Below are 70933 nucleotides of genomic sequence, written 5' to 3'. Positions count from 1 at the left end.
GTTCAATGCAGCAATAATTTTGGGGGAGATCTTTTACAAGCATTTTTAGAGGCGTCAGGATAGATCCAAATGATGGAAAATCTACCAGAGTACCTTGCATCTTCATGCTGCTCTGCCACATCAGTGTGTGGCATCTGCTGGACCAGCAGGATTCCATATTTAGAAAGTACAAGTTGATATCGGATAGTAAAGGAATGTTTTCGGTTCTAATTTAAGACAGGGAAAGCTAAAATGCCACTAAATGTGTAATTGAGTAGGTGTATCACCTCCTCGATTTTTATCATGCGTTTCAACTGTAAATATGTCACATTTGATTGCTACCATTTAATATAGCCATTCACATGTGGCAGCGAGGCTGGCAGATGGTGATGATATATATCCTGCTCGTAAATCTCCCCTGAGTCCAGGAAGGAGAAATCTGTGCATTAGGAAATGTGGACGGTTGGATGACAAACTTGAAGACTTACGGAAGTTATCATCACTCTACTTCAGAAGCCATAAATTCAACCGAACCAAAGTTTATGCTGATTAGTGAGTAGTTGACATTACAAGTTCATTTGAAAAGTAACAGTATTTAACCAAAGTTATTCACATTTTTCCTCATTTTTATTGTCATTAACCTTTTTAAGTCCCACTGTGATAATCTCTTGATCTATTGAAAAAGTGGTCTCATTGGTCTTTTAATGATGATGATACAATTATTTACCCAAAAATGAAGAAAAAAAACTGCTTTCTAGAAAGACGTTTTTGCAAAAGGCATTTTTTCATCTGCACCTGATTCACAATTATTTGCATGAAGACAAACTGAGTAAGACTATTTAAACTAAATTTTCTTAATAGAAGTGCTCCATTCATCATCCAACAAAAAAACAAAGTGAACAGGAACATAAAAACAAACAGCAAAACACTATTTTCAGAGTGGACCCTTACTTATCATTCTAAAGTTCTACAGAAGCCATAAATTTCACAGAACAAAATGTGAATCTGTTAATACTGACTAGTGTGTAGTTGACATCAAAAAGTAATTTAAAAAACAAAACAATTTAATCCACATTTATTGAAGATTTCATTTCTTTATTTTTTGTGTCATTAAATTAGGTGAACAAATTTGAAATTCCTCCTTCAGGTTCTCTAACCCAGGGGTGGCAAACCTTTTGACTTGTGGGCCACAGAGGGTTCTAAAATTTGACAGAAGGGCCGGACCAGGAGCAGAAGCATGGAGTGATTTGGTAATCCACCTCTTAAAGAAAGAAATACAATGGAATTTGGACAAAAACAAACTTTACTTTCGATGTATGCATTTTAAAACAGATCATTTTGGAGTCTTTATTTTAAAACTTTGACCCATGTCTCATTTTAGTGCTAGTTGCCCCAATGAGTTGATGTTCCTCAGGGAAAATTACAAACTTAAAAAAATTGTTGGGTTTATGTGACGTTGGAATGATCAGAAAAATGACTAAGTCCAAAAGTCACATGAATGTAGAATAATGTCAATGATTCTATAGAGCAGACATCTGAAAAACAGGGAAAATAAAACTATAATTAGGATTATTGATTTAATTTATTTTAGTTTGGCAGGCCACATTAAATAAATTAACTGGCCACATATGGCCGCCAGGTCGTAGTTTGCCCACTCCTGCTCTAACCCAATAAATAAGTTTGATAATAATAATAATAATGTATTTTTTATGAAAGAGTTAAAACAGTTTACACAGTTTTTCATAGCCGTTTTTAATTTTTTGTCAAAACTTTTTCTCTGTCTTTATTTTAAAAGATGTCCATGTCCTTTTGTGTGCGCTCCATTAAAGATAAGTCTCTGAGGTATGATAGGAAATCATTTGCAGAATGCTATGATAAGATATTACCAAACACTTCCCTGGCAAGAACAGGACATACAGTGCTTCAGGCTAACAGCACATGTGAACAAAAACATATGTTCACTGAAACCCAGGAGACGAGAGAGGAGGGAAAGAAAACAACAACTTTAGAGGTCTGACCACTGCAAGGACAAACAGAGCATTTCAAGCATTACAGCACAAAGTGGGATCCATCGACTAAATTAACAAACAAAGCAAGACGCGAGCTCTCACCAGTCACCCAATCCTGACTTTTCATAATCAATCACATCTCAGTCAAGCCCAACAATTTATCAATCAATTAAAAACCTAAACAAAACAACAGCAGTGTAATCAATCAGCCCAGCTTCTATGGGAGGTTCATTATTGAAAGTTTCAGATCAGATCTATATGCTCTGGTCCCAAGATGCTGCTGGTCTTATTTTAAAGCGCCAGAGTGTGCACGTGGAGAAGGGAGGACGAATAGTTGGGCGATACAAAATGCTTGGGTTTGATCCCCAATCAGGCAGCAAAGAGGCCCTCGAAAACTCCATCATGCTCTTTCAATGCCTGAATATTCATGCTGACGAATCAGCTACCTCAGAGGCACTTGGTTATTCATTATGCTTCTGCAAAAAGAAACACACCATTGTCCCACTGCAATTGAATATTAATACTTCATATTAATAAAATATCTAACTCGTCCTCTTAAGTCTTGTCTTCAACTTTTTTTCGTTGCCATGGCACAAATCAAGACCTGGCACTTAGGCTAAGTGACCACAGTGTCGCCATGGAGAGCAGCCAGACAGTTTAAACTAGACCTACCAAAAATAAGAAATGAAGAAAAGGCACATTTAACTTTCATTAATAAATTACCTCAAGATTCTCGTTTACCAAAAAATGTTCTGAGAAAATAGGGAAAAGAAAAAAAATCTGGGAGGGAACGGCAAGAATGGCTCTATAGCTGTATACTCAGAGGGAAGAATGTTTAATTTAGAGCTGCTTGAAAGTATGCTGACATTCTACCATTGTTGGGAGAGACGAATACATGGCACACTGTCTGCTGCAGAAATGAAAATGTGCATCAAGGCTGTTAAAAATTCAGCTGCGCTCCCTGGGCAGACATGCAGATCCGGGCTCAGAATACAGTAGACAAGCCACCATTGTTTGGGATTGGAAGTCTCCCTTTATTTGGTCTGTAGAGTTTTTTTTAACTAATCCAATGATCTTTTGCAACTTCAAGACCCACTTTGACAAAAAGTTATGTTTTTGGTGATTGTAAGATGTTCTTGTGGTATTTTTCTGATAATGGCAGACGCAGATAAAGAAAACTGAGCATACAATTTTATTTCTCAGCATTTCTTTATTGAAATCTTTGTGAATCAGGAGCAGATGGTTAAAATGCCGTTTGAAAAAGAGCATTTTTGGAGAATACACTGGGCGGGTTCCACTCTGATGCATCTTCATGTAGACGACTAGATCCATGAACGACTATGTTTTCTTCATCCAAACTGGCATTTGGCTCAAAACTGTACAGCTGGATAGCTCCGTTATTGCAGCAATGAGGTTGTAAGCTAGTGGGAGAGTGCATAAACAGAGAGCTCTCAGCAAGTGGGGGTGGGGTTGGTCTGTGCTAATGATCCCGCCCATAACTCAGAAGGGAATATTTAATGAACTACTGCTGCTCTGCAGAAAAGGTTTTAGAAAACGACAGGTTTTTATTTTTTATTTTGGCTAAAAGCAGCAGAATCCTACGTAAAGGAACACCAATAACACTTAACACATACAAAAAAAAAGGAGTTTAGAGAGAGACTATAAAGTTGTCAAATTTTTTTGCACGTCTTCTAACTTTTTCTCTCAATTGCCAAACAAACTATTGACATGACAGAAAAGATGATGCAGGAACATCATAAGGTCTTTTGTCAGGGGCTCTTGCTGCGAAAAGAAAGAAACAAACAACTGTTGGCACAGCAAAACAGGCAGGCACTGTTAGTTCTCTGACAACACCCAATAGGCTTGGGAGCGGCTGGCCAGCCAGCGGCGAGGCAGTGACACTGAACAAGAGAGTGTGAGACAAGAGAAAAGAAGTGAGAGTAAGGAAAAGGAAGAGAGAAGGTCAAGTACCTGCCACTCCTGTCAAACACTTCCTCTAACAGCTGAGCTGTGTCCAGCAGGGTGGCTGGCTGCTTTCGGGCCCCCTTCAATTCACAGAGGTGATGGGTGATGAGAGCTGCTCCTCCTCACGCTTTACGTCTGTCACAATATATTCTGTAGTCCTGGTAACTTCAGGTCACCACTGCGGTACGTTGACCTCTGGGAAAATGAGCAACTGGCACGGCGCACAGACAAAACAAGAAAACTGCGTCATGGCCGATCTGCTCTAGCTTTGCAGAGTTTTGGAATACAAATAAAAAGGGGATTTTGGTTGCTTATGTGTTTCAAGCAAAGTGCTGCTGAGTTTGTACGTGTGTGTGCATTTGAACAACTGTGTCTTTGTTGAAGCAGAACTATCTCTGGGCTCGCAGGCCTTACCTGAAGGCAGAAGGAGCCGCGGAATCCCATCTTGGATAGGAAACACAGAAAGGACAGAGGCCGAAGGTTTCAGTGTTGCACAAATTGTCTGCAGGGTCAGAGACGCTTTAGACAAAGAACCCCGAAGAGAGAGGAACTTTTGCTTCACAACCAACAGACTGTGAATGACTGACAGACTCTAAGCCCAAGATGGCGATGCGGTCACTGCGCCACACCAAGCCAACTGGCTCGTCGAGACAGGATCTGCTTTTCAAGGTCCACAGGGGGGAAAAAAGCGAAGAACTCAGAGCCATCTGAACCTCTCCCGCGGGGAGAGCAGAAAGGGATCATCAAAAGCATTTTAGTTTTGGGTATGCCGTAGTTTTGTCCCACAAATGCCAACAGTAGTAGAAAAGACGTTGATAACTCTTCCTTCTTTTTACAGATGAGATTGAGGGTTAACTATCAGGCAGAACACTCGAACCTGCAAACAGGTTGCAGTAAAGTATGATGGGGAAAAAAAAGAGAAACTAACTTATTTGTAATGCAGGATGGGCTAAAACTCCTAAGCTCAGTGCTATAAAAGCACAGGAATGAGATTCCTACTATAGATTTCAAAGAAATTACACCACAAATCACAATAAATTACTTTTATTTTTTACCCTTAAAGCTGTTATTTTCAGCAAATTGAACTCATTTTCCTTTAATAAAAGCTCACATTTAAATTGTTAAAAGAAAAAAGGCAAACATAATGTACTATAGCATGGTGTGCTTGGACGGTTTCCAAGATGCCATGGAAATATTTGCCACTTTTTAATGATTAAAAGTGAATCAAAGTACCAGGAAAGCTACCTTTGTGTGAGTGATCACTGAAGAAAAGTGCAGCACAACTGCAGTGCCACAATGACAATAGGTGTCACCACACCCCATTGTTCTGCCTCCCTATTTATCATAAGTGTATGCTTTTTTTAGATGATCTTAGAGAACATTTTTTTGCCTCCACAGCATTTCCATCTCTTCATTAGACTTTTCTTGTATGACTGACTTATCTATAGACTTTTAAAATAATGGCTTAGTTATTTCTTCAAGTGAAAAGTGTGGTTTTAATGCGCTCTAACTGCCAGGAGGAGCGACATTATTAGCAATAACTCCACCACGATGAGTCAATTCAGCTTTGAGTGTTTACTCTAAACGATGTGAATCCAGAAAATTACCTTGTGTATTTAGTTTGGGGTAAAACTATTTTGGTGGTTAAAATGAAGAAAATTGATTATCAATATCCACGTCCATAATAGTGTATGGCCTCTTCTGCCATGCCGCATCAGCATCATTCCCTGCTGTTTAAAACAGATTACTGTGTGTACTTGTCATAAATGATGGATTGTAATGAACTGGATCCATACTCTCACCAACCATTTTGTTGATAGGAATGACAGCGAGGATAGATAAACACAATGAAGCTGACAGAGGAGGTAGTTTGAGAGAGGCTATGGTGTGGCAGGCTACGCAGTGTGTTTAACAAGTGAGGTGAGGAAAAGAAAAAAAGAGGTTTTAACTTCGTTCTTCTGAAACAAAGTGTTTTTTATTCACTTTAAAGATCCAGTTTGATGAACATTATGTTTGTGGTGTTTTTGTGACTTTGTGGCACTTTTCTGATGGAGGACGTATGTTTATGAGTATGTTATTTAACTTATTTTGAATCAGGAGCGGACAAAAAAGGCCGTTTGGAAAAGCTTGTAGCAAGCTTATGGCAAGCTACAAGCTCTCTGTTCTGCTTCATTCTGATTGATCCATTTGTGGACGACTAGATGGGTAAATCAACTTAAGATTTCCTTAATATTGCTCAGCTTAGTGCTGGTTCAAAACTGGATGACTGGATAGCTCCTATATTGCTCGTCATTTTTGTTGCACCGGTAATGCTAGGTTGGGGATGTGAATTTTGATGAACTGCAGCCACTCAGAACCTATGTCATGGAAAGCAAACGTTTTTTTTGTTTTCATGGTTAAAATTGGCATAACCATTTTTAAAAAAAAGCACTGGAACCCTTTTAAATAGATCACAAGATGATCGGAGCAGGACTTCAAGCATGACACTAGCTTTATTTTACTAACCCTCTTTATTTTTTTCAATTTAAAGGCAGGAAAAGCTCTGCTTATTGGAATTTCCCGCACAAAAAAAATCTGAAGTAAACAAATGTCGTTTATTACCTAGCTTTGTCTCCATCATAATTTAATTTGAATTTGTTTGTTTCCTTGTGTTTTATCTGTGCATTGTCCTATGCTGTCTTGAAAGGTAACATGGTATATTTAGTCATTTAGATCCACCCTCAACAGGTGAGTTTGTCAATCACTGCAGCTGTTTACAATGACGTTTTGTTTCCATTAAGAATGTATAGTAAAAGTTTTAAAAAGTCTTTAGCTGGAAATGTATGGGTTAAAACAAACATTATGACCCATAAATGTGATAGCCTTTGGAATAAATCCTTGGAACTTCGTTTATTCTTAGTTTAATGGAGCTTCACCTGCTTTTGTTGACATGTTTTATATTGTTTTGACCTTGTCTTTTGTTTGTGGATTTATACATTTTAATTTTGTCTCTAGATGTTTAATCTTTTGTTAAAAAAAAACAAAAAACATACAAACAGTTGAATCTAATTTGTTGTGATTTTAGCAGATAAACTGAATAGACCTCTTGGAATGGAGTTTCATTGGACAGTTTCGGGTTAATTGTGGAATTATTGAAAAATAGGTTTGCAAAAAAAAAGGGTTTGTCAAATAAAGCATTCATTTAACAGTTCTTAGGCACCAGTACATCCTTGTCCCACTGTTTTTCTTGTTGACGTTTTCAGAGTGACAAAGCAAATAAAAGTTAGGAGACAAAATATATAAAATAAAAAAAAAAGGCAAATCCTTGTTGCTGAGTTCTACTTGTCTCTGTCGTTCCACCGCTACAAAACGCTTCGCTTGTCACCACAGAATCCCAAGCTCCTTTATTAAACGTTCCAAACAAAAGTGTCTGGCTTTAAGAGGCAGAGTGTGACTGTTTAAAACTACTGGGATTCTGGTGTAATCCAGCAGACGTAGCCCGACTTTAAAGTCGCCCTGATGCTCTACATCCAAGTGAAAAGCACGGGAGAGAAGTGACAAAGGAAGAAGAATTGCACACGCAGGCTTTCCAGGGAACCCATCTGTATTTTGATACATGTTGAGTGGAGAGACCCATATGTTTTTGGCGAGACCTTGTGTTTGACATTAAGCTTAAAATAGAGTGAAATGTGGGTTACTTCTACAGAGGGGGGCCCACGGATGGAGGTTTCAAGATTGTCAGTCAGCAGTTGCAGCATGCATGAAGTGAACAGGTTGCTTGGATCAAGTGGAGCTCTCTGTGTTAAATATATTAATCAATTAAACTGATGGGAAACCTAAAGTTCGTAAAGGTTTTGCCTAAATGTATTGGAAATTGTTCTGCAGTGAAACACCACTTATGTTGTTTTTCATACTTAAGCTTGCTGGGGGGACTGGGGAGAGGGGGCAACTTTCCCCAAACTTTTCCTTTTTCTCTGTTTTTGTTTTCTTTTTTCCTTTTGTCTTTTTAGCAGACAGCTGTCTGAGACAAGATGCTGCTTCCACTGGAGACCTCACTCTTTTCACTCATGCTCAGCCTGCTTCATAGTTGCAATGGAAAAAAAAAAAAAAGAAAATTGGGGCACACAATAGTTCAATGGGGGAGCAGAGTCTGGTGGGTCTGAAGGGAGGAAGCAGTTTCTAGGGCCCATCCTGTCAAACCATCAAGCTCTTTTGATGTGAGAAAATGGTAAAAAAAAAAAAAAAAAAAGAAGAAGACCAAGTGAGAGTAAGGCATTCAGACAATGATGAAGAGGGGGAGGAAACGAATAACAAAAAGAGAAAATAATCTGTTGACTCAAGTCAATTTGGTGCATCTATAGACGACAACATTTCAAAAAGAAATGACGACAAGAGAGTATTGGAAAAATGTAGGAACCAGGTGCAATTTTTAAGATGGAGAAGAATCAAGACAGTCAATAACTTCCAACCAGAGAAATGCCTCCCGACAGTACAGAAGAAATCAGTGTGATTTCCTGTGTCTGATGTAAGAATTAAGCCTCTGTTACTGAGGTATTAATCTCTTATACAGCTGAGGTGATTATTTACGGCAAAAAGTCAGTAAAAACATGGTAAAATAAGGCTGGAAGGTACCAATGCTGCATCCACTCAGCTACAAAAAAAGCATTTAAATAGAAACACATATTCTAAGTCAAGAAGCGTGTTCAAATTCATAACTAAGCTCATCTTAAAGAGCAGCACAAAAAGGAAAAAAAACGGAATTCAGTCCAGACAATTCCAATTAAGAAAGATTATTTTAATTCCATCACAATGGTCTGCAAGTGACCAACAAATTACATTGATGGATTCTTTGTTTTATAATCCTGTGTGTTAAATCAGAGACTACAGAAAAGCCTGTTTATAGGAATTTTGAAAGGGTTCCAAATTTGTGGTACAGCCATGAGAAATATGCCAAATCTTTCATGTCAAACTGGATATATGGCTGTTATTGACTGTTGTTTTTACCTTTAGGCACTACCAGGTGTTGCTAATGACTGCACCTGTAAGTACTAATCAAATATGGTTGAATTCTTGCTGTTGTTCTGTAAACAAAGTCTTGGTCAAGATAAAATCCCTCAAAAACAGTTTCTGATCTCTCATTTTGCTTGGAGCTCGCAGGAAAACAGGAATCTGTGTGATTCATGCTGTTCTGTCCACCTCTTTGAAATCCAACTTCTGCTAGTGATTAACATAAGAAAATGTCAAAAGAGTAAGAGTAGGAGGAAAAGGCTGGATGGAGAATGACACAGGCCTCCTGAGTGCTTTAAAAAAAATGGAGAGATTGACTCTTATGAGGCGTGTCAGATTGCTCTTTCACCGACTCTGAATAAGTTTGACAACATTCAAGCTCCGTTTCTCTACCAGGACACCACTTACATCCTTCTACCTCTGTGATCACAACATTTTTCTGTACAGTCTGTCTTCATGTACTCTAAAAGCAGAAAAGTCAGAGAAGGAAAGCAAGAATTGAGTTATAGACACATGAAATTAGATTAACTTCTGATTTTATCGATTTGTCACCAACATTTTACCTTCAGACTACTCAAAATGTTTATGCACCGTCAAAGATGACCCCAGATGAGACAGAAAACTGCAGTACCCAAAGGTTTTCTCAAACCTCTAACTATCCTCTCTTCTTTAGCCTTTAAAATCAAATGTGAGGCCGTCATGCTGAGACAACAAACTATAAGGGGAAAGGAAGAATCTGAAAGAAAAAGTTTGATGGGAAAAAAAAATGGACAAGAAGAAAGTGCCAGACCCAGATGAAAGAAAAATGCCCGGCCGTGTCGTTTTGGAACCATCAAAGGGAGCGACACATCCTGCAGGCTCGGTGCAGCCTGCGAGAAGATGATGCACAACAATGGTCTCAGAAGAGCAGCCATGTATTCTGAAGACGGCAAACACCGTACGCAATACTGCCCTCTGGCCTGCTGCAACTCTGCCCATTTGGGTCAAAACTATTGTCTTTCAGCTGAATGTACTCTTTCAGCTATGGTAAAAGTAGACCCATGGCTGATTCTGAATTAAAAAAAAACAATGACTGAAGTACTTCCCTGCAAAAGCTTTATTTAAGTTGTTCTCAAAGAAACACAGTTTGCAGAATTTTCGTTCAAATCCCATCGTAATCAGAAAATAATTCAAATAGTTGCCAATATTCCTCATCGTAGTTGTTTTTATCACGTATTATCATTATTATAATTAATTTACGTTTTCTTTTAAGTTTAGTGATACAAGCAAAACCAAAAATCTAAAGGCAAAAAATAAACCGTTTAAACATTAGCGTGCTACAACATCCTATAAAAAAGCACGGCATGTATTCACAATTATATATGACGAGAGATGATAGACAGAAATTGACAAAGGCAGGAGTCTAAAATAAAATAAAATAATTCTGGTCTTAACTAAACTTCCAACTTCCACTCAGTTGTTAGCTCATTTATCCATTTGGGTACATCTCTGCAGTAGGGGAGTATTGAATCAATCGACTTGATTGATTAATGTTCCTACAATCCAACCAGATCAATCTGTCTGAGGTGATTGATCTGGTAAGATGTTAAAATTACCTGCATCAATTAAAAACAATTTTTCAAAAATAATATTAATGAATAATCTTTAAACGGTAGATTCATTTTACGCTAACGTAAAAGCGACCAAGTGCATCACAGCGGACAACAGGCATGTGATGACAGAAAAAGTGATCCATCATTCCAGTCCAATGTGTATAAACACTGAATTTAGCTCACTGTTTGGACATGTGACCATACAGGGAGCTAGAATGTTCTAATAATGTTCCCTTTGGATTATTTTAATGTGGAAAAACAACAGTGGGGTGAATTTAATTAATTTAATTGTTTGTTTGCAGACATATATAATTGACAATTGATTATCTAAATACAAGGATTCTGGAAAACTTCACCAGTACGGTTCAATGCCCAGGTATGCATCTGAGTCACACTGGTGGAATTTTTGGCTAAAGATGTCCTGGATCCATTTCATGTCAGTGTATCGGATCATTCAAAATATGAATTGTATCAACAACCACAAATTATGATATGAATCGAATCTTTAAAATGAATTGTTACACCCCTAATATTTTTGTATGAAGTTCTTCATCAAAAAATTAAAATTTTTAACTTCACTCTCTTGTTTAAGACATCTACAATAACATGAAGGGAGGAGTTCGGTATTCCTGTTGCTTACACTTGTTTTAGTTTGTATTTTTTTTAAACATGCACTTTTTATATTTAACATTTCTGAAGTACTTCAAAAATGCTTCTATTCTAAATAACAAAGCTGGCAAAAGTTGCCTCTTTCAGGATTTTTAAAGTCTTTTTGTTAGTGTTAATTCTGTAAAAAGCAAATCAAATTGATGTTACTGTACAGAACAAAAGGAGATTCAACATTGGAATTCTGTGCTTCCCTTGTACAGTCAAGCAGAATCAACCGTTTGGAAATCAATATGACCGTCAATGAAACGTTTGGAGTTATAATCCGAAAAAAAGAAAAAAGAAAAACGCACCCATGTGGCTTCAGACTGACAAACACAAGCACGCTAGGGAACACACTTCTACATAGAAACCAGGGAGAACACTAACACAGGGTAAATAAATAATCAACCAACAGGGTATCGTCGTAATAGATAACCTAGAACCCATGAGATGGCTGCCTTTAAGGTTCTGTATTGTGAGGAAATTTTCCACGAAAACAATGTAAATTAAAAGGGATGAAACTCTAAAAGAAAAAAAAAATCTAAGACATATTATTTGAATCATTTTATGGCTTTCCTCCGTTTCAGTAATAATATGGAAAATGCAGCTCGGCACTGTGTGACACAGAGAAAAATGACTCGAACGTTTGTGAGTCTAGGAGTGAATAAAGGAACGATAAAAACATTCCTCAAAAAAGTTTTAATACTACAAATAGGAAAAAAAAAATAGTAAATTTGTTGTTTTTGTTCAGAAGTACAGTGAATATTTTGTATCACTAAACAGCAGGGGTGGAGCTATGGAAACAGGGGACAAGGGGGGGCAGTGCCCCACCCACTTGGCTCCGATTTTTGAGTCAATACATTATTGACAAAGATTAAGCAATCAATACACTCTTCTTTAAGCATTGCAAAAACAACAGAATAGAATTGTTGTTAAATTACAGTAAATGTGTATTTTACCCTTCCAGAATTTTCTGCCTCCGCCCCCAAAATGTTCTCTCTCTGCCACTGCTAAGCAGCATAAACCAATTCAAATATTTTGGAAGAAGGTGATTCTACCTCTAAAGCCTTACACAAGTATGTTGTGTTTGTTAATGAATGAAACACTTTTCACTTGTATAACCTAAGTTTTTTGTTTGTTTGTTTTAAAGCAAAAAAAACCTGCTGCTCAAGTTTTGAACATATACCATTTTAACAGTCCAATCTGTCGCTTAACAAAGGTTATTTGGAGCGCTGGCCAGAGTGGTATTGATTCTCTAATTTGACCCAGTTAGAAAACAAATGTTCATATTTTCCAAAATGTCAAACTAATACATCAATTGCTATATAAGAAGTGTAAATTGTCAATACAGGAAGGACCCTAAAGGGTATTAGAAACTTCCTTTAGGAATACAGTTCGAACAAATGTTTCAGAGATAATTAGCAGGGTAAAAAGATTTAAATTCACATTTTCTGCAGTTGCCATGAACGTGCGGATGTGTGTCGTTTTGATGTTGAAAATTTTCAAGTTTCCAATAAAGTTGTAATAAATCTGCATGAACACATTAAAGCAAAGGCAGCAGAATCAATTACCGGTAATTGTAACCACTAAAACCTCCTTGAAATGCTTGGGTTTCTGATTAATCACAGGCTTTCCACTTTAAAACATGACAAAAAATACCAAAAGGATAAGTAGACAAGCTAGGGTCCACCGACAAATGTCTTCTAGTCTGCTGCCTTCTGCTCTCTAAGTCTTCCCTGTGCTGTTCATTTACTAAATTAGCCTCTACTGAGCCCATTCAGACTCCAACAGCCTGCAACAGGCCAAGGAGTAAACTGCTGTGACACTCCACGAGAATAAAGCGGTAAAGGCACAAGGAGGGTAAATCAAGACACATCCCTGGGCTGATAGATCCTGAATGTAGCCAAGAGAGAACATGGAGGAAGGTCGGCATCAATTAGCTATGCCTGGAAGTCTCAGATGGATAACCAAACAGGAAGAAGGGTCAGAAGGAGTGCTGTGGACATTTCACTCTGTTAGTCAGAACCCGTGAAAAAATGAAGAGGAAAAAATGAAAATATGGAAAAAGACACATTTCCTTTAGTGAGGTTATTTTTATCTAAAAATGTGACTGCAGAATATTTTAATGTAAAAGTTGTGGTTAAAACCAATCACCAAAAAAGCAATAGGCTATTTTTTTTTGCAAATGTAACAGAAGAAATAAACAATTTTATGGTTGTACATATTTTTTTTCACTGCTCGTAAATCTTGAAATTTAAATCTCTAAAGTATAATGTCCATTCAAAAAAAGGTTTATTTGCTCTCATCACAGGGATTTTTTATAGTTAATAGTTAATTTCTTATCGTTTTGATGATAGTGGCCCATAAATAATGAAGATCTAAAAGTCAGGAAATCAGAAATCAGAAATCAAAAAAGAATGTCTTCCTCACAAATGTCAGGCTTCTGGAAACTCTACACTCAATATTTGGTGGGACCTCCTTCTTCATGAATTGCTGCATCAATGCTCCATGGTGTGGAGGTGATCAGCCTCTGGCTCTGTGAAGGTGGGATGGAAGCCTAATGTTTTTTATCAGCTGACTTCGGGTTATCTGCATTGTTGGGTCTGACAACCTCTCATCTTCCTCCCAAAACAGCTCGTCGATTTTCAGGCGGGTTCAGATCAGGAACAAACACAGTAATCTTATGGTCATTGACACAGCTTTTGGTAGCACTGGAGGTGTGGACAGGGTCCAAGTCCTGCTGGAACAATAAAATCAACCTCTCCATGAATCGTTCTAGAATCTCCTGGATTGACTGGACGTCAGAAAACCCACTGGACCAACACCAGCAGGTGAAATGGTCTGTAAGCCTCATACTGGAATTTAACCATGACTTTTTCTCCAAACTCTGCGAACTTGGTTCACAAGTAAACTGTAAAATTGGCTTCTATGAGAAAAATTAACTTTGGTAAATTGAGCAAAAGTCCAATTTTGTTTCTCCTTAATCCAGTCAAGATGCTTCCAATGTCTGTGGTTCTGGAATAATCTGACATGAGAAATCCAGTATTTGCAGGCCATGTTTACTCATCTGTGTGTTGTAATCTTGATGCAGTGACTGACAGCCTCACTTCACTCCTGTATTGTCTGTCCAGTAAACCTGTTTAATGCCTTCCAGGGTCACAGGGATGCTGGAGCCTATCCACCACTGTCAGGCATAGGTGGGGTATACTCTGGATGGTTGCTAGAACCTTTGCAGGGCCACAAATACTCAAACAGCCACACACATGCAACACCTATGGACAGTTTTGAAAATATTAGTTAACCTATGGAGCACTGTGGGAGAACAGAGAAAACCCATGCAGGCACAAATAAAACAAACTCCACGCAGAAAGCCAGAGTTAAACCAGGACCTTGTTGTTTTTGTAAGGCAAGGGTTCTAACAACCACTACACCACCGTGCACCAGTGTCACTTCTTATGATGCTCCTTCAAATCCTTGAGTGGTTTTTACTTCATTTCCTTCAAGGCTGTGGTTTTCCTTGATGCTGGACTGCCTTTTGTTCAAACTTTCCATTTTTGTCAATATGCTGTAATACAGCATTCTGAACAACCAGCTTGTTTAGCAAAACAATTTTGTGGCTTTCCCCTCATGTGAAGGGTGTCACTGACTGTCTTCTGGACATCTGTCACACCAAAAGTCTCACTCATGACTGAGGAGCTGCTGACCCAAACAGAGACATGAGAGACTCAGGAAACTATTGCAAGTGGTTCTTTAGCTGATTAAAGCGTGATACCATGACTTTCCAATATGGAACTTTTTCACATTTTTCTCATTTTATGACACATAATTTGGGGTTTTTCATTACTTTTGACCTACTGCAAGAATGGGATGATATTGCACCAGACATACATTTCAAATTTAATCATAGCTTATAGCATTATTGGCAAATATCTAATATACCATAAAATACACTCTTTTTTTATAAACTGGAAATAATGCATGTTTTTTTATTTGGTACATTGTTTAAAAAAAAATAGGATGACTACTTTTTTGCAGTGTGGACTGAGTGCCTTTATCAACAAAACAGTTAAATAAAACACCTTTAATATAAAAGCCAAACCCTTCTTCTTCAACAGCTCCCTTTCCCCCAGGATCACAAACCTGCACAACAATGATCGTACCAATGTCACCCGAGCCGCACCGCTATTACACAGGCATTCTTAATAGCCCTAAAGATTAAAGTGCAAAGGAACAAGACACCAACAGATTAAAAAAAAAAAAGATAGAAAAGAAAATGATGAATTGCCTCAGATTGCACAGCAATCATGCATAAATTACAGGGATGTTCTTTGGGTCTAATAACCTGTTTGAAGTGATCCCTCACTCGTGGGGAACTGTCGTGTAAGGAGGAGTGGTTTGAGACGCAGGGGGGGAAAGGATGGGTGCTGGGTAAAGAAAGGACCGGGTCGCAGCTGTCTACTCAATCACATCAGCGTCAAGGGTATCGCCCTGACACTGTCTTCAATCCGAGCCCTCAGCGTTCACACAAATCTCCTGATAGACAGACGCAGCAGTCAAACAGGACCCTCACCCCTTTCTTGCAGCTATCAAGGTTCCCTCTCCCTGTCTGCGTGGCCCAAAGGTCTGCCGCTGGGAGCACCAGTAACTTTTTTTTTTGTTTTTTTTCTTTCTTGGGAATCTAGACTCTGCCATATGGATTTTAAAACTGCATGTTCCAGTTGTGAAAACGTGATGAAGCGGGAAAAACAGTGACTTTTTTGCTGTCGGTCTGTGCATCGCTTTCAGCCACAGAGCAGATCCAGAGGAAGCTGCTGAAGACAAAAAGATTGAAAGCCAATCCTAGGTCGTCATTTGGACATTTTCTGTCCTTCTTTGTAAAATAATTTATCAATGAAATTGGTGAGGAATGTTTCTGTGTTGTTATTTATTAAAAATTCAGTTTCACAAATCCAATAAATCTCCCTCCTTAGAGTTCATGAATAAATCACCTCCAATTGGAGATTGTGTTTGATTTATAGTCCATCCTAAGAGAGCTACTATAACGTCTAACATAATGTCACATCGGGACAAATAAAACTGCATTTGATGTCAATACTAGTGAGCCACGGCTGGTATTCAGATTAGTATCTACTATGATCCTGCAGCCATGCAGGACCTGCCTGTATAACCATGTGGGACAAAGAATGTCAGTGACATGAAAACACACAGGAACGTTGAATAAGAACAGTACCATCGATGTTTCACACGTTGTTATTATTAGTATTGTTTTAAAGTGGGAAAGATGAAACATTATGATCACAATTACTTTGTTTAAAATTGGGGGGTTTTCACACCGTGTCCTCTTCTGAATTCGCGTGATCATGTGATTTAATACAAAGTATAATTTTGTGAAAGTCAATATTTTTTTATGTTTTAAATTTAAAAGCCAGTTAATTTATGGTTTCCAAATCAAAAAAATCTTTTATATAATCAAAACACCTGAAATAATTCTCAAAAACCAATATTTATTTCAGTTTTCAGTAAACATCTTAATTGCCTCACACAAATTTGAAAAAAAAATTATGTGGTACACTGCATAGTATTTTACCATTTGCTGTTTTAAAACCTTTTTGTAGGTTAAAGGACTTAACTTCTAAATCTCACCTGTGTGGAAGCAGGAAGGATCCTCTTTAGATGGTATTTTCTTTCTTTAGAAGTTAAAACTTTGCTCAGAGATCAGTTTCCCTGCCATCATCCTGAGGGAGAAACATTCTTTTTTTTTTTCTGAAACACACACCTGATTCAGGTTATCATTAGCCTCTGCAGAGGCCCAGCTGTCATCAAAAACAAGTGGGTTTGAGCGTGGTAACAGAAAACAAGCAGGTTTTGTTCACCCTGAGGATTGAGGTTGTAAGAAAATACTATTTTATAGTGCCAGTGCCTTCTTAAATAGTGAGCTTTTCAGGATATCTGTTGACTTCTCACCAGTGATACTCTCTTGTGGTCTTTATCTTAGATGTTTCACCAAAGCTTCTTTATTAGGATCGTTTAGTTTCCCTTTTTCTCTCAGAAAGATTAAAATATCACGATGCCTTTTCCTTTACGCTCCTGTAGATCCTTCTGGTTAATTAAAGTTTACATGGTGTAGTTAGTGTTATCGCAGGAGGGAGCTGAAAGCAATGAATATATAAGCCACTTAACTCATTAGAATCCTTAATGGCAAATTAGGCAGAAAAAAATAGTTACCCGCCATCCTAACATATCAAATATGCACACAGAGAGGCTGACAGAGTCTCTCCTTTGTGACACGTTGCAGATCTAATAATAAGCTCATTCTGCATGAGCACACAGGGTAATGTTTACATTTGAATATGACTTTATTATTTTCCAACCCAAAATTGGCCCACTTTGCACTTGTTAGTGAAAGATCCAGCACCACAGCGTCCTTCTTTTCTCCTTTTTTTTGTTTTGTGTTTTATGTCTCTTATGACCTGCACTTCCAGTTGGATATAAAGAGCAAAATAAGTCCTGTTGTCGATCAAGAAATTTAAAAAAAATTTTAAAGAACCAGCGGCGTTGCATGGCCCACAGGCGCTACCCACCATTGTTGGTACAAAACATTTTTCTGTTTTTTTTTTACCCTTGTGCTATCTTAGATGACCCCACCCTTACTTTGACGTGTTCTCCCTACAAAGACAAAGGTGGATAAAGGTGCAAATATTTCATGTAATCCATGGACACCAGTGAAGAGCACAAATCATTGAAGAAAAAAGGTTCAGCGCACTGTCTAGTGGGTCTAGATGACCCAACTCCCAACGTTAAAGTGCCTAGGATAGCACAAAGGTTACAGGAAAATTCAAGATGGCTACCTCTTCATGAGGTCAAAGGTCAACAAAACTGTGGTTTTGGTTGTAGACATAACAATATGGAGTGTCTGTGAAATTTCATGAAGATCACTCGAACAAAAGTTGCTGTCCACCATAATGTGTGAAGTTTGCCAAATATTACATTTTGCCACAAAATGGCAGCCAAGCCGTCCAGTGGGCATCCCATAATAATTTTCAAATTTCCTTTGGACATCCCCAACACGTGTGTTTTGATTTTGTTAGAGAATGCTAAAATAGATTTTTTAAACCCAAGAAAATTTTGCCCCCATTCATTCTTTGATGGTTTCTCCCGCTGTGATGTCATCATTTTTTCACCCGGGTTGTTCATTATGCCAAAATTCATTTTCTTTTTTAGCAAAGGTGCGTGCAGATTTTGGTGAGTTTTTTGAGTGTGTGATGGGGGCGTAATTGTCGCTCAAAGGCGAAGTAAGAAAAGAAGAATTGCAAAAAAAACATCTGGTCTTAGCAGTCCGGGACAGAATTAATCGTCATCAGCTTCCCGGGCTAAAGAGAACAAAGAAAGACAGAGACAGAGAGGATATTTTCTTCTGGGACAGCAGGAGACCTGTGTGTATGTCGGGGAGATGGACGGTGAGCCGAGTCACCCTGTTCCCTCATACACCACATGCTTTCATGCAACCTGAGGTTTAACTCCTTGACGTCCGAATTTTTTTTCCAGCAATGAAAAAAAAAGTCTTTGATGTTTTTGCTTTCACTGAATTAAAATGTTTTTTTGAAGCTGAAGTGGTTTGATGTATATTTGCATCAACGGGTGTCAGAGGGTTAACCCCCTCATGCCTGACTTTATTTACAATTACCAGTACACTGTTCCCTCGGTAATTTGGGGGCTACATTCTAAAAACTAACCTGCGCAATAGCATTAACAATGTTTTAAGGCTGTAACACCCCTCACTATACACTTTTCTCAGACAGACATTAACATTTTCACACGCTTCTCCATTTTTTAAAGTTTAAACATTTGTAGAAATATTTGCCCAGTATGATGAAAACAAAGATCTGCTCGCAATCGGAGATTCATGCCGATTTATTCAAATGAACGCATTCTGGACAAGAGATGCAGCGCGGATGAGTTTGATTGACAAGATCAACAGCCAATCAGAACACAGGGCATAGTGGGCTGTTAAAAAACAATCGGGTGAACTGCAAGATAGTGAGGAAACACTGTATATATAAAAATATTCTTCAATGGTTTTTGTTTTTTTTTGCTGCTAAATTAGGTGGATTAAATGGTACACTGCGAATTGATGACATTAAATGGTTGATGTTATTTTGGCACAATAGGTTGAAGCAGGGAGCCACGGTTCAGCCTTTCAACCGAAAATCTGGAGAATCATCGCAAATAAATTCGCAGACGATGCATAAAACGTAGGACCTTAATTAAAGAACCAGTCGCTAGCTAATGAGAGGCTGAAGTGACGGCGTGTAATATCCAATATGCACACTGTGCAGCACACTGCTGACCTTAGAGACTTCTGCTTGTTTAAAGGGTAGAACCACTCAGAACCCAACACTCCCAGGGTCTGCAAATGAACAGTACACACGAGTACACACTCCATGACCTGGTGGCACACACACACAAACTGAAAATAGATCCATTCTAAGTGGCAGTTCAGCTTTGTACCATTAACCTTGGAGAAAGGTTCTGAAAGAAATGTCCTTTTCTGCCCTTTTCTTTTAATTTCTCAGAAGATGAATTTCAGCTCTAAAGCAAACAGAAAAGTTAAACCACAAACAAACTTTATGGTTTTATGTTTATTTTCAGCTAAAAAAAAAGAGAAAAACAAAACTAAGATAAATAGATGCTTGACACAGCAGACCTATTGTAAATAACAGACACTACAATCGTTCTAAGGAGGAAAAGTTCAAGGAGATCCGTCCATCTGTATGTGTTAGCACTTCATCATGTTCAGGGTTGCTGACTTGCTGGAAAGGTTTCATCCAAAAGAAAAGACCATTTTTTTTAGCCACCAGAAGTACTTCAGGTCAAAGACGTTAAGCTTTTCAGAGCACCGTGCGAGTCAGATACATTTGATCAAATTTCAAAAGACAGTCAGTCGCGATGCCATACTTACAGTTTACAGTATAGTGCAGCACTGCCCCCTTCCTGCCTTCGGTTACAGCTGGTTTCAAACGTCTTTTTCATGTCTGACAGCACGTGGGCATCAAAAGCCACAGGAAATAAGAGAAGATGGGGGTGAGTAAAGAAAGCAGGAAGCGGGTTTGAAGGAAGTAACATGGGCTGCTCAGTGACTTCCAAGTATTTAAGTCCAAATCAGTAGAGTGAACAACACTTAAACAATCAGAGTTCCATCAAATTCTTTTTTCTTCTAATCACACAAAGTGATGAGAGTATTGGTGACAAAGGAAGAGTTTAGGATAAATCTGCTTTAGTTGGATGAAGTATCACATTTTGAGGAAGTAGTTTTAATGCTGACAACAGTCTTTTGACTTCTCTAACTCAGTGGTCCCAAATAGTGATGGGCGATACTACACTTTTAAGATTTGATAAACTACAGATTACTGTTTGTATAAACTTTTCAACACCAATTACTGTTAATGTCTTGTTGTCATTTTTATCCTATAAACAAATACCATCAAAAACTGGCAAGGTAACAACTCTAAGGTTAAAAGTACAAAAACATTCTTCCTACAATGACCTATTGTTTTGTCGCTAAAGGTTATACGCACAATGGGCGGCTCCTCTGATGGAGCAGTCCAATTTGCTTTGGGCTACGGGTTTTTGACCAAAGATTTTGGAGTAACTCACCTATAACCATAACATATCAAGAAATGTTATGTGTACTTTTATTTTCCTTTAATATTTAGTAATTTAGTTTTTTTGGGGGGGTAAACAGTACCAACATTGATGATTATATATATTTGATACCTTGTTATCTATACTTCCATCACTATTGCCAAACCTTTTTTAGGCTATGGACCGGTTTAATTCCAGGTAATTTCTTCAAGGACCGGCTTCTACTGCAGTGGGTGTGTGATTTTTTTTCTTTTTAGCTTTCAGTTTCTCTTAACTTTTGAGGGTACATTTTATCTTCATCCTTTGCAAAATATCTGCAGCTGATTTACGATAGTAGCGGATAGATTTTTGACACCGACTTGATAAGCGTCAAGAATAAGTCAGATGTGGTGAGGAGAATCCAGTAGTTTTCCAAAATAAAACGTCTTTTAGAATCAGATTATCAATAAAATGGAAAATAAACGTGAGTCCTTTTTTTTTTTTTGCAGCCCGGTACCAACAGACCCATAGACCAGGACTGATCCGCAGCCTGTGGGTTTGGGACCACTGCCCGAAATAATAAGAAGCCAAGGTTTTATTTAAAAAAAAAAAAAAAGCAAAAGCAGGGAAACTAAAGTGCTGCTTTTACAAAGTGAGCTCATTAGTAACCCACTAAAGTAGATGAGTGATAAGACACATATTAATAAGCAAACGCATCCCTGAATATTCTTGGAGTGTACAGAGTCTGCTTCAAACCGTTTTTGCCTGCCATCAATTCTGCATGCCAACCAATATACTGAATCCTGCACTAGGTGGATAGAAGAATGCGAAGGGTGGAAGGGAAGAAAAACAAAAGCGATTGATATAAATGATCTGCCGACCAAGAGAGGCCCCAAGGCAAGGGGGAGCGAAGGTCCGCTCGATACCAATTGATCGTGGGAGGCCCAGGCATTCGTCTTAATTCTGACTAATTAGGGCAGCAGCTGACGAGGAGAGGTTAGAGGGACAAGTTGTTGATGCTGGTGTGGATGTGTGTTCGTTTTTGTGCATCACTAAGACCCCCCCTCCCCTCCTTCAACTACCCCCCCAGATTACAAAAACCCATCCCCATGTTTACAAAGCGTGGAACAAGTGGAGGATTAAGGAAATCAGTTCAGGAAACAACAAGCGTCACCACATTAGCGCTGCTGCCAAAATAATTACCCAGCCCTCAGTGGGTTGCCTGATAGGCAGGATGGAAGCAAATCCTTCCCTCGCTCTCTTATCATGTTTGTGTGAAAATAGCGGATAATCTTGTGCGAGCCAAAGTCTGGCCTTTGGTAACCAGAGGAAGCAGAAGAGAGCTTCACGTTTAGCTTTCGCTGCTCCTCAGATTGACATCAAAGCGTTTTGGGCTGAAAAATACGATGACAAAATTCACTTTACACATTTGATTTAAAAAATATTGGTACAGTAAGTTTCTGGTGCAAGAGGCATTACTCTGAACACATGAGGTAAAATCTGCAGTTGGAGAGGTAATAAAAAAAAACTAGGAAGAGGAATGAAAGATGTGAGGTGTTTGGAGCCCGGACTCCTTTAAAAGATCAGATCATTTGGGAGCAGACCCTGAACGAGTGATGACTGCACAGAGTGGGGCTCAGACTTTGATTTCTATCTGCCATCTCTCTGGGGGATTTTAACTGTGAACAGTGGAAGATGGCAGGGAAAGGTAACGGCGTGACTAAAGAGCTGCAGCAACAACAAGTCTATCCGACTGGAGATCAGAATCTGAGGACGGGAGCGCAGACAGGCGTTCCTGTGAAGGTGAACAATGCTGCATGAGGACAAAAGTAAAAAAATATCAGAGGGCAAACGTGACAGACGGGTAGAAAATCCGTATCAGGCAAGATCTCATTGTTAAGGACAAAAAAGACTTGACCTGTGCTCTTTGTCATTCATTTTCATTGGCCAGTGTGCGAGAAACTGACAGTTATCAGCTACTTGCTGATATTCAAGTTAACATAAACTTTACTGTCCTTTCAACCTCTAGACCCCGTTCAGCTCCAGATATTCACTCCCAGCCTGCCTCGGCCCCAGAGGGCAGTGCTTTATCAGGGTTTTACAAACAGAAGCGCACACACACTGACTGCCAGTGTGTAAACGTACTCCTGCAGACTATAAATACCTCTTTGCTACCGTTGAGGTGTCATTTTATTCACATCAAATTAACCAATCAGGATGGACATGTCCCCTGAAATCTCTGCTCATCAGCTCAAGTGTGATGTCCTAATGACTGCCTGCCTGTCGATATCGGTCCACACAACAGCAGGCCCTGAGGGGAACAATTAGGCAGAGTGGGAGATGTTTTCCCTGATAAAAGTTGTCACTGCTGGTACTGTTACTAATAAGTGGTAATTTGGTGCTGCACATTCTGATGATACACTTTGTAACAGCTCAACAGTAGACGGATAAGTAGATCTACGGGCTTTAACACTAACGGCACAAAGGCTTTCATCAATTTTAGCGGTCTGAAACTACATGGAGGGCTCATGAGAGTCAGTCTGAAGACACAAAATAAGAATGGACCAAACAGGCACTTGTGTGCACAGGAGCCCACATAAAATAATTTTATTTTCAATGATACGAGGGATTTTATGATCATCTGTGTACAGATTTACTAGAGTATTTTTTGCAGAATTTAAAGCTAATTTGAAACAAGAATCTGTATAAGTTCAATGCTTTTTCAAAAGACAATTGTCATTTTTTTGCATATTCAGATGTTTAAAAAAAACATTAAAGATGTGTCACTTGTCTTGTTTCTTTTCAATACCCACAATCCTTTAGTGTGATCTGTTGATTACTTTATGCAGGTTATTGCTGATATTCAGTACAGCCTTAATTAAATCATCTGGACTAAACTGCATTATAAGAATTCTACTTGAACAGGCTCCATGTCGGTGATTGCTGCTGTTTGTGTGACCCAGAGGTCTTTTACTTGAGGTAGTGCAGCCACACATGGGTCCTTCACCCTTCCATTGTGGGTCTTTGACTGAGAAAAAGCGTATATTTTATTTTAATTTTTTTAAAGGGGTTACTTAGTTAGCATTGACGTATTTTTAGTTAATTCGGTTTGTGACTTTATGACAACTCAGGTGCACCCAATACAATAACATAGGTGAAGTTTTTCACAGCTCTGCTGACACTACACTAAAGACGCCTTGTGTGATCCACCGGAATGGACACGTTTCGAATGCTGAGCAAAATCTGGGTAAAAAGTTTAATCTTTCCCTAAACTCTGTTTATAATTATGTTTATTATCAGAAAACCGGTAGGTTTAAAGCACAAGTGCAACAAAATGTTAAGTCGTTGTCCAGAGTAAAGTGCTAAAATATGTATTTGCGCATAGCTTATATTTTCTACTGACTCATAAACCAAATAGGTCTGATTTATATTCACATAAACAGCTGTAGTAAGTAGAGAAAAAGAATACCTGCTCATCAATGCAGACATGATGCAAAAAACAAGAAGATGCCAGTTTTTTTTCCTCTGTTTATCAAATTTGTCATTATGTTTGCTGCAGTGTGATACTTTGTGTATATACATATATTTAATGAAAGATGTCTGCATTGGTGGGCTGGTATTCTTTTTCTCTACTTACTACAGCTGTCTGTTAATGTGAAGCAGCAATAATAGATACAAAGCGCCTGTTGTTTTCTAAAGGGGGAATGAATTCCTGGGTTTTGGTCAGTCAGAAACTGGCCCGAATGGCTGTCTAAGTTTTGGTGGTTGCTGACTCCTTGGGTTGGTTAGGCTAACAAACTGAATCAAATGAAATTACGGACGCATTTTGAAGAAAACATAAATCGAAAAACACTTTTATGTGATGAAACTTAACCTTAGGTGGTCTTCAAGCCTTAACAGAAATGAGGGACTGCAGGGGTGTTTGTTCTTGTTGTCAAATTCAATTTCATTGTCAGTTTTACACTAAACGGGTCTGACTTTGTGACTCAAACAGAACCAAAACAAAAAAGTCACATATTTGTAGACAAGCAGAGGTAACAGAAGAAGAAAATACCGCCCCCACCTGAACCTATGTATTGTGTTGGCAAAAACAACATTTTAGTTACAAGATAAAGTCAAATGCTTCTACAAAAGCAAAATACTGTTAAATACAAATTAAAAAAAACACAACTTGGAAACATTGGTCTAAAAATATATGACCATGAAACCACTTTCTTTTAAAACTACACCAGACCTTGTATTACAACTATAAATGAAAAAGAGAAAGAACAACTTTAGATAGTGTGTTAAACATATCATATTCAATTTCTACATTCAGCATAGCATCTTTTCTCAGCTAGAAAACAGAATTATTCATGTTGGCCTAAAGGGGACGGTGGGAGCGCAGAGAGGAAGATCATAGAGACACTGTCTGAGCGCAGGTGGCATGGGACCGCACAGCACTGTCTGATAAATGGGTGAGTGATGGCTACCAGGAGAGCGGGGCAGATATAGCCCATCAGCAGATGCAGAAGCTGCAGCAGCATCGGGGCATTCAGAGCAAGCAAGGTAGCCGCTCAGCCAAAATGCCCTCTCTGGCTCCCACTTTTACTTTCCTTTTTCTTTGTCACAATCAATAAAGCAGTGACGGGAGGATGTGCACTGTCAGCAGTGGCAATGTCGGGAATTGGCACATACTTAGCCCCGACCAACATTTGCTCTAATTTATGTAGCCTTGTTAGGCCGTCATCTGACAGCCTTTCATCAGATTACTGCTTAAAGCTGCGTCACACAGCCGCTACGTACATTTTGCACATTTTGCATGGATGAAAATTGGTCATGTGTGAATATACGTGGAAAAAGTGAGAAATTTCGTGAAATTTTCACAGATGTATCACAAATGAACCAGGTTAAAACCACAGAAGACGTACGAATGAGTCACACAAAGAACAATAAGAACATGTTCCACATAGATTTACAATATGTAAATCTGTATGGAACATGAACCGTGTGTGATTATTGCACTATTATTGTTTCTATGCAGTTTATTAGTGATTTGTGCATCAATTATGTCATTTGGACGTGATATATGTGCCGTATACGCGATATACGCGATGTTCCACATCGCTGGAACATGCGTGAAAGGTCAATTAGACTTATGTGGAACGGTCGTGAACAGCCACAAAGTTGTGTATGCATCTAGCAAAATCACTCACAATTGTGTAAGATTTTCGTAATAATTGCGTATAAACATGCATAAACTGCACAGCTTGAAACCGAAGTCACATAAAGACCCGGTTTGTTGAAACCATCGATGGACATCTAGGCACATCGACAAAAGAGCAAGAAACACTTATGATTTATGTATAACACGCATGTATCACGACAGAGCGAAATTTCATGTGTGGAAAATGCGCAAAATGTACGCAGTGTCTGTGTGACACGGCCTATATTAAAGTGCGGCCGAGACAGACTGAAAAATCACTGGGATTTGCTCAAATTTGGGGATTTATTGACAACTTTAAATGGGAACGCCAACAGTACCATCCAAATAACACACTTGCGCTTTTTTTAAAGAGAAAGATAAAATAGAAAACACCAGAAAATAACAATTCAACTCATCATTAGGTGAGGTGTGTGTTCCAATGGATGATAGGGGATGACAGTGGAGGCTGCTGTGCTTCTAATAAGTCTGCAGCTCAGTTGCTGTTTACTGCTTACATCCAGAAACGTAGCCCCAACACACCAACCGTATCGGTTACTTTTTCGTGTCATCGCCACAAAGCCACCAAAATCTATCCTCTATGCCCCATTCCAAGGCAGGTCTTCAATTTAACTCTCCATTTCTTTCCAGCCAGAGATATTATCCAAGAAATGAGATCCGTGACCCTGAATACAGAGTGGGAACCATTGTGGGGGGTGCAGGGTGGAGCCACGGTCTGATTCTGCAGCTAAGAGGCATGCCTCAGTATTGGGACAAGGCCTGGATCTCCTCCCTTGAGTGGCATGGCTAAATATTTGACCTCCCCCATTTGGCTGTTTGGATCCATCCCTGCCCCCACCCCTTTTCCCATCACTTTCCTCCCCTCCGGAAATGCCAAGCTTTGGCATGGTCAGCCAGACGGGGTGCCAAACCTGTGTCAAAAAGTTTCTGCCCGCTGCAAGAGGTCACGCAAGTTCATAAACCTGGAAAGAATGGGCTGTGCATTTTTAAAAACCTCTGGGCGGCAGTCTGCAGGAGTCAAATGCACGCCCTGCGAGGGAAAGACGGAAAAAGGAAAAAGCTCTTTTAAATGGTCTTTGTGCTTCCCAACGATTTGGAGAGAGGAACCCTCAGAACTCAACCAGCAGTCTCTGAGGACTTCTCCGAGTTAGTGTTCCATATTCATTACCTTTATTCCACACTTATATAGTGGAGTTTTAATTGCCTCCAATTCCGACTAAAAAGCTCGATGGGTAGAGTGAAAGAAAAATGCCTCCTGAGAGGGGAAATCTGGGAAGTCCACCACCACATTCAATATAAAAGATGCATAACTACTAATAAGAGCCTTCATTACACATTGCCAGATTAGTCCCTCAGCTATCAGCACAAGTTAATGTTTTTCTCCTCCAGAGTCCAAAGCCACTGGGCTCCAACAAAATTGCAAATATCCTGGTTTCACTGCTATGTAGCATTTTAAAACCAAGAAGGTGTAAAATGATCATTAGGGAAGGAAAACTAAACACCGTTAATGGCTGGACTCTCCCTCTTCCTTTGGAAGGTGAAAGTTTAGCCTCATACATAAAAGATTTACTACTCATAGATGGAAATTTTAACTGAAAACTTTCATATGAAAAAACTTGACATCACAAGAAGTAGTAGAAGTGGGGTTTTGGTGTTTCCACTCAAGGTAAATCTATGTTTCAATCTCTTAAGGATGCTGTTAAAGAACAGTAGTGAGATTTGTAACCAAAGTGCCTCCCAAGTACATTTTAGAAAGAAAAATCATTTAAAATATACTCTAATTGAAGTCAAGTTTTTTTATCCTAATTATCAGTTCCTTTAAGTTTCTAAAAGTGTTCTGAATTTACCACAATGTCGTAGGTGGGCTCATAAATTTACTACATTTCTTTCTTCAAAACTGACAGTTTATTTTATCATTTTATGATCATGACACCAAACGATCATTTAAAAATGATTTTTCTTAACGTTTTAAATAATTATTCCTTTTTAACATTCAAGAAAAACAACTTTTGTGCTAAGTAAACTATTTAAACTCGTCCAAGCTAAAATTTTGCCATAAAATTGTGCTGTTTTCATTTGTTTTTATTTTTGTACCACTATAAGGGATCAGGCATTAGTTATATAAAAAATAACCAAAAATATTCAGTTTGGCATGAAATAGTGCAAGAAAACAACATTACTTAATGCAAAATTATACATATTATGGCATTTAAAAATGCACGGATGACATTAGTTGTACCCCCACAAAAGACCTGCAGAAACCGACAACAGTGAACAAGAACAGGTTCCTTACAAGTGTGCTGATGCAAAAAAACAATGTAGAAAAAAAACAAAAACAGGAGCAATCAATGTTAACATCTACCCTTATTTTGACCAGATGGAAGCGTATTTATGAGTAATGAAGCCATGAAGAGTTAACCTCACCACAAGTCATCAGGTTTTGTGGAAAAACTCATTATCTCCAGCACTTCAGAGCTACAAAGCCAGTGCGCATCAGGATAGAGTATAATAATCAGCCCAAAGAAAACTTTAAAGCCCCACTCAAGTCATCTTTTGATTTATTTTCAAAGTGTTCCCAGTGGTCTTTTAATTATGATTGTCATTTTTAGCAAAAATCTAAAAACCAGTCATTTTCTAGAACATAGTTTCTGCAGAGCGGCAGGAGTTCATTAGAAATTCACCTCTGACATGTGGGCAGGAATGTAGGCCTTCCCATCATCCCTTTGTTTACATGCTCTCCCACTGGCTTACAGACACACAGACAAAATGGGAGTGACTCCTAGTAAATCAGCTGGGATCACTTTGAATCAAGTCCCACCTGGGGTAAAAAGGAGCTACATTTTCTCAAATGAGTTACATAAAAACTTCCAAAAGTTTTTGGGAAAAAGGATTTTTGGAAAAAGAAATTCCGGCATGCATTCGTTTTAACCAGCTCGCAGTCACAAGCTAAACGTACAGGAAACTTTACAATGTTTGGCACAAAATAAGTTATTTTTGGTTGTTTTTTTTCTCTAATCTTTAATTATAAAAAAAGAAAAAACTGGAAAAAAAAACTATTTAAATGACTTTTTTTGCATTCAATATATCTGTTTCCTCTTCTGGCTCTTCTTTACTGTAAAGTATGAAACCATGGAAACCATTTCTCATACTGTCAAACCTTGATGGTGTAGAAACACTCTTTTGTAAAGGTCTTGGCTAAGAAAATATGTGTGTGTCTCACTTTCTTCTTGTTTCCAAACATTTAAGCTGGTTTGGACTTTTTTGTTACCCTTCCTAAAAGATCTTAAAGTTTAGAAACCTTTCACTAACTGGACATTTCTTCCCACAGAAAATGATAGGAGACAGTTTTGCCCAGCAAACTGTGATGATCTGATTGGTTGTAAAATCTTTTAGCCATCAGCAAAGTTTAATGATGACCCTGATCAAACAGGCTTCTCTCAAGGACACACATCCTGTAGCTAACCTTGGCGTGTGCTGTGTTTACACTCCAGCAGCTCTATTACAGTAGATATGAGCATTTAAAGGTGAGGTTTGTTTGCTTCTTCGGACATTACCAATAACGGTTCTTAAACATTTCCAACAAATTGGGTTTCATTGCAATCAAGGAACGTGTTTTTTTTTTATAAATTACAAGGCAAAAACGGAGTTACCTAAGTGTTAATCAGATCAAGTAAATAATTTGATGAACCAGATGAGGACAGATTTGATCAAATGAGACTAAGAAATAATCTGTCTGTTTACAGACCTGCACATATTGGAATTGGTTTAATTCAAGCAATCAAACCAAACAAAATATCAATATCAAATATCAAAATATCAAAACATCAATATCAAACTTTGAAAATTTCACTATCAATTGCTTTGACAATAAAAAATGTAGAAAATTTTTAAAAACTGTAGAAGTTTTTTATTTTATTTTGTAAACTAAAATTAAAGCTTACCAAACATGATCAACAGGTATATGATGAATGACATTATCAAAGTTTGAAAAGGCTTCAGATAAGGATGAACAACTTTTCGATTCCAAGTTAATCCAAACTTAATTCAAACTTAAATTTACACAAACAGTTTTTAGAGTTACAAGAAAAAAATCACTGAAAACAACCAATTATATTAAGAATTTCTTTAGAAAAAGTAAATATGAATGAATTTTGTTGACTCCCTTATATCTGTTTATTATATGACACTTTATAATTGCTTTTTGTGAGATCTTTTTTTAATGGAATGACAGTTTTTATTGTCATCCCTGCACTTATTCAATGTCTGACCCTTTCTTGTGGAGGAACAGTGAAGTTTAGGATTTCATCCTCTCACTTATATATATATATATATATATATATATATATATATATATATATATATATATATATATATATATATATATATATATATATATATATATATATATATATATATATATATATATATATATATGTGTGTGTGTGTGGGGGGGGGGGGTATGCCTCTACATGTAAATGAGGCCATTACATAATCATAAATATTCATGTTTGCAGTAATGCACTCAGTAAATGACATATTGAATCCATTTCATATTAAGTTTGACAAACAGAATTTGATTAATTGCTTGAAAAGAAGTGGGAGGAATCAAATGTATATACTGTAATCTCATTCTTAGTATTTCAAACTGACAAGAAAATAAAGTGTTTAAGTTATATTTCACAGGATGTAAAAAAAAGTATAAATACAATTACTGCAGATGAGTTTTAAATGTTAAGAAATGTAAAGGTCTTGTTTTAAACGCCATTCTATATGACTTCTTTTTGTTTCTGTAAAACATTTCCAAAGGAAAGATGGTTTTGTTATCCTTCACCAGTACTGATCAAACTTCCAGCTGTAAACTTGCACTTCCAGACAAAGCCAAACACACACATTGATTTTTGTCATATCTGCTTTTCTTTAGCTTAGAAGCAGAATAGAAACAAAAGCAACTTAATGAAGAGCTTAGACCACTAGACCACTCACAACACAGTGATCCAAACCCACATCTGCAGCTTAGTGCTGCATCTTTGTCATAGAATAAGAGTCTTTGTGTATAGAGTCTGGAAAAAAACACAAAGCAAAATTAAGTATGACACCCAAAACTAGTAAATGTAACCTGTGGGTCACTTTTATAGGCTATTATTATATATATTATATATAAAACTGGAATAATCTGGATAGAATTAAATTATGACTGAAAAGATTACCGGTAATATAAGTATATGAATCCTAAATGATATTGTTATCGCGTTGTTGATCGATCTTTTCCTTATATTGGGCAGCCCTGGCTTCTACCCGTGAGAAATTTCAGTTCAATTGAATGTTTCATCCTGAGGATTGCCTTATTGGTGTTTTGTTAATACAAATAATATAATTGAATAGAAGAATTTATGAAAGCCAGATATTCTACTTTTACAAATGTGATATTTCACAAAGAAAATAAAAAAGATAACTTAATTAAAAGCCAATTCAACTTTTAAAGGCAAAGCTAACAAACAGGTAATCCTTTGGTGATGCAACATGTTGCACTGTCGTGATATAAGAGGGCCAAATTCTTGCAATGATAGGGAAACATGCCTGCTACACATGCTGTTTTTATTTTTCATCTTTTTCTTTTTTTTTGCACTGCCTGGTTGTTAGGGCTCTGGTTATATTCTGTCACATTAGTGCAGGGATATAGGATATGTTGACAGAGAGAGGACACCGCACATTGAGACTGCGGGGCTCTTTCAGGGCTGGTGGCATCAGGACATGAAGACAAGTGTGCATTTGTGTGTGTATGTAAGCATATACAGAAGTACTGGGTTGCCTGTGGAGCAGAGCATGTGGATACCCACCCACTCAGCAGCCTCGCGGCACTCGTCATTTCGCATCAATCCACAGCCCCTCAATATAAATAGGACAGGCGTCCTAAAGCTACGCACTACTATGAGAGGCAAAGGCATAATGCATCGACCCTGGACCCGTTAGCCTGAAATATGACAACGCCAACCTGTATTTCTTTTTGTGTGTTTTTTTTAATGACAGCTTCTTTTTCAGTAAAACACCACTCTTTTAGAACAGGGAACTCTTTGGGCAGGAAGTTGTATAAAGTAAATGCACTAAAATAACTGATTCTTTAAACAGTTCTTGTTAAATTGTCTGTTTCAACCAACATGGCTAACGTTGTTTTTGCTGCTTGATCATTCATTTATCATGTAGTTCTCCATGCCTCTGTTTGGTACGCTGCAATTCATGTATTGTCCCTCGCTCCCACTTCCTTCAGGGGGAGCAGGAGTGATGCAGATTCCACTTGGCTAGTCTGTTCTCCTGTACCTGGCCGAGGACCTGGTCTCTGGCCAGTCTGTTCTCCTGTACTTGGCCGTAGACCTCACCTCTGACTATCCCTCAACTCCATCTGGATGAAGCCTTTCTGTTACACTATTCAAAAATGTAGTTGTAGAGTTAGATGAACTAATTCTTCTCTAAGAGTTCTAGAATATTATCTGTCCTTCCTGGGAGAGGATTTCTCCTTCATGAAGACATCCCTGAGGTTTCTTATTTTTTTTCACAGAATCCGTTGTTTTTTTTAGGAGTTTGTCTTTACCGAGAAGGAGGGTCTAAGGGCAGGGATGCCCAGTTGAGCTTAGTCTGTTTAGTTTAGTGTAGCAATTACCTATTCTATTTTATGATGGATTTCATGTTCTTATACAGTTACGGGTATGTAATAAATAAAATTTAATTGAATTAAATACAGGTAAAAAGATTTAGTATGTTCTGCTGCATCATGTTTACACTTGACAAAAAAAATGAGAAACACTTTTTTTAAGAACTATTGGGTTTGCCAGTTGCAAGAAACTAAAGTTGGTGGTCTAACATGACAGTTTAACACAGAAGCTTCACACTTCATTCAGGCCAGCGATGTGTGAAGGTTTTGTGCACTTGGTGTATGTCAGCTAGCGCTGCGTCTGGGGGATACAGGGTAACTAATAGGCACCCCTGTACAAAAGTCCCTCTCGAAACAGAATCAAATCATTCACATGGAAGCATCCTATAATATATTCAAACAGCTGGGAGGTGCTGTCTGTTGTCTCAGTGTCAAATGAAAGAGAACGCACAAACATCTGGCAGGGCATTTTCCTGCTCCACAGCTCTACTTCCAATTATACTTAACAAACTGACTGATAAGCTTACAGCGACTTCAATAAATAACATAGTAAATAAGGTTCAAGCTAATGTCACATATATGGTGGTATCCCTGATTCTAGCCTGAGGAGAGAGAAAAGTCTGTCCTCTACTTCCACCTAGTGGTCAAAAATAAAACAATCCTTTTTAATAGTTACAATCAGTTTCTTGCTCAGTAAATTTAATTTAAAAAAAGGGGTGAATGATTTTTTTTTTCCACAAAAACATTATCTTATCATACAATTTAAGTTTAAAAATTTTAACATTGTTTTCCTTTAAAGATAATGATAAATATATTGTTTACATTCCAATTTTGAAGAATAATAGTTTTAAATGCTTTCAAAGTTGTTGGAATACTTTCCTCCACCTCACTTGAAAACAAGCTTGTTCATTAAAAAAAAACGAAACTTTTACTGAAAGAGTTTTGAACTCTTCTTCAAGTTGTTAATTAGTCAAAGAAAATAATTACTAACCACTTATGTAAAATAAAATCAATTTTGTCTGTGTCAATCTGATGTCTGCTATTAGCAATAATTTACATTTTAATAATAGTTTTAAAAAATGTTTTTCTGTGTTTGCTTATCTGGTTCGTGCTTGAGAGGAGTGAGCAGAAAAGAACCAGAAAAAAGAAAACGGAGGGGAAAAAAAACATTTAAGCTGCACATATTGTTGAGTAAACCTTTAGTATAAATGTTAAGACTTTAAATTATTTGGGAAGAATGTGTTGTGTGTTTTTGTTGAACAAAACAGTAAAATGCATATTCTTCATATTAATTTATTACCGATACATTTTTTGTATTACATTTTTTTTAAAGCAAATTTTTATGCAAGCTTTGTTTCATATTCAGTTCAAGTTGTATGCAAGAACTGGATCACTTATATTCTTCTGAAAAGGTCTCCTCAATTATGTCATGTATCAATTAAAAAGTTTAACTTTTACAAATACTTTCTAATTGATAAATGAATTAATTATGGAACTTATTACCATTTATTTAAATAAAATCCTGTTTACTTTTATTTTCCTATGTTTTTCTAAGAAAATGTTCTACACTAACTTAAAGCATTCAAATCAAAAAAGTAAAGTTAAACCACAGGTATTTTAAAGACAGCATTTTTCTATTGCGGACAATGATGTAGCTTTGGCAGATCATGTCTTTGTATTAAAAAAATAATATTAATTTTTGGTGAACTGATGGAGCTCATTTTGATTTAATAATTAAATTTTAATAGCAGAGTTAGTTTAAAACGTTTCAACAAAATTAGTATTTTTTTTATTTTCTTGATTGCTGCAAATCTGAATCTTAGAATAACTAATATAATGCACACATTTCATAAATGAAATTAAGGAATTTTCACAACATTTGATTGATTATTTTCAATCATTAAAAAAATTGAATAACAAAATGATAAAGCACATACTACGCCCATGTGATTAGAATATAAAGAAAATTTAATGAAGATGTAGATGATTGCAACATTTTAAATTCCACCCAAAAAGTTTAACATGAAAATATGTGATGCTTCAGTTTCCCAAGTGTTAAAATAAATTGGTGGACCTAAGAAAATTAAGCAAAGCAAAAATTTTAATTTGTATTTTAAAGGGCCTATGAGCAACAAATAAACATTGGTTTACACTGCATAAAAAATGTTATATGATGGCACCATTTGATGACAAAAACCCGTTTTAATTACCTTGAACACTATGGAAAATGTCCCCTTCATAAATACCGTTACGCGTCCATTTTCACTCAGGCAAAAACAAAGGTCAGCTACCGCGCAAGGAGAAGACCCCACAGCGCCAAGATGGCGGCGCCCCTGACAGACGCCGGGGAGTTTGAAATCTGGTTAAATGACAGATTAGACAATCTGGAAGTGGATCGAGAGGTGTACGGGGCTTACATTTTGGGAATCCTACAAGAGGAAGAAAACGACGATGAGAAAGAAGACGCTCTTCGCGGGATTTTATCAGCGTTTCTGGTGATTATTCGCGCCAGCATGTCGGTCTCAGCTGCCGTCTCTACTCACACAGCGCTGATGTCAGCTGTTATTTGTTGAGCTGAAACCATTGAGATGTGTTTGCACAGCTCATGCTATGATAAATGTTACAACCTAATATTTTGTTTACACCGTAAAGATGCTGATGTTGTGATCCGTATATCCGATCAGCAAGTTTAAATCTGAATTTAGTGAAGATTATATATTTCATGTGTGGAGATTCGATGCTTACTTTTCTTTTGACCCTTTCTCCCAAATGCCAACATCTTATGATGTTCAATAACATCAGTTTGAACGCTTGACCTGCAAATTTAAATGTATATATATATATATATGAATATATATAAACACACACTCAGTTAGCTTATGGTTGGTCTCAGCCATCTGGTTCTTTGCCTTTTTGTTTTCCATATTATTACGTCACCATCCTAGTTTTTTTGCTTGCTTGTTTTACCCATTATAAGGTACAAAATTAAACGAACCAGATCAAATGTTTGATTGAATAAATCAGTTTGAACCAAATTTCCTCAAATCAATGAACCTATTTGACAAAGACGTAATTATTAGATCTAAAACTAAAGGAAATTGGTTCATTAATTATTATTTATTCAGTTATTAACTTTTTTTCCCCCCCCTTTTGTCAGGATGAGGATGCCACGGAAGATGTCTGCAAACAGATCATCCAGCAGTGGGCAGACTATGCCAGCCGATCAGCATCCATGAAAAATGCAGAAGATGGTATCTGGCTGTGAATCAGACAGTCTTTTGTAATTAAAGAGGTGTACACACGTCAACAGTTTATGATCAAAGCTATTTATGTATCCAATCAAACTGATATCAATTAGAACCACAAGTGGAAATGATGTCTTTAACAGTAGAAACCTATTTAAAGTGCTAAGAAATGCAGAAAAAAGACATCAGATTCAGAAAACCACATTTATGAAAATGACAACTAGGACCAATTTTATTAAATTAGTGTAAAATGACCAGCAATGAGTTAAGTTTTCACTCATGCGAAACAAATAATTATTCTAGACATCATTTCATTTGTGTAAAGCAGTTCAATTTGAGGAATTCCAGCCCAAAGTTTGCTGTACAACAAATGCAGTCATGTCTAAACATTACTGGTTTGAGTTCTGCAATAAAATTAAAATGTCTTTAAAGTAAATGCATTCAATTTTACAAGCTGATGGCAACTGGAAGTTTTACTTTATTTGAATCCAAAGTATTCCTAAATGACTGAATAAAATAAAATGTTATGTTAGAATTATTGTAAAAAACGCTTTCTTTTTTTTAGTCTTTTCAAATGTGGTGTTTTCCTCCCCAGCTGAGGTCCAGGCCATCGCCAGCATGATAGAGAAGCAAGCACAGATTGTGGTGAAACAGAAGGATGTCTCTGCCGAGTCCAAGAAGAGGAAGGAGGCTCTACTGGCTCAATATGCCAACATCACAGACGAAGAGGAATATCCTTGACTTTGCAAGGTTACATTTAGATAAATTGTACTTTTTAAAAAAAAAAAAAAGCATAATAATAACAAAAAGAGTAGTATTTTGTCAGATTGTCCTTAACAGAAGCACTGAAGCTGAGGAAGAGGAGCCTGCAGGTGGAAACGACACTACTGGAAATGAAAAATGTATCCTTAAGCAGCTGATTTCTACAGCGTGATGCATTTGCACGATGCGGTTTGTCCTTTACTTAAGAGATGCAGCCCTGTTCAAGAACACCAACGTGGAGGAGGTGCTGCACCGGCAGAAGCAAAAGCGGGAACAGGCCAAAGAAGACGCTCAGAAGAAGAAGGAAACGGACAAGATGCAGCGGGAGAAGGACAAGCTGGCCAAGCAAGACAGGAAGGAGAAGGAGAAGAAGCGCACACAGAAAAATGAACGGCGAAGATAAAATTAAAAGAATGGACAGTTTATTTAGCAAAAAAAAAAGGATTTGTTATGGGGAGAAACAGCAACACTTCTACCAGTCGGTCCCTTTAAGGCTAAACTTCTGTGAGACCATAAATATCAGTCAGTCTGCCATCTTTTTATATATTCTGTAAAAAACACAGATCAATGTTTAACAGAGCTGAAAACACATTCTTTGCTCTGGCAATCCTCTCTTTTTGCATATCTAAGACAAAGCAGGACAAATAATAATGAACTGCAACAACTAAAAAGCAGCTTCTGGTTTCATCTGTTGTGTTTTTTGCCAGCAGCTGATCAATCTTTCTGACATTTTCTTTAAGAAGTCAAACAAATGTGTCTTGGTAATCCTTCAAACCGACACCTACCATATATATATATATTTGTAATCTTCATGGGTTCATCTGATGAATGACTAATAAAGTGGGTTTTTTTCAACATTTTATTTACTTTATTTTTCAAATATCCAGCTCACAGAACACATCAACAAGTGTGACAAACACAGAAAACTGTTCTCTATAGGATGAAGCATCAACAAGAGTTCAGCTACAAAATAAAAGCTTTGGGAGAACACATCTGGATCCATAAGGAAACCTCACACTATGGCAACATGTCACAACAAAACGACCTTATCTTAACATGGACATCCTCGCCCCAGAGGCATTTTTAGAAGAAACTGTATGATTATGTGGTAAAATGCTGTAGTAACTCAAACCTACTAGTTGATGTTTAATTTTATAATTTAAAATAAACTGCAAACTATTGACAAGAGGCCTTAAAAAGGCTCAGGAAAAACCCACAATGCTTTTTTTGTGACTAATAACTTTATGAAGAGTTTAAGTTTTAATACACTAGATATATGTTTTGATAACTTTTTAAAACGAGTTTCTGATTTCAGGATCTTAACCTTAGAATAAAAAACAAAACAAAATGATTGGGAATTTTTAGAGAACAAATCATTGTTTAGCACTTGAAACAACTCTGTGATTGAATTACTGGAATGCCTAAAACCGGTTTGTTAACTGTTTGAATAAATAGGTAAAATGAAGAATTCGGCGAACTCTTCCACATAAATAGTGTCTTTAAATACAACAGTGATGGTACAAGATTGATGTTGGTTTGGAGTTGACACTAATTAAAGGAAACTGGGTTAAGAGGATGGGAATACATTTCATGCAATTAATACACAAAAAAGCTCTATGGTGCCAAAAAGATTCTGTCATCTCATTTTCTGCAGCAACCACCTTTGCAGACAACTGTGAACAATCACTCAAAGGAAAATGATGCTAAAAGAACTCGTTACTACTATCTTAATCCAAACTTTCAACTAGTTAATTCATGAGTGTGAAAGAGTAACCTTCGAACGGAACGCTGCACTTCTCTGTGCATGTGGCTGCCTCATAATCGTGGTATTCGGGTGTCCGGATGGGGCGTGGCAGCGTCATCTGCAAGGCGCACCACAAGGCTGTGCGGAGCCTCCTGGTGGTCGCTGCGAGATCCTGCAGTGCCATGACCATCAAGGTAGCTAAAAAGTTAGAGCCAAAAGAATTCAGAAATAAAGAACCGATATCCTTTTTAATTTTTAAATATGACAAACCTTTGTTTTCCATGAAAGGGGGTTTCTGTTGTTGGTGTTTGATGCTCCTGCTATCCTCGCTGCATCTTGCTTGTGTGATACAAACAGCCATGTGATGCCTTTTCAGGACTGTGTGTATGTTGTTCTGCAGTGGAGCGTCGCACAGAGCCTCCATTCTTTCTAAAAGGTTTGCTACCTGCAACACACAAGTGAAAGAAAAGCATATTCTCTCAGTGGTTATTTCCCCAGAAGGTTCTTTTTGATGCTTTCTTGTTAAATAATGAAATTAACCACAGTTAATTGCAAAAGTCCATATTCCTTTTTTCACATGAAAGTGCTCTTTTGAGTCTAAGGCCGAATCCCAATTCTTCCCCTACGGCTTCTCCCTATCCCCCCAATTGTAGGGGCATTTGGCGGGGTAGGTTTGCCCAAAATAGTTTTTTTAATGGCTAACCCTCGTGGCGGAGGGATGCTGATCCGTGTCGCGCTGGAGAAGCGAGAAGGACCGAGGCGAAGTGCATTTCTTCCCGTAGGTGTGCTCTGATGCACAGACGTTTACATAGAAATGGAAGTACTGAAGTTTTGTTTTAGCCTGACATTTGTAAAGTTATTAAACTGATGTATATATGCACTTCCGAGCGCAAGTAGCGCCGCGCTAACGTAGCTGACTATTGATGACATCATAGAGTGGGAGTAAGGTCTGAATTTGAAAACACAATTTTTCCATAACAAGGTAGGGGTAGAATTCAGATTCTGACAAAATAATATTATATATATATGATTATAACGTATAATAATATTAAATATAATAAAGTTAGAATATATATATATATATATATATATATATATATATATATAAATCCACCCAAACAAATGTGACCTCTTTGGTCTGTTAAAGTTTGAGTTTTTGTTCCAACACCTGAACCTTTCTGACAAGTTGAAATACCCACTCCATTCATCTCCTGATCTATTTTAAACTCATTCTCAGAGGTCATTTAATTATGATTAGGCAGTTTTAAGCCCAAATCAAAAAACTTGTTCTGTTTTCTAAGACATTGCAGCTTCTGCAGCAGTTCATTAGAAGTTTGCCGGTGTTGTGGCGCGGAGCAACCCCGCCCCCGTCCCCTTTAATGAGAGCTCGGAGCAGGGAGCTTTTGGCCCGATCGGCATATTCACAACACTTTGAAAAAATTACATACAATAAATCAGGACTTTATTGTTATCGCAATGTCAAGCTGTGCAATACGCATATCGCAAAAAACTGTGAAAATTGTCTTAAATGGTTACCTTAAATGTGCTAAAACAATTGTATGGCAGCTGGGATGGAGCCTTTTTATGATAAATATTCGCCTCCTATCTAGACTAGGGTAATTTAGAGAGTATTTTAAGGTATGTTGAATCTTATTTAAATTTGAGTGTTGCAGTGAAATGGAAATGATGTATTTAGATGTTTTGCTATTTGTTCATGTATCGCAAATTATCTTGTCATAGCAATATTCATCACACATCGCGGGTTCTCCTCATATCGTGCAGCCCTAATGAAAATGCAATTTTAAGGTTACTTTTCTTTATAAATGTCCTCCATGATCAGCAAAAATGCCACAATGACATGTTAAAAACACCAAAAACACGATTATTATTGGAGTGGGTCTTTAAAACTAGTTGACTGTTTGGTCTGCAATGAAAAATCCTGTTGGTTAAATGACAATGTTAATGCAGTCAAACCCAGAATGCTGCTATGGTCACTTTCACCTCTAGATGACAGTATGGAAGCAGTTTCACCTTTATTTGTTCTCTCATCTGATTAACAACAATGTGGTCCAGTTTAGTGGGGCTTCCTGAAGGTCTGGGGAGGTTCAAGTTGGTGCCTGCTGGAATTTTTATTCCAGGGAAAGTCTTTCTCAGAGTGCCCTCAATCTGAAACATTTCAGAGAGAAAAAAACAACAGAAAGTGAAGGAACCTGCTGAGTTTGGTTTACACGACAGTAAATGTGAAAATGTTGCTTTTTTATAACAGCAGTTTGGAATTTAAAACTCTTTTTGGTCCAAAGGTTGCAAATGTTCGACCAAAAAGATCCTTTTAAACCTTATGAGCAGTGTTTTTTCAGAGTCAAAAACCCACAGTGCTTAGGTGCTGAAAAAACTGTCATGCACAAACATAGGATGAATTTAGGTTTAAACACTCACAAACTACAATTAACTTATATCTCTGATTAAATAAAGTTGTAGTAAGGCAGCTATTATTGCTTCTGGACATGCACTAGCTAGATGGAAAATGTAGATTTCATACCGCCTTTCTTTCCTTCTCCAAAGCCCTCCACTCTCTGTCACATTCATCCACGTAGATGTGGAGCTGGCTCACGGGTCCTTGATTCATCAGAGGAGGAGGAGTAGCGGCTGACGGGTGACTTTGAAAAGAGATCTCTCTCCTGGAGGTCTTCAGGTTGCTGACATTTGAGCTGTAGCCTGAAGCCTCATTGCCAGACATACGAAGTTCATGGAGGGACGTTGATTTAGGGAGAAACTCTGAGTTGACATCCGAGCTCGAGTGCCTTCTCAGATCTTTCCCAGGACGTACAAAAGGCCTAAATCTAGTAGAATTCTCTGCACAGACCATATGGTGTTCTTCAGCTCTGTGAGACTGCATGCTCCCTTGGAAGTAGATATTGTGTGAGAATTGGGTTTTCTTTTCTGGCGTCACGTAAGTGTTGATTTGGTGCCTCTTGGAGAAGTCCTCTCCATGAAAGCCAGGTGCGGGTGTCCTCCTCTTCTCTTTTTGCATCTGCTGCTTGATCTTGTGCATCTGGGTTTGTGGGATGTGATAATTAAAATAGGGGCTCGTACCTACATTTGTGTAATCTGTTGCCATCCTTTTCTGTGAGTGATTTGTGACTTCAAAACAGGGAGATGATTGGTTTGATTGCTGAAAATAGTCCCTGTGGTGAGGGCTGAAATGACTAAGGTGCTGAGAGCCGTCACGATTACACGTTTGCTTCCTCAAATCTCCAGCTCTTCCATGTTGCACGGATCCCAGGTTGTCCATCAGCTGTTTTGCGTTCTGCATTACCGGAGCACTTTGTGGTGACATTGCTTGACTATAAATTTGGTACTGTTCAGTCTTTCGATCTTTGAGCATGCTCTGGGGTTTTTTGTGCATGTTTGGAAAATCTCCAGGGGAAATGTGATCATTCTCAGAGGCTATAAGTGACTGGAAACTTCGCACCAGCTGGTTCATGCCCCCCTGAGCATACTGCTTATTATGAGTGGCGTTTACAGGAGCCTGAATGGAGCAGTCGTCATAGAAAGCATCAAAAGGGGATCCGTTCATGTTGTTTGGAGGTTTATAGATGTGGCTGAGCTCTGGGTAATTATTCAGAGGTTGATTGGCTTCTTTCTCCATATTATTTGACATCCAGGTGTATTTATTTAGACGCATTTCAGGTGAATCTGCATTTACTGCGTTGGGCACTGGTAGACCTGGTGGCAGTTTCTTCAGCTGGAGGGAACAACTGTCTCTATTGGTTAAATTGGGATGATATTGTTCATTAGTAGCAACTGAATTGAATTGTTGACTCAACTCAACCATGGGCTGTGGTGCTTTGTTGAACATGTCATGGGGTATATGATTTGAGGAAAAGGGGGTATTTAGGAACACTTTATCTTCTGAGGGATAACATTGCAGTTCTTCTCTCAGCGTCTTTGGAGACCAGATGGGATTCCTGCCAGGTAAGCTTTTAAAGAAGAATTGAGGACTTATTTTAATGCCACTGTTCAGAAATCCACAAAGGTTAATTTGTTCACATTGGTACAGGTTTATAATCTGTATCAGTGGTCCCCAACCTTTTTCCAAAAAAAAAAAAAAAAGCAAGAAAACGGTCACTAAAACTGCTATTTTCTAAAAACAATATTAACCGTGATTCCACCGTTTAGCAGCATCCTTGTAACATTAAACAGCTGGTTGCTGAATGTTAAGCTGCATTCACACTGAACACAATTAAGTCAATGGTACAGACGCAATCTGAGGTCCTGCGGCGCAGTCAGAGTTCAAACATCCGAATTTTAGTTAGACTGGTGTATCGTGGGGTTGCTGGAGCCTGTCCAGGCTACTGCTGAGCGAAGGTGGGATACACCCTGGACAGCTTGCCAGCCTGCTGCACCCGCGGCGACTCTGTCTGCCGGCGTAACAAGTGAGCGAGCTCTGCTGGTACCTGGGCTGCTGGCTGACCAGCAGACACAAAGCTGCTGCGGGATGAGAAGTGATATTTTTTCTATTTTCAGAGAGACAATACTAAAAAAGGTCCCCTAATTCAATTTAATTTAATTTTTCCCCTCTCATCTTAATACAGGACAATGAGCCTTTAAACCGGGTCGCAGAGACACAGAAACACAGCGGAAGCAGCTGTCAAAGAGATGACAGCGTATGACACAGCTCCCAGGGACAATTCAAAGACTCTCCCAGTACCGAGAGAATCTTTGAATGATCTCGTGAACCCAGACACTGAGACGTGATTACCGATGATTTTTTAGAGCTCTTCATAATAAATAAACCTAATCGCTCAACATCACCTGTGTCTTCCATGCATTGTAAATGAGATAAACACAGACACCGCTTCATGTAGAATTTAAAAACATTGGCTGAAAGCCCCTCCCACACGCGGCGTCAAACATGAATAGGCGGTGTTGGGTGTGAATTATTATGGTGTGTGGGAACAATTGTTGGAATAAATTAATATTTACAGTAAAGACTGCTGGTTTTTGTCTGTTCTATTCAGATTTCTTTTGTTTTTAAAGTCAGAAGGACCTTCTTCAGTTTCCTCACTGGATCTTTTCAGCCAAAAAGTAAGTTTTCAAATATGTTTGTCTTTTGCTAGCTTGGGGGTTTCAATTTAGTTGTGGGCACTTTAAGAAAGTAGCAGATGTATTTTTGAAAAAAACTTAGGTCATGCTTTTTTATCCTCTGTGGCCCGGTACCAATAGTCCCAGGACCAGTACCAGTACCAGTCCCCAGCCAAGGCGTTGGGGACCACTGCTCTACAACATAGTAATTTGAAACTCAAACGTAAACATACCTTTCGCTGTAGTAGCTCTCACTTGCATTTTTCTCATCCAAAATGTTTGATACTAAACCCTGTAGATCTGCTTCACCCTCATAATCAGGATTATCTGTTGGGTTCCTTTAAGCAGGACAGAAAAAGTCTCAGTATTTTTTTTCCTTTTAAATAATAAATCACCACGAGCTTTTAACATCAATAAACACATTGGTTTTGATTTCTGTAGCATGTAATGTTCTTTAGGTCTGCTTAAAGTTAAATATAAATCATAAGAATTGATCATAAATGCATACTAATTCTAAGTATGAAAACATCACAAAAAAGTTGATGAAAATACCTTTTTTTAAAGCTGTTCTGGGAAGAATCACTAGTTTCATGAGAATAGTTTGAGGCAGTGTGAGACCACGAAACATGGGAGGTGAAGTCCTTCTTCCAGGGAGAGGAGGAAGCAAAAGGAAAATTGCAGGTTAACTATTAGTGTCGCACATTTATCTTTTCAACATGTTGGTAGAAACACATTCCCGTACATGTAAGCAGTAACGCCTTGGAACGTATCTCAGAGGAAAACTATTTTAGATGCTCAACTGCTGAATTAAGTTTGAACAAACCAGATCTAAGTGATACTAAACCATTGCCAAAATTGAATAAATTGGAGACTACTCAAGCTTATTGGTAATCATTTTAAATACTTTAACATAAACACAACCATAAAAAAGGTGAAGGAAGGCTGAAGATAAACTATTTAGAGGATCTGTGATGTGATTTGATTGATGACTAAATAGAGATTTGTTCGAAATTGAAAACCAGGTTATCCCACAAGGGGTAAAGTAAAAGCTCTTTTAGTTTTTGATCTTACTGAGCTGTAGGACATCTTTGCTGTTATTTTTTACTATTCTGAAACTCCAAAGTGCTAAAGTGCTACTGAAACCCTGCAGACGAACACTCCCACCATGGAGCAAACAGAACAGTGTGAACTAACCGCAGCACATTTGTGTTTTATAGGACCTAAGGATTGGAACGTTTAAACAACACGACTCAAAATTTGTCCAAAAATAGAGACAGAACGTTGAAACGGGGAAGCATATTGTGAAATAAGTCCCACTTGAAACATCTTCTGATCTATTTTCAAAGTGTTCCCAGTGATCTTTTAATTTTGATATCCTGTTTTTAGCCAAAATTGTAACAAAAAACGGTTGTTTTCTAGGACATAGTTTCTGTAGAGCGGCAGGAGTTTATTTGAAATTTGTTGTGCACAGAGTAAGCCCACCCCTGCTTCCCGACATCCTTCTGTATACACGCTCTCCCGCAAGCTTACAGCCCCTTAGAACCCCAATCTAACATTTCCGTTGCAAATAAAACGGCGATCAATACTTGAGCAACCCAACTGTAAAGTTTTGAGCGAGATGCCAGCTCAGACGGGGAAAATGAAGACGTGCATGGATCTATTTTTCAACAAGCGCTGCATCAGAATGGAGCAGAGCAGGGAGCTTGTGTGTCACCTTTGTCACTGCTACTAGCTTTTTCCAACAGCATTTTTTCATCTGCTCCTGATTGACAAATAAGGAACAGATGAAGAAATGCTCATAAATCCTATTTGGAGCTTCATTTCCTTTAAATATGCCCTCATCACCAGAAAAAGGCAACCAGAACATGATAAAAAAAAAGAGAACAAAGACACAATTTTCATTGGCGTGGGTCTTTAAGCATTTTTTTTTTCTTTATTTCAAGAAAATATCTATTTTTATTTAGAAAATCATCAACATCTAACAACTGGCGCATGTTTGAAAAAAGTTGAAAAAGCTAAACAAAATATGATTTTTTAAATTATATTTAAATGTATCATTTAGCTTTGCCATTTCCAAACTATAATAATCGAAGTGCAATTAAGCGAGTAAACCCTGGTCTTCGAATGTTTAGTCCTTTAGGAAAGCATTTTTTTCATGCAAATAAAAACAAGAAAAAAAATTTTTTTTTTAGTCTCACATTTTCCATTTAGTACAAAGAGCTTTTAAAATAAGTTAAAAGTGAACACACATTTTAGTTAGGATTTTTGTACATATTTTTCGGATAGGATCCTAACACCACAATATTAACTACATTCTGTTTTATCTTGAATAACTTTAATATCAATAGATATAATAACCAAACTTAAAAATACACACTTTTGCTACAATTGTATGAATTCATCCAGGATTTTTAAGTGTAATTTTCATATAAGATCTGTTTAATAAAAAAAAAAAACTCGACGTTTCACTGAGACTTTTAAATACTGTTAGTGTTATTATCTCTGTTAACAACAGAAAAACAATAGGTAAATATTACTTACCTGATAATTGTCAAAAAACGCTTTGGTGGTGGTTGTGTCCAGGTCCAACGCCATTCTGAAGTGAAAGACAGATACTTGTACTATTTCTGAATAGGGAAGGCAAACGTTTTGGGAAGCAAAAATTATAGGATGTTGGCAATTTTTATAACGAATATTAAACGTGTAACTAAAACTCTGTTTTACAAATGACAGGGGGAAAAAGAACTTGAAATGAAACAGCAATTGCGCACTGACCGTTAACTTAAAAGTGGAAGGAAAAGCTAGCAATAGCATGAGTTAGCTTTCACACGTTTAAACTCCTCCTTCACATTTGTAGCATGTAGACATAAACTAAGTAATCTCGCTAATACTTTATGAAAATTAAAAAACATGTAAAACCGTTTTAAAAGAAAACTTTTCTTCGGTCTTACTTTTACGACTTTTCCACCCCGACCGTCGATGGCTGTTGGACCCCGGCCAGGGTGAGAAGCACCCTCGCGACCTGAACGTACATTGGCTGAACGAGCAAAATGAAGGTTTTTTGGTCCAATTAACATCAGGCAGAACTTCCAGAACCATAGCAACACCAGGTTTGACATCATCCGCGTCATACTTCAGATCGACAGAGTTAAAGGAGGGTCGCCAGTCTCAAAAAAGTAAAACCCTGTAATTCGTAAATTGTCAATAAAGTTTATTATACATATATGTATCCATGTATTTTTTTTTTAATTGTTGTGGTTGTTGTTTAGATTGCCATTTTTGTATTTTATGTTTTTTATAATGCTGTCAAATCATTTTATATATCTTTGAAGAATTTTAAATGTTTGTATGAAACGTTCTGAACAAATAAAGCTGGTTCAGAAATTATGGGATTCATTCCTGAACACTTTTGAAGGAAATATACATATTTTTTTTCTTTTTTTTATTGAAGACACACCTTTTAAAATGTGGCATCCTATTTGAACAAAACAAATGTGGTATAGTCTTTATTTCATGATTTATTCCAGCTTCATCTTTCATGAACGTAATTGTCCAAAAAAAGTTTAAAACAACATATGTACTAAAAAAAAGGTTCTATTGGTCTTTGTTGTAAATTTAAGCAAAAATTTACATTAAATTCCCAACTTTTTCGCGAGAAATGTTCATAAAAAGTTAATATTTTGGTTGATTTAGTCCTTGTGGGTCTGTACACACACTGCCCTCAGTCATAACTTCACTTTATTGTAGCACACAAGAAGATTTGCGTGAGTTGTTTTAGTAATGAAGCCAATGTTATGAGAGATCAGGAGCAGAGACATCAAAGTACACAAAGAAGGAAAGAATGGTCTCTCATAACTCTATGAAGAACGAGCGTTTCATGGGACTAAGCAAATCCAGCTGTTTCATCAAGTTGAAATATTATGAATTTCCGACCGGAAGAGTTATTTTCAAAATAAAAACATCCACCACAGTCTCGTGCTGGTTGGGGAATATAGAGTACAGCTTTTTGTTATTTGTACTCCTTTAACAGATTTTTAACACATTGTGGGGATGATGATTCGTATTCTTATGGCTGTTGTCGGTCATTGATTTTTTTTCTCGTAATTTTGTTATTTGCTTCATTTGATTTATTTTGAAAATATATACCGGATCTAGTTTAGCTGGGCAAAACCGAACTGACGAAGTCGGAGAAAAGAAAAGAAATCAACCAAAAGCGTAAAGGCAGACGCTTACTTTTCAGGAGTGAAACCCCAAGGAGTTCGCTGTGAGACTAGAAGACCATTTTTATAAGCTACAGAACTCTGAGGATCTTGGGTAAAGAACTTTTTGTCCTCCTTTTACCCGAGTTTTAAAGAAAAAATGGTGACTTTTTGGTTTTTGTGTTTGACTGCCGTGATATCAGCTCAACATCAGGGGGACGATGGACTTATGCTCCCTCCGCATGGGTTTTGCCAGCAGATTTCGATCCCTTTATGCACAGACATCGCCTACAACCAAACAATCATGCCCAATTTAATGGGGAACCACAATCAGGAGGATGCGGGGCTCGAGGTTCACCAGTTCTTCCCGCTCGTGAAGGTACAATGCTCGCCTGAGTTAAAGTTCTTCCTGTGCTCCATGTACGCGCCTGTGTGCACCGTTCTGGAAAAGCCCATTCCTCCGTGCAGGCCCATCTGTGAGAAAGCCCGGCAGGGCTGCGAGGCTCTCATGAACAAGTTCGGCTTTCAGTGGCCGGAAAAGCTGCGCTGCGAGAACTTCCCTTTGCTGGGAGATCATGGACAGATCTGCGTGGGGCAGAACGAATCCTCCAGCCCCACGGCGCCCCCTCCACTGCCACCGGCCCCAGGGACTCGGGAGCTCCCCAGAGTCTCCACACATGAGAGGCCGTTCACCTGTCCCTCTGTTCTGAGGGTTCCCCCTTACTTGAATTATCATTTCTTAGAAGAGAAGGACTGTGGAGCTCCATGCGAGTCACCGAGGAATGGTGGAAATATGTTTTTCAGCGACAAGGAGATCCACTTTGCCCGGATGTGGGTTCTGATCTGGTCTGTACTTTGCTGTACATCCACTTTTTTCACAGTCACCACCTATTTAATTGACATGCAGCGCTTCAGGTACCCAGAGCGGCCGATCATCTTCTTGTCCGGCTGCTACACTATGGTCTCCATTGCTTTCATAGCGGGCTACTTCCTGGGAGACAAGGTGGCGTGCAATGACAGCTTTAACCCTGATGGATATAAGACCGTTGTTCAAGGCACCAAAAAGGAAGGCTGCACCATCCTCTTCATGATGCTTTACTTCTTCAGCATGGCCAGCTCCATCTGGTGGGTCATCCTATCTCTCACCTGGTTCCTGGCTGCAGGGATGAAATGGGGTCATGAGGCTATTGAGGCGAACTCTCAGTATTTCCACTTGGCGGCGTGGGCCGTGCCAGCCGTAAAGACCATCAGCATCCTTGCCATGGGGCAGATTGAGGGGGACGTGCTCAGCGGCGTCTGCTTTGTGAGTCTCAGCAACCTGGATCCGCTAAGAGGGTTCGTGTTGGCCCCTCTCTTCATTTACCTTTTCATCGGCACTTCGTTCTTGCTCGCCGGCTTCGTTTCGCTGTTCAGAATTCGCACCATCATGAAGCACGATGGCACCAAGACGGAGAAGCTGGAGCAGCTGATGGTGCGGATCGGGGTGTTCAGCGTGCTCTACACCGTTCCGGCCACCATCGTCATCGCCTGCTTCTTCTACGAGCAGGCTTTCCGGCCGCATTGGGAGCGGAGCTGGGTCAGCCGGAACTGCCGCAGCCTGGCCATCCCCTGTCCGGCGCAGAGCAGGCCGCACATGACCCCAGACTTCACCGTCTATATGATCAAATATCTCATGACGCTGATCGTCGGCATCACTTCTGGTTTCTGGATCTGGTCTGGAAAGACGCTGCACTCCTGGCGCAAGTTCTACACCAGGCTGACAAGTGGCAAAAACGGGGAAACCACCGTGTAGAACAGCCTGACGTGGTTTAATCAGACTATTTACTGTTTTGACCTGTCTGTTGAAAGCGGGGAAAAAACATTTCAATGATATTTTCGATATCTGAACTTAAAACCCAGAGAATTGTACCAAAAACACGAGAGTTCTGCTTTAGACAAGCTGTTTCTCTATCTGGGTCAAACGTGACTGAACAAACTCTTTTAATCTTTGTTTCCACAAACTCCAGGTGAGAAGTTTCCAACTAAATTAGAACACGAAGAAAATTAAAGTCACGTTGCTTGGACCTTTCAGGAACTTAAAAAAATGTAAATAGCACTTGTAAAAACTGTACATTTTTTTGTATTTAAAAGTATACGTCTCCTCACATCTGAAAATGTATTTGGTTTACTTATGCATCTTTTTTTTTCCTTGATCATTGGTCATTTTTAATTAAATAAAATAAAAAACAATATTCCAGCTGTTTGTTTAGGTATTCTTCAGCTGTTTTTTGTTTCATGACAGGTTAAATGATGTTGCTAACTTTACGGGATGACGGATCGTCATCCATGAACATCTGTTCCTGCAGACAGACAGGCAGCAGGACGGCAGATTCTTGGAATTTAAAGTGGAGATCAGCCTGTTAGCGGAAGACTGCAGGCTTCCGACAAAAGCAAAGAATGCAGTGAGGCGCTATCATCTGAATGCATCTGCTATTATTCACTCACCCCTTTAGTGTACACAGGGACTTCACACCTGACAGCAAGTTACACTTGGACACTACGTTACTTGCAAGTGATACTTTTTTCTTTGTTTTGAGGGGATTTTCAGTGGTTTTGGATGATCAGAGTTGCTTTGTGCCTCTCTCTCTCTGCTGAAACAGCCTTTTCCACAGTCTGCCATGGAGCTGATGGGAGTTTAGAAGAAATTGGATCCTTGTGCCTCAAAGCAAAAAGCTCCGCGCCACGGGCAGGCAGGCATCTGAGGAACGGCACGCAAATGTCACAATGCATGAACATTTATTAATATGGTTACCTTATAGGTTAGGAGGATGCAGGGAAAAAAAACAACTCAGATTTTGAATGAGTGTTTCTGATTTACATTTGGATCTTTGGAAATGGAAGCAGCAGAGGCTTAATGCCAGACATGGACTCACTGTACTCAAAACATTTCAGAAAAGTTTGTAGTAATTTACAACCTTTTCACAAGTTAAATGCTGTTGGGGTGTTGCTATATAAGAAAGTTTATATCTGGAGCCCAAAAATAGAAAAAGAACACTAATCGTAATGATGTGCGTGCAGAAAGTCACTTTTACTTAAGAAATATGATAAAATAGCAAAATCTAGAAGCAAGCATTCAAAAAAGGGAAAAATAAGCTAAAAAAAGCTAACTGCTTAAAAAATTTACTTCAAGTTGAATATCAAACAACCCCAAAATAAGTATTGGTTTGCTAGTTTGAAGCAAAATAGTTATTTTTAAGTTTTTATGTATCTACTTGTACTTTATTTTGATTACCACGATCAAAAACTGGCATAATAAGTGGAAATGACTGACTTATTTACTTTTAAAATAACGTCATTAAACTTGCACAATTTGAGCTTTTTTCAGTCTTAAAATCAGGTTTTTCTATTGTCAAGAGTATGGCGCAAAATAATTTTGACTCATTAAAATCATAATTTCCTTATTGCTTGATCCCAGCTCTTAATGAGACAAAAAATAAATCTCCACTGTGCTGGAAAGGTGTAAAAGCAAAGAAAAGTTAAAACAATAGAAAATCTAAAAAAGATCTTTGTAAGTATCAAATAGTTTGCATTGTACCTGTACTCCTACTCTGCCTGGTAACACCTCCTTTCCCCATGTTGGGAAGATTCAGGGGGGCCGGGGTGTGGTGAGTCACTGGAGCAGCACCAGGTCTTTGGCTCATGAAAGACAGTCTCCAGTGTGCAGCTCACTTCAAAGCACCGCTGAGACCTGACTGGCTCCTTGTAAACAGGACCGCCTGGCCTGAAGGCCCGCTTCCTGTGCTTAACTCAACTTAATGGCTGGCTTGTTGGGCTTTGCACTGAAGCAGGAAGGCAAATGAGGAGTTGGAGCGCTGGGGCCTGTGGGTGGGTGCTGCAGCGAGGAGATTGATTCTGGGTTTGAAAGAGGAGGGGTTTGGAAAGCATAATGGAAAATTTGGCACCATAGTGTTGCTTTTGTCTCTCTCCTTTAGAAAGCTCCAAAAAAAGAAGAATGTTATTCAGAAAAGACAAACGTTTGAGTTTCTTAATATTCAAATAAAACCAGAAAAAGTGTCAAAGACTCTGCAGTGCGTCAGCTTTATGTGCATGAATGTAGATGCTTGCCATCAATGCATTGAAAGCTCAGGAACAAGAGCAGATACATGTAAATAAACTGTGTTTTTAGTGGCAACAGTCTGCCATGCTGATGACTGAGCTCCTAAGTCATACATGCAGTGTTTTCTTGCTTGCTTGAGGGCAAAAAGGAACAAGCCAAGATTAGGGGTAAGACAGGAGGAATGCTCCTTAGGTTGATATTATGTCTTCACTCCAATGGAAGAAAGGTCTTGGCATGTCGAAAGAGGGATTAGTCAAAAGCGTCTTTCCTCTCACTGCTTGTGTGCTATAGTTTTTCCAGTTTTTACCAACAGACCATGACTTTTTTTCTTTTTACCTGTAGATGAATTGTGTGAAGAGTTCCTTAAAAACAAACAAAGGACTGAAGGGGAAAAAAAAGGAGAATCTAGACACGGAGTCTGTTTCTAATCAAGTTCTGGCACAAACTCAAGAAAAACTCATTCCCCAAGAGCTGAAACAGTTTGTCATACTTTATCCTAGCCATACGAGGGGAGCGGGGATTTGTGTCTTGGTTCTACAAATGTAAGCAGGAAACACAACGTATTATTTCTTCCATTTTATTATGTCTAAAAAGGGTAGCCACAGAGAAAAGGGCGTGTCAAAAGAAAGACATGCATTTTGTTCATAATGATCAGTTACCTTCATTGTGTAATCTCCAAAATCCCTTGAAAACTAGACTCCAATTCAGAACCCTAAACAGTGATTGCTATTTTTGTCCCAACATCAACACAGCCTAATAATAGAGTAACTAAGGCCAAACCTATCTGTCACAGTTAACAAAACCATGAGAAGAGTTGTGTAGTGTCACCGCAATCCCCCTTGTCTTTTATAATTGCATTATAGCCTTTTTTTTTAAATGACTAAACCAAGTTACTTCAAGAATTAGATTGTCAACTGATAAGTTTGTCCTTGAGGCCAAAGAACAGTACCAACAGCTACTTTAGGGAGATGCAGCTAATTAAGTTCTCCTCTTAAAGATCAAGTCTAAGAGTATCTGCACAAGATTTTCTGCACTGTATTCTAGGAATTCCACAATTCTGGGTTTAAAGCCAAACCATTTAACTGAATGATGAGGAAAGTGATTCATTCTATCCCTACTGCATACCAGTAGCCTATAAGTTAATGTTGAAAGTGTCAAACACATGTTATGTTAAATTTAAAGACCCCCTCCGATCATCTTTTTGTCTATTTTCTAAGCATTTTTGTGTGATTTTCTAGGACATCGTTTCTGCAGAGCAGCGGGAGTTCATTTGAAATTTGCCTCTGAGTTGTGGGCGGGACTGTTGGTGCGGATCAACCCCTCGTTAATGAGAGCTCTCTGTTTACACTCTCTTCAGCCCCTCACACGTAACAAAACTGGTGCAACAGAAAAAGGCGAGCAATATCGGAGTTATCCAGCCGTGCAGTTTTGAGCTAGACACCAGAGAAAACAAAGACGTATGTAGATCTATTTGTCTCCAAGTGGATGCATCAGAATGGAGCGGAGCTGGGAGCTCGTGGCTCGTCGTAGTAACTTGTACATCACACTTTAAAGCTTTTTCCAACTGCATTTTGGTATCTGCTCCTGATTCACAACAATTTAAATAAAGAAATACTCAGAAATGCAATTTTGAGCTCATTCTTTTAATATATATGTCCTGTATCATCAGAAAAAACAGCCAAAAGAACTTGTTAAAAGCATCAAAAACACACTTTTCCTTGGAGTGGATCTTTAAGGATGATATGGTGCCGCTGTCAGACTCCTCCCCCTCTCCTCTCCACTTGGCTGTTTCTCCATCCCAGCTGCTGCCACTTACTTCATCACCTCTTCTGCCTTCATAAGGAGCCTCTGGATTACCAGTCTTCGCCAGTCCGTTGCCCCTGATGGTGCATAGTTGGTCCTCTCGTCTCGTTCATGGTGTTCTGTCTCGTTAAGCCCTTGGCTAATTTCTGTCTCTGCTCATCTCCAGGGATCCATTGTCACAAGTGGTCGCCTGCATCAACCTCTGTCTGGAACCTTCCCTCCGTTCGCTCCTGTTGGTCCCACCTCGAGCCTCTGCCGTCTTCTGCCATCTCTTGGACCCCCTCCGACGTCAACTCCTTCCGACTGCCTGCAGAAAGATCCAGCAGTGACGCCACTCGAGTTCGATCTTCACTCTCTGGGAACCCTAGATCCTGCCCACGGTTTTCTGTCTGTTCACTATTAAACCCTCTTACCTGCCACTCTCGTCCTCCTGTGTTTCTTCCGGGTTCCAGCGTCTGGGTCGAAAAGTGTTCTGTAGCCATGACAAAGGATTTATTATTATATGACGTGACAACATGTATAGAATAAGCCAACTGAAATGTTTTTATTAATATTACTTGCTTCAAACTAATAAAATCAACACATTTTTCTGATGTTTTTTGTCGTTGCTTTGCAGAATATTCAAATCACATTTATCAAATGGAAACAAAATCATGAATCAAAAATTAAGGTTTGAATCAAACTGTGGGGAAAGTGAATAGTTGCATCCCCGCTGTTGTTCATAAACGTGTCACAGAGTGACAAACAGTCAAACACTCCCAGATTTACAGGAGTTCATTTTGGTGTGGAGGTTCCTCAGAGCTTGTTGTGCCGCTGAGCAGAAAGGTGCCAACAGCTGCAGGGTGGATATTCTCGGAGCCCCCCTTGGAGATGATAATAGCCCTAATTTGAAAGAGGGTGTAAAGAGGATCGAAGGTTTAGTGTTCACACCCTTGATTGAATGCAAGCATGAAACCCTCATAAACTTTCTGGAGACGATATGAGTGATAAACGACATGAGAGTGGACTCACAGTCCCAAATCTAAACCAGCTGGCTTATTTCTGTGTTTTTGGCCTTTTTTTTGGTGAAAACCATGTCAATTTGTTATAGTGTGGTAGAAACGTTTTCCAGGAGCTGACAAAAACTGAAGCACAAGCGTCTCCAAGCATATTTGGTGCACTAACGGAGGTGAAAATGTGTTTTTCTTTTTGTTTGTTTCATATAGTTATGCTCAGAATGAGAATGTGAATGTGGTTCATGTTTAGTCACACTTCCCTGCTTTAGTAGAGACTCCTCAGTCCAGCAGACAGAAGAAAAGATGAAGGAAAAGAACAGTTCAGCCTTTTCCCAGCACAGTCAACAAAATTTTTTTTTCTGTTTTATGTATTTTTGCATCTAAACATGAGAAACTGTGTCGATAAAGATGATAGCTCACAATCCTGCAGTAATGCAACATTTTGTAGTACATTTGTGAAGTACTTTGTTCTTATTTTTTTGTAAGAAGTCCTTTTAAAAACCAATTTACTGATAGACTATTATTACGCTTTATTTTTAGTTCTATTTCCATGCACGACTCCTCATAAGATGAAGCAAAACAACATCTGTTAGGAACAAGAAACTGTTTCCTTTTTCTATTTCTGCATTCCTCTTTATATCCTGGCTATCCGTGTGTGCAGCTTATGAGCATGGATGTAAAATTGAATTAGTGAGTGGCTAGGCTTCAGCTCTGTTGGTTCTCTGTAATTTCACTCATTGCACAGTCTAATCATTTCCATGTGAGCCCTTACAGCACAAGAGGGGCCTCAATGTAAAGGAGGGAGTCAGACACATGCAGGTTCACAAATTTTCTCTTTCGCAATAAATGACTTCTTAATGCACCAGACTGCACATTGTTTTTCTAGATCCCTGTGAGTCATTCCTCCTTCACCGCATCCAATCACAAATCTGCTTTCCTGAGTTTTAGCTGCTGCCTCTGTTCAAGGAGAATCACAAGAAGTTCGGCACATCTAATTTTACAATCATTTGTGGTTTTCTTTAGATTTATTAATAGATTTTACAGTTTTTTGTGGTCATCAACAACAGTTGAGATGCTGGTGGATCGAAGAACCAGACAGAGATTTTTGTGTAAAACACAAACATAACTTTTGGCCCAACATTCAGAAATACTGCACCTGAGGATACAGTTTTAGTAAACATTAAAATAATAAAAAGTATAGCATGGACGGCCTAACTGAGACTGGATAAAAAACTGAAACATCTCTGAAAAACATTTGCAGCAACAACCCCATCTGGTGTTTCAGTTATGCACTGCATCAATATGACTTCTGCATGAAGAAGCATGCAAAGATAAAACATATATTGGCAACAAAATACACAGCTTCTTGGTTTCCTGACAATGCTATTTGCAAAATTGCTGCAAATTTGAATGAAAATATTAAGAAAAGGTTTAGGGGAGCAGCCTTTTACTTCAATAAAAAAGCTGTATTATGCGGTCAGAAAACATTGCATGTTGTGTTCAGGCTCAGATTGTGTTTAAAACAGACAAATTCACTCTCTAGTGGGTTTTGAATGTGTTCCCCATTACTTGTTTGATTTTGCTTCTGAGCCTCTAAGGAAATAACCTAATCTAACCTTTAGATGGCGCCAGTTTCTCGGTTCTGGTGACAGTAGCTTCAGCCAAAATCTCTGCCAGGTAAAGATGTTTCAGATTTTATCAATGGAAATTACGTTTTATTCGAATTGAATGTTCTCCATTGCTGTTTTTAATTTTCTTTCTACCTGTAACTATCCAGCATGACCCCACAGCATTCTTTCTAATGTTAGTTCATTTGAGTAGTGGAATCAACAGATCAGCTCTGCATGTATTTTTCAATAAGAAAAGAAAAAGAAAATGACAATTGGCAATGTTTATCAGCATAGACGTGTTCCGATCAATCCCAAAAACAAAGCAGAGACATATGTAATAGATATTTCTTTATTTGTCTGCTCTTCAAAGTGTTGAGATTTAGAGATGTAGTTGACCTTTAGTTGCATTAAGAAGGGTTAAATTTTAGACTAATTTGTTGTGTCATTCACAGTTCTTCTTTAGTTAGGCCTACTTTCAAAATGTATCATATTGAAAATGTTTTTACATATAAGGAGCTGTCTTTGGACCTGTCCAGGGTTTCCTTATCAGTAAAACTGTGGTACAAGAACAAAACGAAACAAAAACAAAGATCCCGAAGAAGACAAATAAATGGCATGCGTGTGTACGTAAATACACATTTTTATGTATTATTAGAATAACTATTTTCTGCTTTAAATGCAATAGGATTAAATTAGTAATTTGGTTTAATCCCACCCAACCACAATAAGTAAAACAAGGCTCTCAAATTAGATGATGTAACCTTTTCAGCACATTAAAGAATATAGTATTTAACATTTTTCAAAACAAAAGTCATTTTAGCCACTTTATTTTTAATAGGATATATAAGACTTCCAAGACAAACTTTCATCAAAAATTATCCTACAAATCTACACTAAGATACTTTTTCAATATTAGCTCCATCAATATACTTTGTGATTTTAGCAAAAACCATAAACTATCCTAGATTCAATGAAAGCTTATAACTATCAGACAAAATATTTAGGTTTAATTTCAATATCTTCTACAAACAGTTTTTCCTGCAGAAAAAAATTGTCTACAAAAAATAAAAAAACTTTCAGTGCATAGACTGCAATGTCCTTTATATAAATACACATATAAATGAAAATAATAGGACTTATATAATGCCTTCTGGGACTCCACATTTAGGCCTAATAGTCCTGCATTTTGAGGAATGACCTGTAAACGTTAGTGTTTTATAATAATAATAAGAAGAAGAATAAAACGTTTTATTTGTTAGGCGCCTTTCAAGGAACCCAAGGTCGCCGTACATAAAAGTGAAAATAAAATAAAAGCAATAGAATGAACAATAAAATATACATAAATAATTATGTAAATAACTGGTTAACCGGGTAAATCCCAGTCCTCTCACCCCAAACAGATATAACTTTGAAGTTGAAATAGAATAATCAACAGTCATCATTTTATCATAGGTCAGAAATAAATCTATTTTTGTAGACTTTTTGTCTCAAATGTTTACTAAACTCAACAATACTCAACAATATAATCAAGCCTGGTCTGGCTGTGGGATGCATACGTGACCCTCTGAACTGTAGGCTCCCGTTCCTGTGCGTAAAGAAGTCAGGTCGTGCGTCATAACGTGTCGGAGCTGCAGCGCCGCTCCCGCTGTGCGCCCATGTTTCGTAAACACAGCACAAGTGGATCTGTCCGAGCATGGTCGCTGAGCCTTCGGGGGACGTCCTGTGGTGTTTGGAATTCTAACACTGAATGTCGGCGTGGGGCATCTGAGGAGCAGGCCTGTTGCAGCGCATTGACCAAATTGTCACCTGCAGTTATCAGCTTTTGGAGATCTTTGAGGAATTGTTGGAGAACCAGGCTACCATTGATCTACCGATGAGACAGCCAGCGGGGAATATCTCTGACATGTAGGGGTGTAATTGTTCCAACAAAGTAGGTGGGTGACAGCTTTACTCTGAAAAGTTTCTTCTGGGCTTTCCATTTTTTATCAATTGCTTTCATCTTCTAACATTTTATCCGTTAAAATCTGAATCCAGATTTAAAAACATGCCTGTTTTAACTACTTTAACTAACTTATTATATTCTTATGCTGTTAAAATACATTTTTTGTTAGTTTTTAATGATGGGTAGTTTATCACTTCACTTGTCTGATAGCTTGTGGACACTTTGTGTTATGCTTTTATAGGAAAAGTGCTATATAAATAATGTTTGATTTGATGTGGACAACGAAAGTTCCATGTTCTGGTTAAAACATAGTGCAGACATGTGTCCAAAGAATGGTGAAATACTGCCATTTCACCATTTTTTGGACACAAATCTGCACTGTTTTTTTTTTTAAATATTGTGCTGTAGAATTTTGTGTGAAAATGCACACTCAAAAAAAAAACATGCAGAACTAATAATTAATTCTTCTGCAAGAGGGTCAGCCCACTTCCCCTGCTGTGTTCTGTTTTCTACACAGGAAGCCGTCAGGACTTATTTTAAGATTTGTGTCAAATTTCATTAGAAACAAGTTCATATGTGCATGCACCGTCCAAATATGGTAACTTTTACAGCAGTTTTTTTTACCCAAAACTGCCTTGTTTCACTTAAAATATTAGAAGAAAATCAAGAAAACAATTTAATTGAATGTGCTTTTGACTATGTTCACATTGAATAAACAGATGACCTCCAAATTAGTTTGTGTGCAGGCTTTCTTTTTCTTCAAATGGTAAAAGGTCAGATTCACTCTCAAACTCATCTTTATCAAGCTCCAACAAGAATGTCTTTGTGTGAAACCCTTCAGTAAATGTTTGAATTAGGATTTTGCTCTTGGAAACTAAACAATCCCCTCACTGAGTTATTTTGTGTGATCACTGATGTGGAATTTGGGAATTTGGGATGGGAGTAGATTAGAACGATCTGCTGCACATCAAATATGCAGCACTTAAAAAACAAAAAACTCCTATCTTTTGTTTAGATTTAGTGCAGTGAAGCTGAGCATGTATTCTCTCAATAGTGCGTTGTTTGATTTTATTCAAAGCCCTGCTGTTCTCCCTTGGCCTGACCGTCTCTGCTGCATGTGTTTTATCAACAGCAGGCCCCTATAGAAACTTCTCCCGGTTACTGTAGTCATGGATGAGTCTGGTAAAGATGTGCAAAGAAGCTGCTCAGTCACCAAAAGCCACATGTGATTTATAAGGTTAATGTCTTGCAACCTAAAGCTGCACCTAAGCAAAATAAAAAGAGGGAAAAAAACTTTTTTTAATGGAATTACTAAAAAGAGACACCAATGAGTGACAGTGCACATCAGCAAGCAGTGGTGGATTCAACAAACAGCACACTGAGTGACCTTTGGCTGGGTAGGTAGATAAGTCACATCTCCACCTCCCTTTTCTGCTTTTCCTAGGTCATGCATTGCGAATGTCCTTTATCCATGACAATAAAGGTAAGGGTTTGGATTCTACTGATTCTGAGGAGATAAGAGACACTGCTGTGTAGGTGGGGCTATAAAAGTCAAGTGGGAGGGTGAGAAAACAGAGGTTGCACATGTACAGAATTGTGTGAGGAGTGAAGACAGAGCTTCAGTGGGCTAGCAGAGAGTGACAGAAGCAGTTACAGGTTTTGTTTTTTTGTAGAAAAGAGTCTGAGTGGCAGAAGTCCACACCACAGAAGCTAAGAAAGGAAGTGCGATAGTCAGGCCAGGAAATGACTTTGTAATTTATTTGTTGCTCTGCTTACAGACTCAAACAAACATGAATGGCGATGGCAGCCAAAAGCTTTTTGTGTCAACCTTCAGGATGCACATCAAGCCCCCGAATGCATTGTCTGCACAAACAAGTCGGCTTAGAATCATCGATTCCCGGACCCCGGTTAAATGCTCAGAAACAGGTAAGACCAGGAAAACAAGCTGGAAACAGTAACTAAATATTTGGAACTTTCTTTAGGAGGAAAGTTGCTGATAGCATGTGTTTTACCATACTTATGTGACATTTCTGAGCAGGACAATGACTATAACAGCTAGTGCCCTTGAAATACATTCAAGTTGCTTTACTTTCATTTAGTTTGTTGCTGTAAAAGTTAATATCCGGACTTGTTTGTTGTGATAAATTGAATTTTTTTCCTCTAAATTTCCTTAGCAAATGTTTTGGATAAACAAAGGTTATTAGTATTTTAACTAAATAATGAGTTATGTCAATACTTGAGGCCTCTTACTGTTCTTTGTTTTTTTTTGGATCTAAAATATAAAATTCAACTGTTATCTGGGGAAAGCCTATAAAACTGCTCTGTACAAATTAAAATGGTTAAAGGTAAGAAAAAGGACACCTTAAACTGTCTGTCAGAAAACTTGTTTTACCCATAAATAAATGAATCTAGTAAACTGCAAACCTTTGATTCAGCAGAGTTCTATAAAACAAAGAAGGAAATGAAGCGTAGAAACTTCATTTCTTCAGTTCAAAGAGGTTAAATTCATAACCTAACAAGAGTTAGGCCACCTCAAAAGTCATAAAACAATTTAACATTGCAAACAGCAGGTACAAAAATAAAACTGGACCTTTTACCTGCATTCTGTTTTGTGTTTGCTATTAAAAGAAGATGAAAAAAAAGGTCTCACTACCTTACAGCTGCATTTCGTTTTTCTTATTCTCTTTACCCACAAAGGTTCCTTATCTACTTTTTCAACAACACGTTAGAACATCAGCAATTACATGGTAGAGGGGAAAGTAAAATTCTTTGGAAAATTAACCCACGGATTCCAGCCAGCCAACGGCAAAAGAATTTTGCTTTAGGCAGGACTCAAAACACTTTCGTTCAAAGCATGATAACGCAAAATTGTATTTACAAAAAACAACAACGGGGCTGCCTTGATGGAATGCATTTATAGTCACGGTTGCTGTAATGACTGTGGCAGATTTAACATGAAATCGAGTTATGAATCGAATATTTAACCACAGATGAGCCGCAAGATTCTGTGGAGTAAAAGTAGCTTTCCTTATTAATCTTTTTTTCTACTTTGCAGAGTTTCGTTTAAAAAGTCTGGAGCCCCCCGTCTTCATACAGCCCTTGGAGGACTGCTGTGTGGATGAAGGAAGTGATATTGTGGTGAGAGGCGTTGTTAAAGGGAGTCAACCCATCACAGTGATGTGGCTACACAATGGTGAGCAATTTACGCTGGTGTATCTGTGACTCTTGACTTAAACCTTCACCTTTGAAAAGGATTTGTTGGACCCCCCCCCCCCCCCCCCCCTCCCCAGATTCTGAAGCATTGGTCTTTAGAGTAAATTGGTAGTCGAAAGATTGTAGATTTTAGGATTCACACCAATGTTTTTAGTGGCACTTTTCTAAAAATGGAGGACAAATGTTGTTAAGCTTAAAAGTCGGTTTCTGGGAATTTCTTTATTCAAATCATTGTGAATCACGAGCAGATGATGGAAAAAGCTTGTAGTTAGGTAAAATCTACAATCGGCAAGCCTCCAGCTCCGTGCTGCAGTATATTTTGATGTAGACGACTAGATCTGTGTACTTCTTCATTTTCCTCGTCTGAGCTGGCATCCGGCTCAAAACTGTCCAGCTGGATGCCACCAATATGGCCATTTTTGTTCCAGGCTAACAGCCCCATCCAAAAATCAGATACAAATTCCTAATTAACTACTGCTGCTTTGCAGTAACTATGACCTAGAAATTGACACAGGTTTATTTCTTCATTTTACCTAAAAAAGGGATGATTATAATTACAAGATCACTGGGAACGCTTTTACAATAGATCAAAAAATGATTGGAGTGGGACTTCAGGACCAGATTCAGTCACAGAGCAGGTGCTGTCAAACTTCTGGCGAGTTCTCATGCAAATTACTTTTTGTGGCGACTCCTGACGTGTCGACAGAACCGAAAAATGTATTTAAAACTTTAGAAATAAACTCGACCAAACAGGAGATCCCAATAATGGAGCCTCTGTCATGGTTAGTTTATATATAATAAATTGGTGGCGACTTCAATAGGGCAAACTGGGGGGAGACTTGGCAAAGTGTTTGCACTGCCAAAACAGACCCCCCCAGAAATGAATCAAAAATTATTAGAATTTTTGATTTTTGATCCATATAACTAAAAAATAAATCTGCCAAACGGAATATCTTACCAAGAATTCTTAATTGAGGAAGAAATTCTGGTCACTAAGTTCTCTAAGCTACATTCATGCCGCCCTTGGCAACATTCGAGTTTGCATTCGAGTGATCACTTCCTGTTAGAATTCCATTCGAAACCCTCATGTTTACCCATCGGTACGAAAGCTTCTACGAACATTTTTGGGCTCTACGTAGAAAACGTACTGCCATCGTGCTGCAAGTCTGAACACCATGGGCTGTATGCATGTTCTTGAATGTGTGTCAAATGCCCGATGTGAACTTAGCTTTTTTGATAAAATCATTTTCTTTTCAAGGCAAAAATTAGACAAGAAGAACGGTCTGTTTACTTTGATTTGATTCCGTTTTTGCAGTGTGTAATCTACCCAGTAACATAAAGTAAGAAAGGGGGGTTTGATACTTCACTGAAATGAAAAAACTGGGAAATCATGTGACCATAGACAAACAAAATGATGCAATCCAACAGGAATTTCACAAACATCATCCAAAACCAAGAATCTTGTTATTGATATCAAAGACTTTATGTTTGTTTTTTTTACGATCAGGGGAAGCAGCCCATTTTGGGAAAGCTTGCTTTGATGGCAGAGAGGTGAAATTCGTTGTGAGAGAATGTCTGCCTGAAGATGCTGGGGCCTATACATGCCTGGTGGAAAACAGTGCGGGGAAGAAGTCCTGCAGCGCGGCTGTATGCGTCCGAGGTGAGCAAAACACCATTCTAAAAACTATTTATAAATCAATTGCTCATGAATTCATTCTTTTTCTCCATTCCTTGCATCAAATGTAGACTTTGAAACTAAATTTAGTGGTTTGAAGTTCCCCATTTCACCATCTAAGAGCATTGAGGCCAACGGAAAGTCATCACCGACTCGCAATGAGTTGCAGAAATTCAAAGGATCCACCTGCAGCTCACCTGTAAGCCCTGACAGGCAGAGCCCAGTGTCGTCACCAAGAGGTACGAGGATTAAAATGACTTCAAAACTGTTTCTTAACTTGTGTGTATTCAACAGTTCAAGGCTATCAGGAAAAAAAAGTCAATTTCCTCTTTGACTGTTTCATGTCTGTTGAAAAAACCGCAATGCAAACTCTTTTTGCATTGCATTTTAAATATTTTCTGCACATCAGAAAAATATTTTACATATGTTTTTATAATTCTTGAAATATTTCCTTTACTCTCTAAAAGGAAACAAACTTCCTGTTTTTGTCTGATTGGCCGTCGTGAAACAGACATACCAATCAGTCAAGACTTCCACACAATGTAGCCTTCTGAAACACCCACAACAGTTCACAGTTCCAAGTAAACACCATGTAGGGAAGTGGACATTGCACACAACAGTACAGCCTGGAGACTGATAGCCATAGCTGGAGTGGAGACACACCTTCATCCCATGTTTCTTGCTGCCAAAACCTACCTGCTCTTCATCTGTTTCTGCAGTCATCCCAAAGAAGAGAGCCAACTCAGCAACAGGTGAGGAAAACTGGACTATTTTTGCCCCAAAACACTCCTTTTGTCTTAATCTTTCAGTAACTGTAACGCTGTAACTGTGCTTTATTCTAAATAATAGGTTGAAACGTGTCTCCTGTGTCTGTTTATTTAACCAACTTATCCTTGAAAACTGCTGATAGGGAGGTAGTTTTAGCTTATCTTCCGTTTTTTAGGTTTTATTCTTAATAAAATGTTGCTCGGGCTGTTGGAACGTTCTGGGAAACCTGCCCCAGGGTGTGGGCTGCAACAACAAAAGATTTCAAAGTGAACCTTCAACGTCACATCTCCTTTGTTTTTGTTCTTTAAGTTTGTCACCTGAACTGGACGTGGAAAATGGATGGAATTTTTCTGAAGTACTTTAGGCTCAGTTTTATCAGATTTGCCGCATTCAAATTTGCCATCTTGATGTTGAGGTATTTGAATAATGACAGAAGAAACTGGCTGGAGGAAACTGACAGGTCAAATATGGAATTTTTTTTTGTCTGATAAGCCATGTGTGCATATTTGGTGCTTTCAAGCTAAGAGCAGGTACATTTAAATCAAGTTATTGCTCAAGGGCTGGCTTGTTTCTGATGGATATACCGGTACTTGCTTAATGCCACAGTTTCAAAAGAAACGGTCATATTCTGGGTTCACATTCAGTCAACATGCATACACTAGTTTTCATGTGAGAAGACAGCTTTCAGTACACGTTCCAACGAACTTTTGCGACCAAACACGGTGATGTGTCTTCGCAGGCCCTGTATTACATTTCACAAATCCACCACAACACCTGGAGGTGAAGGCCGGGCAAACTGCCAAGCTGTCGTGCTCTTTCAGAGGAAGCCCCCCTGTCGCGTCCTGCTGGATCAGAAACAAGGAGGAGGTACTTAAACACAAAATATCAACTTCTTTTGTATCAAAATACCTTTTTCTCATTATTCTTTTGGCCAGCAGGTAGTGGATGGTACAGATCTGTGGACGGAGAATACAGATGAGAGCACCACCTTAGTTATTGCAAATGCTGAACCGCAGCACACGGGTCGCTACACTGTGGTGCTGAAGGACCGCAAAAGCTCAGCTCAACACACACTTACCCTTGCTGTCATTGGTAAGGTCTAGCATATTGTGACCAACAGGAAGACAAAAGTGGAGCAACTTTCTGAAATCTCCTAAAAATGTGTCCCCCCATCAGAGAGACCTGAGCCCCCGGCTTCGTGCCCTGTGGTCTCCCTCCTGTCTGAGTCTAGTCTGGTGCTGTCCTGGTCGGGCCCTTGTTACGACGGCGGCAGTGCCATAGTGGGTTATGTGGTTGAGGTGAATAACCAAGGATGTGCTGAGAACTGGGTTGAGCTCACTGACCAGTGTGAGAGCACTTCGTACATAGTGTGCGCCGGGCTCCAACCGAATCACGAGTACTGCTTCAGAGTGAGGGCCTTCAACCCTGCGGGGGTGAGCGAGCCCAGCCCGGTTTCATCAGCAGTTAGGATGGAACAGAAAGGTGGGTTGGAATGGGTCATAAAACTGTCAAATCCAAGACATAACAGACATTTATTCTTGTTTTATTGTTTCTTTTTACTTAGATTGTGAGAAGCCAGACGACCCTAGTCCAGAGTATACACTCGTCACTATAGACTCAACTCATAAAGTCACAGATCACTACATTCTGCAAGAGAAGTTGGGGATGTGAGTATCTGTTTTTTACATATGGATTTCCTTCAGTTCAAGCCTAAGGGGATTTTTGGCTCACGGGGATCAGAAAAGTGCAGAGAAGAGAAATCTCTTTCAAGAAATGGAATGGCTGTTATTACAAAACAAGCATGTACAGACATGAAAGTAAAAGTAAAACAGTTGCAATTTTCTTTTACTTTAATTAACCTCATCTTATCGTAACGGATAAGTAATTCATAAGCATCTGTTTAGAAGGTGCAATGCAATCAGCAACATTTGGATTAAAGACCCACTGTGAAGGAAATTGTGTTTTTAACATTTTTCTAAAAATGGAGGACATATAAAAAAAACAAAGAAAAAGCTTAAAACTCTATTTCTGATTTTTTCTTTGTTCAAATGGTTGTAAATCAGGAGTAGATGGGAAAAAAAATGCAGTTTGAAAATATCGTATTTATGACAGAAAATACACTGGGCGGGGCACAAGCTCCCTGCTGGGCTCCATTCCGATGCATCTACTTGCAGACTAATGGATCCATGGATGTCTTTGTTTTCCTCGTCTGAGCTGGAATCTGGCTCAAAACTCTACAGCTGGATAACTCTAATATTGCTCACCATTGTTGTTGCTCTAGTCATGTTAGGTAAGGGTTGTGAGGGGCTGTAAGCTAGCTGAAGAGCGCGGAAACGGAGAGCTAGAGGCAACAGGGAGAGGAAAGTGGAGCGGTGTTTCTTTATGCCACGCCCACAACTCAAGGGTGAATTTCTGATGAACTATTGGCGCTCTGCAGAAACTATGCCCTAGAAAATAAAACATAAATTAAATAATAATAGATCAAAAGATGATTGAAATGGGACTTTTAATCTTAGCTGACCCCTGGCTTTCTTAGGGGGAAATTTGGCCTGGTGTTCAAGCTCACCCACAAAGAGACGGGCCACGTGTGTGCTGGGAAATTCTATAAAGGACGCCGAGCTGCAGAAAGAGAGGCTGCACGCAGAGAGATCGAGCTGATGAACCACCTCCATCATCCCAAGCTGGTTCAGTGTTTGGCTGCTTATGATCACAAACCTGAGATGGTCATGGTTATGGAGTTGTAAGTGTCAGATCCTAAATTCTCATTGCCACTATGACTTCTACATGCATTTTTACATGTTTCTCTTTTCTTTTCTGCAGCATCCCAGGCGGGGAATTGTTTGAGCGTATTGTTGATGACAACTTTGAACACACTGAGCTGGCCAGCGTGCGCTACATGCAGCAGATTCTGGAGGGGGTCGCCTACATTCATCAGCAGAAAATTGTTCACCTGGACCTCAAGCCTGAAAACATTGTGTGTGTCGACACCAACGGTCACTCCATTAAGATCATTGATTTTGGATTAGCTAGCAAGATCGGTAAGTAAAATGGCATTTCCATTTTGTTTTAGGAGCCAATCTAATGCTATGTACTGTACATGTGAGGCACGATCAAGACCGTGCTAATCGCAGGTTCACTCTGGACTGTCGCTACCCGATACAAGCACATGTACCTACAAGCACATGTACCTACAGCTGGAAGAGGCTTAGTGCAAAATGTTGAAGCGGGGAAAATTTTGCTCCAGGCTTTTTCTTTCACAGCTTTTTTTCCATATGTGAAAGACTTGGTGTCAAAGAATTCTGACTGTCCACAAACTACAATTATTAATTTCTCCTCCATGATCAATTTTCAAACGGTTGGCACTTCGTTGAATTGAAAAGGACGCTATCTATGCGTCGCTACCAAATCTGAGTCTCTGATTGCTCAAAGTTCAACCAGTTTAACCTTCAACACGTGTTCAATTGCCATACGTTATCTATGTAAAACCTAAATATTGACTTCCAATACTTGTATGGTGACGTGTGTTTTTAATGTGGAAGCTCGAAATGCACGTTTACATAGACTTTTAATTGGATGCGGTTACTGGAACACGGGTTGCAGAGGGCAGTGTGAATCTAGCATGAGAGTGTTATAGCTATCATATGGCAATGTATCTTCAACAGATGATAAGACACCTCTGAAGGTGATGCATGGAACTCCCGAGTTTGTTGCACCTGAAGTTATCAACTATGAGCCTGTGCATTTGGCCACTGACATGTGGAGCGTTGGAGTTATCTGCTACATCCTGTAAGTCACTCCTCTGCCCTTTCAGAGTGTTGATAGAGGTGCCAAGTCCAATGCAAATATAAATTGATGTTGTAAAATTTTGTTTCCAAAAAGCCAAAGACACACAAGTTCTTAAGTATTTAAATATTTGGAAACGGTCATGCTTTTTCTGCCTGAAAACATGAAAACTTGGTTTCTAGAAGCTTCATCTCCCATAAAGACATGAAATGAGTGTTATTTTTTATTTGCCTGTGTCGTATATCTGGTATGTGCCTTTATTTACACATAAAAGTTGATTTATGTCACATCAGGTTAGTATTTGTTTTGTGGTTTTTGTGTTTTGCTTTATCTAGATTTCCTGTCAGTCAAAAATTACATTTAAATAAAGCTCGTTTGTGCCACCTAGTGGCCACACAAATCAATTGTACATGTTTTCTAAGTCGACATCTGCTCCCCTCCAATTCTGTGTCCAGGCTCAGTGGAGAGTCTCCTTTCCAAGGAGAAAGTGATGCAGAGACTCTGGCCCTGGTCACATCAGCTCAGTGGGAATTTGATGAAGAGAGCTTTAGCGATATAACCGAAGAGGCCAAACATTTCATCAGCTCCCTGCTTGTCAAAGTCCCCAGGTGAGAATTCAAGCACAACACTTCCTCCAGACGTTGACCTGAATCAGCCGCTCACAATTGTCTATTTACAGGCGACGGATGTCCTGTGAAGAAGCCCTCGCTCATCCCTGGATCGCTGCTTTTGATTCTGGAGACCTCACCTCTACAAAGAGTCTGTCCAAAGAGAAGATGAAGAGGTTTTTAGCCAGGCAAAAGTGGAAGGTAAAACCCAAGCAAAAAGAAAACATCAGTAATGTTGAGTTTTTGCTACTTCTTTCTCTTCATGTATATAATTCTGTCTCATAGAAAGCTGGAAAGGCCATGCTCGCCCTAAAGAGAATGACTCTGTTGTCTAAAAGTGACAGCTGTGTGTCTCCAACAACCCCTGGAGAGGGTGAGAGCTTTGTGGACGTCTGTCCTATAAGAATATCTTTTTATTTTCAAGATTCAACTTTGTTTTTGTCTTGTAGTCTCACTCATGAGCCCCGAAGCAAAGTGCGCTCTACAGTCTTTGGAACTTAAGATGCAGGGTCCACCTGTGTTCACGCAGAAGTTGGAAGATCAGACTGTAACTCAGGGCTCTTCTGCCCGTCTGTCCTGTAACCTCACAGGTACATGCTGGCTTCTTTAAAACTGCCCAATCTTTTGTTTTTTACTTAAAAGTGTCACTCAGCCAGAATGTTTTTGCCTTAAGAAGAGTCTCAAATATTTTCACACGTAAAATCTAAGGATGTAAATAAAAGAACAGTTCTGCCAGACTTTTATGTTGAAAATATTTAGTGAATTTTTTAACATCTCCTAAAGATCCACATCTTGATTTGATCTGATCTCTGCTCAGTCGAACTCTAAATTCTACCGTCTGTGCAGGATATCCTGACCCAGAGGTGGTGTGGCTGTGTGGAGATGAACCTCTGGAGGAGTCCTCCGCTGTGCAGATAGAATACGATGAAGATGGATGCTGTGCACTGATTTTAACAGACGTTTGCATGCAAGACACCAATGTTTACACCTGTAGAGCCACCAACGACCACGGGGAAACCTACTGCTCTGCAAAACTGACTGTTCAAAAGTAAATGCATCTCATCTAAACATGCAGAGAGGATTTCTGTGGAAGATGTGTGTGTTTTGCATTGTACATTGTTGCAGATGGAGGAGGATGTTTCTGCTCTGACTTATACCTAAATATTGGCTTTAACACAAAGTTTTAGGTGGAACTGTGAAGCTTTCTGTGCAGCTACAACTTTGAATAATTTCACACATTTTCTTTTCTAAGAAATTTGGTTTTCAAATCATCACTATTTTATCTAGAGAATAAAGTTATTGAATAGAAAATCCTGTGTTTTGTATATAAACTGTTTTAATAATCTAAAACTCGAATAAAATGTATCTTGTTTGTTTTTTTGTTTATTAAACCTAAAATTAGTCTTATTGTGTTGATAAGATTTCCTTATATCTTTATTTGTAAAGCACATTTAATACAAAGGTCTGTACAAAACATTTTTCCACATGAAAAAAATACAAGCAAAAACAAAAATATATATGAAAAAAGATCAGTTGTTATGTTTCTGTAAAGAACACATAATTGTTTATGCTTCAGTGTTTCCATGCGGAAGTTTTAAAAACTTGCATCGTATCCATCTGTATTTTTATTCATAAATTTCCAAAATAAATTTTTTTATTATTATTATTCAGTCATCTAGACCACAATAACACAAACCATTTATTTTTAATAGAGTGCCTGTATTAGAAATACAAAAAAAAAACTACCGGTACTCTACATTATCCTTTCCATATCACAGGATGATAAATTATATACTTTTCCACCTATTTTTGAATGTTGGCATTCCACGGTAAGAGAAGTTTCAGAAACTACTTTATTGTCTCATGTTTCTTTATTTCTTGACAGTTTTAAAAGAGGCACAGAGAAAATTTTCTCTTAAGTTTAATTATGGCAAGCATTTTTAAAAATGCATCCTTATTCAAGGCTGTACGGTGGCGCAGTGGTTAGCCTTCTTGCCCCTGGTTCAAGTCCCGGCTGAGGGATCCGTAACAGAACCCCAATGGTGGACCTTTCTGTGTGGACTTTGCATGTTCTCTCTGTGCATGTGTGGGTTTTCTCTGGGAAATCCAGCTTGCTCCCACCATCCAAAACCATGATTCATAGGTTAATTAGTTACACTAAATTGTCCACAGTGAGTGTGCATGGGTGTGTGATTGGGGCCCTGCAACAGACTGGTGACCTGCCTTCACCCGCAAGTGGCCTGGATAGGCTCCAGCAGCCCAACTGCCCGAAATGGATGAAACAGATTAGAAAATGAATGAATGAATCCTTGTTCAATTAAAATTTTCACAACAGAAGCTCTCCAACAATAATTCTTTAAATGCTAACGTTTGTTGACTAATAGATTTGAATCATTCTAAATCATTCAGTGGAGCAAAAAAAAAAAAATGTAGTTGCCAATTTAGCAAACTGTCCCAGTTAAAAAGATTCACTTTAATGGCAGAGGTCAAATGTTTCCTGTAGTTCTTCACATGTTTTCACACATTGTAGCTGCTATTTTGGTCCATTCTTCCTTGAAGATCTTCTCAAGAGCTGTGATGGCCTGGTCAACACAGACTTTGAACTCCCTCTTCAGATTTTCGATTGGATGGATGTCCAGACACTGGCTAGACCATTCCAGAACTTTTAAATGTTGCCACTACTTCATGCTTCACAATGTCCATGATTGTTTTAGATGCTGCTAATTGTCCTACCTACTCCTCAGACAGCAAGTGGC

At 38.5% G+C, this 70933-nt stretch overlaps 4 protein-coding genes and 1 long non-coding RNA gene across 9 annotated transcripts; 4 read left to right on the top strand and 1 right to left on the bottom strand.

Moving 5' to 3' along the window:
• Positions 1-34923: 34923 nt before the first annotated feature.
• ccdc43 (coiled-coil domain containing 43) lies at positions 34924-37097 on the top strand. The gene is made up of 5 exons (XM_004071302.4): positions 34924-35144; positions 35807-35900; positions 36490-36625; positions 36741-36796; positions 36872-37097. Exons 1-5 carry the CDS (start codon positions 34971-34973, stop codon positions 37057-37059), a joined length of 648 nt encoding a protein of 215 aa, XP_004071350.1. The 5' UTR covers positions 34924-34970; the 3' UTR covers positions 37060-37097.
• Positions 37098-37630: 533 nt separating this feature from the next.
• meioc (meiosis specific with coiled-coil domain) lies at positions 37631-46655 on the bottom strand. 2 transcript variants are annotated; one of them, XM_020705152.2, is made up of 8 exons: positions 46437-46655; positions 46027-46081; positions 44038-44126; positions 43719-43823; positions 40940-42380; positions 40432-40566; positions 38671-38845; positions 37631-38598 (listed from the first exon to the last, which is right to left on the bottom strand). In XM_020705152.2, the coding sequence occupies exons 2-8, from the start codon at positions 46078-46080 to the stop codon at positions 38405-38407; spliced, it is 2193 nt and encodes a 730-aa protein (XP_020560811.1). In that variant the 5' UTR covers position 46081; positions 46437-46655; the 3' UTR covers positions 37631-38404. The 2 variants fall into 2 exon arrangements, with proteins under 2 accessions (XP_020560811.1, XP_011476267.1); XM_011477965.3 differs by having other exon boundaries at positions 44038-44129; positions 46437-46654.
• Positions 46656-47647: 992 nt separating this feature from the next.
• On the top strand, positions 47648-49922 carry fzd2 (frizzled class receptor 2). Its single transcript, XM_020705151.2, has 2 exons — positions 47648-47799; positions 47888-49922. The coding sequence occupies exon 2, from the start codon at positions 47914-47916 to the stop codon at positions 49474-49476; it is 1563 nt and encodes a 520-aa protein (XP_020560810.1). The 5' UTR covers positions 47648-47799; positions 47888-47913; the 3' UTR covers positions 49477-49922.
• Positions 49923-53498: 3576 nt separating this feature from the next.
• LOC105354530 lies at positions 53499-54002 on the top strand. The gene is made up of 2 exons (XR_909129.3): positions 53499-53666; positions 53750-54002. It is a non-coding gene; the product is annotated as an uncharacterized LOC105354530 (long non-coding RNA).
• Positions 54003-57847: 3845 nt separating this feature from the next.
• LOC101171917 (myosin light chain kinase, smooth muscle) lies at positions 57848-69584 on the top strand. 4 transcript variants are annotated; one of them, XM_011477962.3, is made up of 19 exons: positions 57848-58122; positions 59575-59613; positions 59909-60056; positions 61186-61323; positions 62851-63003; positions 63090-63257; positions 63738-63770; positions 64526-64653; positions 64725-64878; positions 64963-65268; positions 65351-65453; positions 66323-66526; positions 66607-66824; positions 67449-67572; positions 68025-68177; positions 68249-68378; positions 68463-68550; positions 68627-68767; positions 69024-69584. In XM_011477962.3, the coding sequence occupies exons 2-19, from the start codon at positions 59578-59580 to the stop codon at positions 69227-69229; spliced, it is 2631 nt and encodes an 876-aa protein (XP_011476264.2). In that variant the 5' UTR covers positions 57848-58122; positions 59575-59577; the 3' UTR covers positions 69230-69584. The 4 variants fall into 4 exon arrangements, with proteins under 4 accessions (XP_011476264.2, XP_020560807.1, XP_020560808.1 ...); XM_020705148.2 differs by having other exon boundaries at positions 64722-64878; XM_020705149.2 differs by lacking the exon at positions 59575-59613 and having other exon boundaries at positions 57848-58118; positions 64722-64878.
• Positions 69585-70933: the final 1349 nt, after the last annotated feature.

This window comes from Oryzias latipes, chromosome 8 (genome assembly GCF_002234675.1).
Source record: "Oryzias latipes chromosome 8, ASM223467v1".
Lineage (NCBI taxonomy): Eukaryota > Metazoa > Chordata > Actinopteri > Beloniformes > Adrianichthyidae > Oryzias > Oryzias latipes.
This window is presented reverse-complemented; position numbering and strand designations above follow the sequence as displayed.

What these genes read in the sequence shown, in the direction of transcription:
- ccdc43 (XM_004071302.4), top strand. Translation starts at nt 34,971, where the DNA reads ATGGCGGCGCCCCTGACAGACGCCGGGGAGTTTGAAATCTGGTTAAAT. An exon ending in GGATTTTATCAGCGTTTCTG is followed by an intron (nt 35,145 to 35,806) that starts GTGATTATTCGC and finishes CCCTTTTGTCAG; the next exon opens with GATGAGGATGCCACGGAAGA. An exon ending in AACATCACAGACGAAGAGGA is followed by an intron (nt 36,626 to 36,740) that starts ATATCCTTGACT and finishes TAACAGAAGCAC; the next exon opens with TGAAGCTGAGGAAGAGGAGC.
- meioc (XM_011477965.3), bottom strand. Translation starts at nt 46,080, where the DNA reads ATGGCGTTGGACCTGGACACAACCACCACCAAAGCGTTTTTTGACAAT. An exon ending in CGTTTTTTGACAATTATCAG is followed by an intron (nt 44,130 to 46,026) that starts GTAAGTAATATT and finishes TCTCCCTGGAAG; the next exon opens with AAGGACTTCACCTCCCATGT. An exon ending in CAGAACAGCTTTAAAAAAAG is followed by an intron (nt 43,824 to 44,037) that starts GTATTTTCATCA and finishes TCCTGCTTAAAG; the next exon opens with GAACCCAACAGATAATCCTG.
- LOC101171917 (XM_020705148.2), top strand. Translation starts at nt 59,578, where the DNA reads ATGCATTGCGAATGTCCTTTATCCATGACAATAAAG. An exon ending in GAGAGCCAACTCAGCAACAG is followed by an intron (nt 63,771 to 64,525) that starts GTGAGGAAAACT and finishes GTGTCTTCGCAG; the next exon opens with GCCCTGTATTACATTTCACA. An exon ending in GGAGTTATCTGCTACATCCT is followed by an intron (nt 67,573 to 68,024) that starts GTAAGTCACTCC and finishes TTCTGTGTCCAG; the next exon opens with GCTCAGTGGAGAGTCTCCTT.
- fzd2 (XM_020705151.2), top strand. Translation starts at nt 47,914, where the DNA reads ATGCTCCCTCCGCATGGGTTTTGCCAGCAGATTTCGATCCCTTTATGC.